The 72089-nt window shown below is 38.5% G+C and overlaps 2 protein-coding genes across 8 annotated transcripts; both read right to left on the bottom strand.

Moving 5' to 3' along the window:
- Positions 1-38046: 38046 nt before the first annotated feature.
- Positions 38047-39650, bottom strand: LOC145049588 (stem-specific protein TSJT1-like). Its single transcript, XM_078997976.1, has 4 exons — positions 39360-39650; positions 38741-38981; positions 38496-38616; positions 38047-38384 (listed from the first exon to the last, which is right to left on the bottom strand). The coding sequence occupies exons 1-4, from the start codon at positions 39569-39571 to the stop codon at positions 38197-38199; spliced, it is 762 nt and encodes a 253-aa protein (XP_078854102.1). The 5' UTR covers positions 39572-39650; the 3' UTR covers positions 38047-38196.
- A 1591-nt stretch (positions 39651-41241) lies between these two features.
- Positions 41242-47873, bottom strand: LOC145049557 (splicing factor U2af large subunit B-like). 7 transcript variants are annotated; one of them, XM_078997944.1, is made up of 18 exons: positions 47677-47873; positions 46156-46334; positions 45418-45519; positions 45111-45172; positions 44704-44872; positions 44457-44527; positions 44179-44283; positions 44002-44062; positions 43776-43891; positions 43590-43705; positions 43420-43518; positions 43255-43330; positions 42995-43083; positions 42847-42913; positions 42672-42761; positions 42438-42519; positions 41756-41823; positions 41242-41613 (listed from the first exon to the last, which is right to left on the bottom strand). In XM_078997944.1, exons 1-18 carry the CDS (start codon positions 47742-47744, stop codon positions 41476-41478), a joined length of 1758 nt encoding a protein of 585 aa, XP_078854070.1. In that variant the 5' UTR covers positions 47745-47873; the 3' UTR covers positions 41242-41475. The 7 variants fall into 7 exon arrangements, with proteins under 7 accessions (XP_078854070.1, XP_078854081.1, XP_078854075.1 ...); XM_078997955.1 differs by having other exon boundaries at positions 43776-43888; XM_078997949.1 differs by having other exon boundaries at positions 44704-44869.
- Between the last annotated feature and the right edge of the window lie 24216 nt (positions 47874-72089).

The following is a 72089-nucleotide window of genomic DNA, read 5'->3' as shown; positions in this document are numbered from 1 at the left end:
GATAGGCTGTAGGCCCCGAAAGGGCGAACCAGACGTGCCGAAGGCTCGGAGAGTGGACCCGATAGACTGAAGGCCCGGTGCGGGCGGACCAGTCATACTGTAGACTCAGAGAGTGGACCAGGTGGATTGAAGGCCCGGGAGCGGGCGGACCAATCACACTGCAGACTCGATGTATGTGGATAGACTCAGAGGGTGGACCAGGTGGACTGTAGGCCGGTGCGGCGGACCAGTCACACAGTAGACCCGAAGTGCATGGCTGTTCTGTGATCGGATATGTTATGGCATGTTATGCGTGTATGGTATTTGTGGTTGGTATTTTGGGGATATCTCACTAAGCTTTCGGCCTTCTAGTTGTGGTTTCATGTTTTTCAGGTTCTTCAGGAGACTGTGGCAAGGCGAAGGCGTGATCGTACCGCTCCTCATGATTTCGTAGTATTGTGATTCTGGGAACACGTTAAATGTTTTGTATTGAAAACCTTTTTGTAAAGATTTAATGGAATCGAGATGTTTTTGAAAAATTAAAATTGGTTGTATTTTTCGAACGTTACAGCTAGCCAAGAGTCGAGTCCCCGACAGTGCTCTCACTGGTCCTAAAATCATCCGCGAAACCACTGAAAACATCATTCAAATCCGAGATCGACTGAAAGCTTCACGAGACAGACAAAAGAGTTACGCCGATAAACGACGGAAACCTCTGGAATTCCAAGTTGGAGATCGTGTCCTGTTGAAGGTCTCACCCTGGAAAGGCATCATACTCTTTGGAAAACGCGGGAAACTTAACCTGAGGTACATAGGACCTTTCGAGATCCTTGCTAGGATCGGTCCCGTAGCCTATAAACTCCGACTACCCCAAGAACTTGGCAACATCCACCCTGTATTCCACGTTTCTAACCTTAAGAAGTGCCTAACCGATGAAACCCTCGTGATCCCTCTTGATGAGATCGAGATCAACGAAAACCTGAACTTCGTGGAAGAACCAATCGAAATCATGGATTGAGAGATCAAATGTATGAAACAAAGTCGTATCCCGATAGTGAAGGTTCGCTAAAATGCCAAGCGGGTAACCGAATTCACTTGGGAGCGCGAAGACTCGATGAAACAGAAGTATCCGCATCTCTTTCCAAATCCATGATTTGTATTTTAATTCTAAATTTCGGGACGAAATTCCCTCTAATGGGGGGATGATGTGACAACCTAAAATTTATTCCGTCACTGTAACCTGTTTCTGTCAATAAAACTCGTCTTTATCGAATTGTTCCGTTAACATTTTGGATTAGGTTATTGAAATTAATACTTTTATTATGACTTCATAAGTGTCCAAATGCATTAGAAACATGTGAAACACCCTCAATATTTTTTTTAAAGTTTCCAATTCACGACCACGTCGGGTTACGACAACTTAATCGGGTACGACCATAAGCTCCATTTAACGTCGGTATCGGGTAGATTTCCACTGGGCCACAAACTCAAACCCTATATAAGGGTGAGTGGACTTCATTTGATGCTTTTCCACTCTCTTAACACCCTCTCTCTCTACTCTCTCTCTTCAAGCCAAATTGAACCAAAACACCCCTTTCAAGCTCCAAAATGGTAAGTGATCTATCCTAGCTTGTAGTTTAGCTTGTTTAGCATGCAAATTCGGGTTCAAATCATCCAAAACTCTCAAGAACTTGTGTTTATGGCCCAGGAACAACCCCAAACTATAAACACCCTTAAATGGGGTTTTGGAGCCCCAAAACCCTTCCAAATCACTTCTAGGGCTTAGCTATGACTTAGGGGCTTGCATGAATGGACTTAGAACAACAAAATCTTATCATTTGGGGAGTAAATATGATTTTACGTCCCAAGAACATTCATGGACCATAAACACTCATTCTTAGGTCGTAAACACCTCTTAAGATGTTAAATTGCCCCTTAAACACCTCCTATGGCTTGGAATAATGTCTAGAATCAACCACCATCGAAGTAGGGACCCTAAACATCAAGGAAACCATGACCTTAGGAGATTACGGCCATAAGCCCCCCAAGGAATGGTCCCTTGGCCGTAAACTCCTCTAAGGAGGTCAAATGGTGCCCTAACTTCCTTCCATGGCTTGTATATTGGACTAGAATCATGTGTGCTTAACCTAGACCATCAAAACTTGAAGTGAGGAGTCAAGTAAGAGTTTATGGCCATAAAATCTATGTTTACAGCCGTAAACTCCCATAAATGGTCCATTTGATGATTTAGTCACTTCCTATGCCCTAGAATTGAATCTAGCTTAATTTCCCAAGTGTTATAAGGCCTTTGAGCATCCAAGAATACACCACCCATGACTTTACGGCCTTAAACTCATGGGGATATGGTCTATGGGCCGTAATCTCCCCTAGGAGTTTACTCTTGAAGAGAAAACTCCATATCTAGGCCATACACCCCCTTAGATGCAACCCGAATCACTCCTAACACTTGAAATAAAGTGTTTTCGCGTCTCGGAGTGTATTATATTACTTAATTAGTACTTTGGAGTCTAATTAGATACAATTATGTATCTCCTCATGTTACATAGGAACCTCGCGCGTGTTCAAGCCTTAAACTGACACTTAGCATCCTACCCGACATATTTCTCGTCTGGTGAGTTCATACCCCTACACCTTTTTCCTTGTTTTTCATGTTTTCAGGGGGGAATACAAGCAAAAGTACAAGTAAATCTTGTGCTCAAACTTATCATTTCGTATGAAATGTTTCATATTCTGTATGCTTTTAACACTGAAAACCGTATTACCAACCGTTTAACTTATAGAGTTTGTTTTCGAAACTAAAACAGAGAAACTTGTGAAACTCATTATAAAATGATATATTTTATATTTCACAAAGGATTTCATGCCATTCATAAAACAAGATTTTCTGTATTATTACTTGTAAATTTGTTATTCTTAAGATTGGATACACGTCCTCAGTAACACTCCATAGAGATACGCGAGTGGAGGACCACCCCTGTAACCAGAATCTCCTAGAAGGAGAGCATGACTTGAGTGTATAGATCTATACGGGGCTGACTACCATGCACCTTGCTGCTAGCTACAGTGGGACTGGCAGGTCTACGGGTGACAAAAATCATAAAATGGTAATGGACTTCTTATTGCCATATCTAGTCTATCGTATGGTTATGAAACTCGCAAATTTGAATAATGGAGATTTACTTTTTAGTAATAATGAACCTAGTAAACTAACACCCTTAGTAATTAATTTACTACCTACTTATTAGTTTTATATACGTGTTAAAACTAATGTACTTTTCAAGGATAACCAGGATTTCAGGAAACTTCACTTAAACGTTACAAGTATGGTAGGTACTTGTACACTGCATCCCGAATCGATAACCAACCACCAACTTTTAAGGAAAATAAGGGTTTTTCCTGGGATAACTTAACTTCTCTTAACCAGGCTGTTTAACAAATGGATAACTAAACTTCTCTTATAAGAAAATATGGGATTTTCTTGGATAACAACTTTTTTAGAAAAACCAAAGGAAACTTGTTCTTTTAGCAGAAACAAACTGCTTATGAACTCACCAGCTTTATGCTGATATTTTCAAAACTGCTTGTATTCTCAGGTTCTCGTTAGACAGGTATCCCACGTTGTTTTGGAGAAGACGGAGCGTATAGAAGTCACGTCTTTACTTTTGTTATACTTATGTATATATAAAACATGTATTATCTTGCTTTCAAACAAATGTAAATATTCCTATGCAATCTAATGTTTTGTGTTTACTATGCTTGCTATGTACATTGGTTGTGATACTTTACATGACGTCCTCCGCCCCGGAACGTTTCCGCCTTCGGTTTCGGGGTGTGACATTTGACTATGTCGATATTGAAGAGTTTTCAGTCTATAAATTGAATTCTATGATTAAATAGCTAGGGTATACTTTTCTAAAAGGAGAAGTCGTTTATTACTTCTATTTGACCCTTGGGTCAAATTTAGATTTCGAGTTGCAAGCTTTAGATAATGATCAATATGTCATAGTGTCACACCCCGAAACCGATGGCGGAAACGTTCCGGGCGGAGGACGTCATGTAAAGTATCACAACCAATGTACATAGCAAGCATAGTAAACATAACCATTACATTTCATAGGAATATTTACATTTGTTTGAAAGCAAATTAATACATGTTTATATATATACATCAGTTTGAACAAAAGTAAAGACTAGACTTCTATACGCACCGTCTTCTCCAAAAGAACGCGGGATACCTGTCTAACGAGAACCTGAGAATACAAGCAGTTTTAAAAATATCAGCATAAAGCTGGTGAGTTCATAAGCGGTTTGTTTTTGCTGAAAGAAAATGTTCCTTTAAGTTTACGAAAAGTTGTTTCCCAAGAAAATCTCATATTTTCTTATAAAAGTAGTTTGGTTATCCATATGTTGAACAGACTGTTTATGAAAAGTTATGTTATCCCAGGAAAAACCCTTATTTTCCTTACAAGTTGGTGGTTGGTTATCGATCCGGAATGAAGTATACAAGTATCTACCATACTTCTATCGTTAAGTGAAGTTTCCCCGAAAGTTTGGTTATCCTTGAAAAGTATATTAGTTTTAACACATATATAAAACTAATCAGTAGGTTGTGAACTAATACCTAAGGGTATTACTGATACCCTCTAGTAATCAAAATAGTTATTACTTTGAGGTTAGTTCACTAGGTTCATTATTACTTAAAAAGTAAATCTCCATTATCTAAGTTGCGAGTTCCATAACCATACGATAAACTGGATATGGCGCGTAACGGGGCCAGTATCATTTATGACTTTTGTCACCCGTGGACCTGTCGGTCCCATTGTAGCTAGAAGCAAGGTGCAGGGTAGTCAATCACGTATAGATCTATACACTCAAGTCACGTTCTCCCTCCAGGAGATTCTGGTTACAGGGGCGGTCCTCCACTCGCGTATCTTCGTGGAGTGTTACCGAGGACGTGTCTCCAATCTTAAGAATAACGAATTTACGAGTAATACTATGGAAAATCCTGTTTTATGAATGGCATGAAATCCTTTGTGAATTATAAAATATAACATTTTATAATGAGTTTCACAATTAGTTTGACAAACTAACTCCACAAGTTAAACGATTGGTAATACAGTTTTCTGCGTTAAAAGTATACTGAATATGTAACATTTCATATGAAATAATAAGTTTGAGTACAAGATTTCCTTGTACTTTTTCTTGTATCCCCCCCCCCTGAAAACATGAAAATCATAGAAAAGGTGTATATGTATGAACTCACCAGGCGAGGATGTGCCGGGTAGGACTCTAGGTGTCAATTTAGGGCTAGAACACACGCGAAAATCCTATATAACATGAAATGATACATAAATGTATCTAACTAGACATTGAACCACTAATTAATTAAGATAATACACTCCGATGCGCGAAAACACCTTATCTCAAGTGTTGGAAGTGATACGGGTTGCATCTAAGGAGTGTATGGCTTAGATGGGGAGTTTACTCTTCAAGAGTAAACCCTTTAGGGAATATTACGGCCCAAAGACCATATCCCCCATGATTTTACGACCGTAAACTCATGGGTGGGGTGTTTTGGGTGTCCAATGGTCTTATATTGCACAAGGGAGGGTTCTAGGGTTGATTTAAGGGCTTAGGAAGTGATCGGGACTTGAAATGACCTTGGAAATGGAGTTTACGGTTCTTGAAGGACCCTTGGTGATTTTACTGCCATAAACACATGGGTTTATGGCCGTAAACTCATGGGTGGCTCATTTTTGCATGATTTGGTGCATCACATGAAGGAATACAAGGTTCTAGGCACTTATGCAAGCTTTTTGAGGTGTTCAAGGGCATTTTGACACCTTAAAAAGGTGTTTACGGTTCATGAATGTTCATGGACCGTAAACTCATGTTTACACCCTTAAATACATGATTTTGGGGTTCTAAGTTCATGCATACAAGTTTCTAAATCATAGCTAAGCATTAGAAGTTGTTTAGAAGGGTTTTGGGGCTTCAAAACCCCCTTATAGGAGTTTATGTTTTTGGGAGATGTTCCCCAACCGTAAACACATGGTTTTTGGGGTATTTGAATGGTTTAATCACGAATTTGCATGTATACAAAGCTAAACAACAAGCTAGGAAGGATTACTTACGATTTTGGAGCTTGAATGGGGTGTTTCTTGACCAAAATCCAATTTTTCTAGAGAGAGAGTAGAGAGAGAAAGCTATGAGGGTGGGCAAAAGGCTTCAAAAGATGACCACCCAACCCTTATATAGGTTTTGAGTTTGTGGCTAGGTGGGTATCTACCCAATACCGACGTTAAACGGAGTTTATGGTCGTACCCGATTAAATGGTCGTAAACTAAAAACTTTCCAAAGGATTATCGAGGGTGTTTCACGTGATTTTATTTCGTTTCGACATTTAAGAAATCATAATAAAAATCTTAATTGATTTGCTTAACCCAAAAGTTAACGGAAAAATTAAAATAAAAATAAATTTTATTAACGGGAATGGGTTACAGCGACGGAATAAATTTCAGGTTGTCACATCATCCCCCCGTTAGAGGAACTTTCGTCCCGAAATTTAGAATTAAGATACAAATCATGGATTTGGAAAGAGATGCGGATAATTCTGTTTCATTGAGTCTTCGTGCTCCCAAGTGAATTCGGGTCCCCGCTTGGCATTCCAGCGAACCTTCACTATCGGGATACGGCCCTGTTTCGTACGTTTGATCTCTCGATCCATGATTTCGATTGGTTCTTCCAGAAAGTTCAGACTTTCGTTGATCTCGATCTCATCAAGAGGGATCACGAGGGTTTCATCGAATAGACACTTTTTAAGATTTGAGAAGTGGAAGACAGGATGGATGTTGCTAAGCTCTTGAGGTAGTCGGAGTTTATAAGCTACGATACCGATCCTAGCGATGATCTCGAAAGGTCCTATGTACCTTGGATTCAGTTTCCCGCGCTTCCCAAAGTGTATCATGCCTTTCCAGGGCGAGACCTTCAACAGGACACGATCTCCAACCTAGAATTCCAAGGGCTTTCGTCTTTTATCGGTGTAACTCTTTTGTCTGTCTCGTGAAGCTTTCAGTCTTTCTCGGATTTGGATGATCTTTTCGGTGGTTTCACGGATGATTTCAGGACCAGTGAGAGCACTGTTGGGGACTCGACCCTTAGCTAGTTGCGTGTCCCCTACCTTGGCCCAACACATAGGGGATCTGCACTTGCGACCGTAGAGGGCTTCGAACGGGGCAGCCTTGATACTGGTGTGGTAGCTGTTGTTATACGAGAACTCGGTCAAAGGTAAATGAGTGTCCCACGACTTTCCAAAATCGATGACACATGCTCTCAACATTTCTTCCAAGTTCTGGATAGTTCTCTCACTCTAGCTTAGTTCCAAGAGCTTGCTGAAGGGACTGCCAAAATCTTGAGGTAAACCGGCTATCTCGATCGGAGATAATGGACACAGGCACACCGTGCAGTCGGACTATCTCTTGAATGTAAATTTGCACGAGTCTTTCCATCTTGAATGTTTCTTTGATTGGAAGGAAGTGAGCGGATTTTGTCAATCGGTCGACAATTACCCAAATGGTATCATACCCACTCGGAGATTTGGGTAACTTGGTTATGAAATCCATAGTAATCATCTCCCATTTCCACTCCGGTATCTCGGGTTGTTGGAGCAGACCCGAGGGTTTCTGATATTCGACCTTCACCTTGGCGCAAGTCAGACACTTGCCCACGAAGGTAGCGATTTCGGCCTTCATGTTTGGCCACCAATATAGCTTCTTGAGATCCAGGTACATATTATCCGAACCCGGGTGCATAGAGTATCTGGTCTTGTGAGCTTCGTTCATAACATCTTCCCTGAAACCTCCGAACTTTGGGGTCCAGATTCGATCCGTGAAACAATAGACTCTGTCACCTCTGATCTCAAGATTTTTATCCATTACCCTCAAGGCTTCGTTTGACACGTTATCTGGTTTTAGGGCTTCTAACTGAGCTTCTCGGAGTTTCACGGATAAGTGGGAATGGATGGTCATTGTCAGTGTTTTCACTTTGCGTCTTGAACTTTCCTTTCAGCTAAGGGCATCTGCCACCACATTGGCCTTGCCGGGATGGTAGCGAATTTCGCACTCATAGTCACTGAGCAACTCTACCCATCGCCGTTGTCTCATGTTTAAGTCTTTCTGATCGAAGATATGTTGCAAGCTTTTATGGTCAGTGAAGATCGTGCACTTGGTTCCGTAGAGATAATGTCTCCAAATCTTCAGTGCGAAGACCACTGATCCTAACTCCAGGTTGTGAGGTGTGTAGTTGATTTTGTGAGCCTTCAACTGTCTCAAGGCATAGGCGATAACTTTTCCTCTTTGCATAAGCACATAGCCTAAGCCCTGATTGGACGCATCGCAATAGACAAAGAAATCCTCTGTCCCTTCGGACAGGGACAGGATAGGTGCGCTGCACAAGGCTTGCTTCAACGTTTGGAATGTAGTGTCTTGCTTTTCACTCCAACAAAAGGGTACACTTTTCTGTGTTAGAGTGGTTAAGAGTTTGGCGATTCTGGAAAAATTCTGAATAAATCTACGATAATAGCAGGCGAGACCCAAGAACTGACGGATTTATGTGGGTGTCTTCGGTGTCGACCAATTCTCTATCGCCTTGATTTTGGACGGGTCCATGTGTATACCCTCCTTGCTTACCACATGACCAAGGAAAGTTACCTTCCGAATCCAAAATTCGCACTTGGAGAATTTCGCGTACAGCTTTTCCGATCTAAGAGTTTCCAACACTAACCTCAAGTGTTGTTTGTGATCTCCTTCGCTTCTGGAATAGACAAGTATGTCGTCAATTAATACGATAACGAACTTTTCCAGAAAGGGGCGACACACCCGGTTCATCAGATCCATGAACACTGCTGGTGTGTTGGTTAGACCAAAGGGCATCACTACGAACTCGTAATGACCATATCGAGTCCTGAATGCTGTCTTGGAAACATCACTCTCATGAAATCGAAGCTGATAGTACCCTGATCTAAGGTCTATTTTCGAGAAATAGCTGGCTCCCTGAAGTTGGTCGAAAAGGTCGTCTATTCGAGGAAGAGGATAACAGTTTTTGATGGTTAGCAAGTTCAATTCGCGGTAGTCTATACACATCTGAAAGGATCCATCTTTCTTCTTTACAAACAATATCAGGGCTCCCCAGGGTGAGGAACTCGGTCTGATGAACCCTTTACTAAGTAGCTCATTGAGCTGACTGGATAACTCCTGCATTTCTGCTGGCGCTAATCGATATAGAGATTTGGCCACAGGGGTAGCTCTAGGGATTAGGTCGATGCGAAACTCAACTCTCGAGGTCTTTAACTTCCTGTTCCTCGTTGATTACGTGAGCTAGGAATTCGTGACACTCCTTTCGCAGAAGTTTTTGAGCTTTAATGCATGAAATGATGCGAAGATTGGAACTAAGCTTATCGCCGTAAATCATGAGGATTTGACCAGAAGGAAGATTAAGGCGGATAGCTTTTTCGTAACAAAGGATATCAGCATGACTGGGGCTCAACCAATCCATGTCAATGATGACGTCAAAGTTTTTTATGGAAACTGGCATAAGGTCGATGGGAAAAGAATAATCGTTGAGGGTAAGGGTGCAGCCTATGAATATATTGTTAGCGTTCTCTTTTTCACCGTTAGCCATCTCGACGGTAAACATTTCGGTTAATGGTTGAGGACTATGTCTAAGAAGATGTTTGAATGAATGGCTAACAAAACTTCTTTCAGCACCAGAATCGAAAAGGATGCATGCATAAGAGTTGTTGAGAAGGAACGTACCCGTGACAACTGTGGGATCGGCGACGGCCTCTTCTTGCCACATCGTTAGACTTCTCCCGGTGTTTCCAATTGTTGCTGCCTTGGGGCAGTTTCTCTTGTAATGGCCGACCTCACCACAACCGTAGCAGGCCTGACCGACACCTGCTCCAGAAGCTTGATTGGTTGGTTGGGCTGGAGTTTTTCAAAATCAAATCGTATGCCCCTTTTTACCACAGTTGGAGCAGAGCATCTCACAGCATGGGCTGGAAGTGGGATGATGGTAATTGCACTTGTCGCAACGAGGGAGGGTACCAACATATGTACTGGTAGGTGCTTGAGTGGTAGGGGTAGCAATAAGGGTAGTAGCAACATGGACTGCCACAGTTTGCTGCTTTCTTCGAGGGTTCCTACGAAGACTGGCCTTTCTTCTGTTTCCAGAATTTTCTTTTCTCACCACTACTTTTTTCCGGATCAGGAGCGGTGGTCACTTCAGCGAGATCGTCTCCATGATCGATCAGAGTTTGCACCAGGCATTTAGCGCTGTCGAAGGTGTTTGGCTTTGCAGCCAAAACATTTCCCTTAGTTGGTTGGGTCAGCCCCCAGATAAATCTTTCAATCTTTTTACTTTCCGGGGTGACCATTCCCGGACAGAGGAGCGCTAATTCTTCAAACATAGAAGTGTAAGTGGCAACATCGGAACCCTTCATCTTTAGGTTCCAGAGTTCATGCTCCAATTTCTTCATTTCACCCTGCGGGCAGTACTCAGCAAGTAGAAGCTCCTTCATGCTCTCCCAACCCATTGCATTGGCTACTGGTAGGGTTAAGGATTTGACTCGGCCACTCCACCAGGTTAATGCCCTATTGGTGAAAGTGCAAGAGGCAAATTTTACTTTGTTGACTTCGGAACAGAAACAAATTTCAAAAATGGACTCAATTTTCTCAATCCATTGAGTCAGGGCAATAACACCTCCAATGTCGTCGAAGGATGTGGGTTTTGCGTTCATGAAGTCTTTATAGGAACACTCCTTTTGGTGTCCCTGACCACCTTCCTGGTTTTGGGGCTGAGTACCACCTCCTGGCCCGCCAAGACCGCCAGGGTTCATTTGTGACATAGCAGCAGTAACGGCTGCTTGGAACATGACGGGATCAAATTGAGAGGGAGGTGGTGGTGGAGGAGTAGGATTGTTGTTCTTTGAGCTGGGTCTTTTCTTTGGAGGCATCTTGATCTAAAATGATCAGGAAAGAGAGGGTGGTAAGTCCTCTGGATAGAATCAAGAGATATGAAACAAGAGATATCTCATTATGGCAGATATAGTGTTCTACTAAGTGATAAAATAGGAAAGAGTTACTGAAGCAAGTAAACTATCGCTAAGGAAAGAATGAGTAGCAACACTTGGAATGAATTTCTACAACGTATTCGGCTTTGGCTAAAATACTCCTATAGTATTTTAAGCTTTGTTGCGAAGATGACTTGTTGTTTGGATATTTGGTAAGTTTTAGGCCTGTTGTACACCACAGTCACTCCCAAGCACATGTTGGCCGTGTCTCGAATGAATATAGTTGATCAGACTATATTGACCCTATACACGACTACATAACTACCCAGGTTTAACCGCAATGCCCAACACCCAATTACTTAGGTTTTGTTCTACTCATGGTTACGGTTTCTGGCGTTTAGGTATTCTTGTATACTTGAAGTATAAATACTTATATTTTTAAAGTATGCTTTTAGTTCAGAGCACTTCGGCCCCTTAGTGTTTATAGTTATATACCATGTAAGGTTCGGTATACTTAGTTCACTATAAACATGGGCTCTGATACCAATCTGTCACACCCCGAAACCGATGCCGGAAACGTTCCGGGGCCGAGGACGTCCTGTAAAGTGTCACAACCAATGTACATAGCAAGCATAGTAAACATAACCATTACATTACATAGGAATATTTACATTTGGTTGAAAGCAAAGTAATACATGTTTATATATATATATATATATATATATATATATATATATATATATATATATATACACATCAGTTTGAACAAAAGTAAAGACGAGACTACTATACACCGTCTTCTCCAAAAGAACGCGGGATACCTGTCTAACGAGAACCTGAGAATACAAGCAGTTTTAAAAATATCAGCATAAAGCTGGTGAGTTCATAAGCGGTTTGTTTCTGGTGAAAGAAAATGTTCCTTTAAGTTTACGAAAAGTTGTTTCCCAAGAAAATCTCATATTTTCTTATAAAAGTAGTTTGGTTATCCATATGTTAAACAGCCTGTTTATGAAAAGTTATGTTATCCCAGGAAAAACCCTTATTTTCCTTAAAAGTTGGTGGTTGGTTATCGATCCGGAATGAGGTGTACAAGTATCTACCATACTTGTATCGTTAAGTGAAGTTTCCCCGAAAGTTTGGTTATCCTTGAAAAGTATATTAGTTTTAACACGTATATAAAACTAATCTGTAGGTTGTGAACTAATACCTAAGGGTATTACTGATACCCTCTAGTAATCAAAATAGTTATTACTTTGAGTTTAGTTCACTAGGTTCATTATTACTTAAAAAGTAAATCTCCATTATCTAAGTTGCGAGTTCCATAACCATACGATAAAATGGATATGGCGCGTAACGGGGCCAGTATCATTTATGACTTTTGTCACCCGTAGACCTGTCGGTCCCACTGTAGCTAGCCTCAAGGTTCGGGGTAGTCAGTCCCGTATAGATCTATACACTCAAGTCATGTTCTCCCTCCAGGAGATTCTGGTTACAGGGGCGGTCCTCCACTCGCGTATCTTCGTGGAGTGTTACCGACCACGTGTCTCCAATCTTAAGAATAACGAATTTACAAGTAATACTATGGAAAATCCTTTTTTATGAATTTCATGAAATCCTTATATAAAATATAACATTTTATAATGAGTTTCACAATTAGTTTGAAAACTAACTCCACAAGTTAAACGATTGGTAATACGGTTTTCTGCAAAGTATATTGAACATGTAACATTTCATACGAAATAATAAGTTTGAGTACAAGATTTCTTTGTACTTTTGCTTGTATTCCCCCCCTAAAAACATGAAAATCACGGAAAAGGTGTAGGGGTATGAACTCACCAGACGAGGATGTGTCGGGTAGGAATCTAGGTGTCAATTTAGGGCTTGAACACACGCGAGGATCCTATTTAACATGAAATGATACATAAATGTATCTAATTAGACATTGAACCACTAATTAATTAAGATAATACACTCCGATGCGTGAAAACACCTTATCTCAAGTGTTGGAAGTGATACAGGTTGCATCTAAGGAGTGTATGGCTTAGATAGGGAGTTTAATCTTCAAGAGTAAACCCTTTAGGGAAGATTACGGCCCAAAGACCATATCCCCCACGAGTTACAGTCGTAAGCTCATGGGTGGGGTGTTTTTGGGTGTCCAATGGTCTTATATTGCACAAAGGAGGGTTCTAGGGTTGATTTAAGGGCTTAGGAAGTGATCGGGACTTGAAATGACCTTGGAAATGGAGTTTACGGTTCTTGAAGGACCCTTGGTGAGTTTACTGACATAAACACATGGGTTTACGGTCGTAAACTCATGGGTGGCTCATTTTTGCATGATTTGGTGCATCACATGAAGGAATACAAGGTTCTAGGCACTTATGCAAGCTTTTGGAGGTGTTCAAGGGCATTTTGACACCTTAAAAAGGTGTTTACGGTTCATGAATGTTCATGGACCGTAAACTCATGTTTAGACCCTTAAAGACATGATTTTGGAATTCTAAGTTCATGCATGCCAGTTTCTAAATCATAGCTAAGCATTAGAAGTGGTTTAGAAGGGTTTTGGGGCTTCAAAACCCCCTTATGGGAGTTTACGGTTTTGGGAGATGTTCCCCAACCGTAAACACATGGTTTTTGGGTTATTTGAATGGTTTAATCACGAATTTGCATGTATACAAAGCTAAACAACAAGCTAGGAAGGATTACTTACGATTTTGGAGCTTGAATGGGGTGTTTCTTGACCAAAATCCAACTTTTCTAGAGAAGAGTAGAGAGAAAGCTATGAGGGTGGGCAAAAGGCTTCAAAAGATGACCACCCAACCCTTATATAGGGTTTGAGTTTGTGGCTAGGTGGGTATCTACCCAATACCGACGTTAAACGGAGTTTATGGTCGTACCCGATTAAATGGTCGTAAACTAAAAACTTTCCAAAGGATTATCGAGGGTGTTTCACGTGATTTTATTTCGTTTCGACATTTAAGAAATCATAATAAAAATCTTAATTGATTTGCTTAACCCAAAATTTTATGGAAAAATTTAAATAAAAATAAATTTTATTAACGGGAATGGGTTACAGCGACGGAATAAATTTCAGGTTGTCACACATAGTAATGTCAAACTTCATTTTTAACAATAAATAAATGAGTATTTATATTGAACATGATAGGACCACTAGGCACACTTTCTTCATGTCCCATAAAAAGGTAATTATTGAGAATATTGTTGAGGAGGGTTTATATGGAATACTTACCAAGAGAAAACGTGAAAGGATTTGTAATAAGAAGTTAGACATGATGAATTTAACAATTGGTCTGGAATCGTAAGTAGATGAAAACTTGCATCTTGTTCTATTTACTCAAGTCACATAAAGCCAAATAATTTACCCTCTCATTAACATTGTCATTGACCATGTATATGAGTTACAAGATGAGCCAAATGTAGCAAATATGCAAACTGATATACATGATGGCATAAACTCTAGAGAGGACTTGGAAGATGAGTATGAGGCATATTTATAGGAAATGACTAATTCAAATTATATTGAAACTCATTAGGAACCTAAAATACATGGAAGTAGTGATGATGATGATTTATTTTTTTAAAGGTCAAATGTATGTAAAGTAAGGTGAAGGTGTAGCATGAGAATTTATAGAAATGCCAGATGTTGTTCAAGAAAGTAACCTAGATGTTAATTGTGAGACTGGTGACCAAGAAAGTGAATTAGAAGATAATTCTGATGAAGTTCTTGAAGAAGAGCTTGGTAAAGGTGTTGGTGTGCAGCAAGATGAGATTAAAGCTCAATTTGATTTTGATGATGATTATTTAGTTGTCATAAAAAAGGACATATTCGAAACAGCTCCAGATAAAGATGATCTAAGGCAAGCAATGGTTTATGATGGTAGGTCTAAAAGGAAAAGGATAATAGAACGGATGAAAGGAGTAGACAAAGTAAAAAATTCTCAAGAAAGTATGTGACAATGATTGGTAGCTATAATGCCCTATTTCGAATCGATTCCTAGTTCAAGGCTATGACCCGAAGATCGATTACCATAAGGCTTAGGGTCGTAGGGAAGAAAAGAATTAGTCTTTTTGGATTTCGTTATTATAGATTGGTTGATCCAAGAGTACGGGTGTGTTTTAGAACCCATGGGTATAATCGTAATTTTCTAGTTCAGGCCTTTCGTCACCTTTCTGTGGATATAAATTTCGTTAGAAACAGACTTAGGATGAAGGAGTTATGGTCAAATGAAATTTAAAGGGTTTTGGAGCTTCATCGAGAAGGCCTCTTGAGTACGTCGGGCGTACTAAGGGGTACGCAAGGCATACTCCCTTCAGATGGAAACCCTTCTTTTTTTGGTCTTGACCATATTTAAGCCTCATTTGTTCTTGATCCTTGTCCCTTATCAGCCTCTAAGCCTCCAAAACCCTAATATTCGACCCTTAGCCACCATCTTGGAGTTATTAAGCTTTTGTGAGGAATCTTGGAGTGTTTTGTGCATTTTGAAGAGATAAAAGGTTGTTGAGGGATCATAACTTGTATTGGGGCTTGTACATATAGAAGTTTCTCATCTTTTGCAATCTATTAAAGGTAAAAAGCTCTCATTTTGGCATCTCTTTGGTTAGATCTTATTTGGGGTGGTTTATGGCAAATTTTGGTCCTTTTGGTTTGTCTTTATGAGGTTGATCTTGTCCCAATAGTTTGGACACTAGATCTGGACGTTTTAGGTGTCCCAAATGCATAAAAATGTGATCATGATAGTTGATATCAACCCATGCATGTGTATTAGCCTCTTTGTTGAAGTTGTCAAATAAAACCTTGGATTTGGGACCCATTGAGCCATGCAAAACCTCAAAGTTAACAACTTTATGGATTAAGGCATGATATGGATCTGGATCTGATCATTTGATGTTTTGGCTTAAGGGATTAAAACCTTTTCTAATTGGAATGTGGGCAGGGCGAGTACACGGGGCGTACTCAGTATGTTCGATTTTCTTGATGCGTTGACTTTTTGACCTTGGACCATTCACCAGAAGTTGACCAGGGTTAACCATTAGATATTATGGGCCTTTTAGGATATTAGGCCCTCTCGGTTGGGCCCATGATGCGTTTTGGGTCCAATTTGGATATTTGGGCCTTGTAGTGTCATTTTAGGGATTTAGGCTTATGATGCTATTGGATTGGTCTTTGGAGTTTGGTAAAGTAAAGAAAGGGGTAAAATGGACTTTTACCCTGAAGGCTTGGTCATTGGACTAGAACTCGTGTTTGGTTAGGAATCAGTTATTGATAAAATATTATTTGATGATGGTAGTGCGAGGTTTTCCGGTAGCAGCAGTTCGAGTGCTTGGTTATCTTAGTTTGAGGTGAGTTTTCCTCATTGTGCTTTCGGGTCCAAGGCTGGCCCATTGAATTATTATCCTGGTTTATCGTATGTTGGTATTTTGTAGTGATTTGTTAGATCTATATCCTGGTATATAAGATGATGCTATGCTTAGTGATCGATAAATCTGCCCAATTGTCTGTTGACTGGTGATATTTTTACATGTTATATATGTCGACGTAGTGTGGCTGGGTTGAGACTGTACTACATCGTGCTACCAGTGAAAAACCCGATAATGTTATATCGATATATTGTTATGGTTTACTGGGATTATATATGTTTATATGTTATGTATATGTCGACATGTTATGTGTGGTTGGGATGAGGAGGACCAGTCAGTCTGAAGGCCCAAAGAACGGTCCAGATAGGCTGAAGGCTTGGTGAGGCGGTCTGGTCGTGCTGAATGTTCTGTGAGCTGTCCAGATAGTCTGTAGGCCTATGAGGCGGTCGAGTCAAGCTGAAGGCTCTGTATTCATGATGTTTGTTTGTATGTGTTATCTATTTGTGTGGTGGTATTTTGGGGGAACTTATTAATCTTTACACTTACAGTTTCAGTTTATTGTTTCAAGTACTCCAGATGGTTGTGTCAAGGCGAAGGTGTGACCGTACACATCCTTGATTTTACAATTGATTGGATCTTGGGAGACTCTGATTTTAAATCATGTTTTGGAACAATGGTATTGTAAACACTTTTATTAGTAAATGCGTTGTTTTGAAATGTTTAAATGTTTTGAAAATTTTGGGATGTTTCAATTTGGTATCATAGCCTTGGTTTGAGTGAATTGGAGGAACACCCATGTGAATCCAATCTCAAACTAAGGAAATGAAAAGGTTTTTAAAATGTTTTCCAAAATTGTTTTCAAAATAATCAACAAAGGATGTGATGTGTACGATCAGCCGGAGCCAGTAAGTAGACCCCAAATTACTACATTGTTACTACATTGTTACTTGTGATATGTTAGAACATCATGTTGATGATAGGCTAGGGATATTTAGGAATTTCATGATAGAATTTCCTGATTATATGATGCCTGATAGCTTAGGTTTCTTTCTTATATGAAATTGACATCATTACTATAGTTGCTTAGTGTATGCATCATAGTTGTACATAACTAAGATTTTATAGTCTAAGAATGTTTGGTTTGGTCTTATTTCCTATTCTTGTTTGTTGAAGGGATTAGGATAGAATCAAGTATTCGGTTGTCTATAGGATCCAGTGTTATGATGATTAGCATACACGAGTGTTGCAGGGTTGGTGGAAGTTTCATTAGGGGGTGAAGTTCATTGCCAGATAGTATGTGGAATGATTAGCCACTATTAAGAGAGTGAGGGCATAAAGAAGGTGCATTCGAGATGACGGGAGATAGCGATCAAGAATTTTGTATGAGGATCTACCTGATTTTATAGTATCTTAGTACCATTCATCTCCTTTTCTCGAATGTTTCTTGCTTTGTGCTTTGTGGGCCTCACGTTGATGTGAGCCAACTATCAAATTAATACATTAAGTTACGTGCAATGGAGGTTGAATAATCTTAGAGTGAAGGATTTGTCCTTATTGCCCAGCTATCGATTGAGTCACATGTTGTCTAGATTGGTTGTAGTTTGCAGTATGATCATGTGCACTGTATCCTATTTTGGAGATAGACTATTCAAGAATTTCATATTGAAATCCTCTTACGATCTTTCTCCTTTGAGCTTCTTCACCCTGTTGACAACAATATTTTACCTATAATATGCATCAAAGAGAGTTTCATGAGGTAACATCTTGAAGTTGTTCAAGTCTGTCAATGCGGCTTTCTTCTTGTTTGCAAGGATCTTGTTAGTTCCCTCAAACTGTTTCTTGAGTGCATTCCAGACTTTGAAGGGTGAACACTTGTCTTCATCAGGAAGTTGCTCAGAGATGTCATGAGGAATTCCAGATAAGAGCTCTTGAAATGCCTTAGCCTCAAACTTCTTGATTTTCCTCTCACGAAATTGAGCACCAGATGTAGTGGTGTTGATTATGATGGCATGTGCGGAATTAGAAAGATCTAGTGATTCATCATACAAATTCAAGAACACAAGGAGTAAATAATTCTTTGTAAGCTCTTATTAGATCTAGAAAGAATATACAAATGGGTTTGTACAAGTTTCTCTCTCTAGTCTAACACTCCAAATGATTCCTTACATAATGGGAGTCACTCACTTCCTATTTATAGGAAAAGACTCAACCCATTTACACATACAAGAGAGTAAGCCTAAAACACTACATCCAAGAGTGACTTTGCACCTTAACATTCTCCCCCTCAAAGTTAGGATTGGATGTCCGACTTTAATCTCCAACGAGCTAGCGCGATCAAGACCAAACTCCCCCTCGAAGTAACATCGGTCTTCAAATCCGCAAATGAATATTCGACAAACCCGAGAAGCTTCGAATACCCATCATTCTCCCCCTTTTTATAATCAAAAAATGATTATAAAACCCACTAAGGATGAGAAGCGCCCGAGGAATAGTCTTCACAATACTCCCCCTTGATGTGTACCAAAAATCTTGCACGGAAAAACAATAACGAAAAAGCCACAAAAATTTCCAATTTATGAAAAATTTTGACTTTTTGAGTGAAAGTTGCAAGATTTTTCAAAATCCGGGTAGAAATTGTCACTTTCTGAAACTTGCAGGGACCCGTTGCGCCAAAAACAGTCAAATATGCGAAACTCTAGCCCATTTGCGAAACCGGGCATAAAGCGTAAATTCGCACAAACTGCAGGGACCAAAACTGAAAATTCTGCATTTTTTCAGCTTATATTACCCATTTTGCGAAGTTGGGTATAAACTGTCAAAAATGCGAAACTGCATATACTCGTTTTGACAATTTCTGTATGTTCTTTAAACTTGCGAAGTTGGGCTACTTGTGTTATTTCTTGAAAAGAGCAGGGACCAAATGCGAAATTCTTGGCTTTCTTCTTCATTGAACTGGTAATAACAGGGAATGCTTCGCATTTTCATTCCCACACCCTTCGCATCCCTTCGCATGTTCCACCCAATTAATCAAATGCGAATGAAACACTTTTCTATCAACCTCAAATGCGAACCCGTTTTTAGTCTCTGTAACCAAATGCGAACTTAAAATTGATTATCACACATACAGATCTTCAACTTCAATATTGCGAAACCAATCTTAATCTTTAAATTGATTCACTAAATGCGAAGTGAATAACAAACTGAATCACATTTGCATCCTTCTTATAGCCATCGACAACATTCTTCCCTTTATACACAAATAATCAAATCTCGATTTCAAGCTAACAAGCCAGATGCGAATCCAAAATCAAGACCAAATTGTCTTATCAACTCCAAAATTCATCTATTTTACTCTAACCTCTTCCCAAATCAACAGCCATTCGAAAAAAATCTCGTCTTTAATCAGTTCGTTCGTTGATCGATTCAAATCATTCAACTTTAACCATCGATTCCAAATCAACATCCAATGCTTCGCTTTTAAAGTCTAAATCAAATCCGATTAATTTCCACTCAACAATCGACTTCAACCACAATCGATTCTAAATTGAAACATTCGCATCTAACCATCCCACCAAACGACTTCGTCTTTAAAGTCACAGAATGTTTTTGATTCATACAGCACACATCAATCAAATTTCTTCAAACCAAAATCGACAGAATTGTTCCAATCATACCTCCTTCCCTTCGAAACAATGAACACAATCCATAGGCTTTCGATTTCAAATAACCCAAATCGATTATCAAAATGCGAACCCAAAGAGAACCATAAAAACAAATTTAGACAAATTGACTATCAATTTTGATTCTCAGTAACAAACGTTTGATGAAGGGAAATCGAAACTCAAGAACAAGAACAAAATTGATTTTAAGATCGAACACACAATACACAAACGATTCAAAATGTTCGATTTTAAGATCAGAACTTCAAGAACGATGAATCAGTTGAGAAGTTCCAAAGAGTAGTAACGTACAACATCTAAAGCTTAGAACGAATGTTGGATACTTTATGAATCACAACAGATCTAATATGTCATTGGGCTCATTCAATTTAAATGAACAGTAAGTGATCTTTACAATTGGGCTTCTTTTCGAACTAGATGAATAAAACTCCAATTCTTTTTGGGCTCATTCAAACGAGTAGATGAACAGTAAACAGTGAATCTTTTGGACTCAAAAACAATGATTCTAAGAATATAACAAATTCAATATGATTTTGGTTTTTGGAATTTTGATCTAAACAAAAATAATTGGATCAATCAATGAGGTTGAAACGGATTTGATCCAATGAGGCAAATCGATCAAAAATGAAAAACGCAAAGCACCAATCAAAATCATGGATGTTTTGGAATCCATTTGAGAATTTGTGATACCTTTTTGACGAATCGAGTTCCGTTTTTAATGAACGAATCAAATTTGGAAGATCTTGGTTCTTTTGTCGGAATGAGAAAATCTCCAAAACGAACATTGTACCACCCACCATGCGAGATGTACAACTCGTTCTTCGTGTTCTTCGTGTTCTTCAACGATCCAAGAACATCTTCAAAAGAACCACCAACACATTTGGGTTTTGACTTCAAATTCAATGCAACCTTTGGAGATTGTTGCTTTGGAACCCAAATTTGCTTCACAGATTTTGGCTTCACAACATATGACGATTTTTGTGAGTAAACCCGCTTGTTTTTCCGATTCATCTTCTTCTTCTTTTTCTTTCTCATCTTTTTGCATCTTGAAGACTTGACTTCATGAACAAACCCACTTTCAACAACATGAACATTTTGAGTTTGAATCAAATCTTTTGGAGTTTGATACTTGTGATTTTCTTGGATCACCGGCTTCCGATAAGGAATCATTCCTTCAAACGAATCACAAGAACACAAAATATCATCGGTTTGAACTCCAATTGAGCAAAAAACTTTTTCATCATGAGAATCAACTTGAACTCCTTTTTCTTGAACATCAAGAACATCACATTGAACTCCATTGTCAAGAACTTCAACAAACTTAAGAGCACGAAAATCATTTGGGTTTTCAATTAGAGAAATGTATTTCTTATTGAACAAATCTCTTTCTTCTCCTTCTTTTTGATTTCTACTACGAACTAATATGGACAAGGAAATTTTATTCAACCATGTAATCTTACAAATTGGTTGAAATACCAAGCTTCCATGATCATCCTTCAAACCTCCATAAGAAACCAAATTACCCCATGAAATCAATTTGCTTAACAACAACCCATAAAATTGATCTTCATTGACTTTGTATTTCACATCTTTAACGATCACAATCCAAGAATCATATGGAAAACCCACCATGATCACAAAAACTTGAAGAATTCTAGAGAGAGAAAGTGATTTTGAATGGCTTTTCTAGAGAGATAAAGTGATACAAACAAGTATTCTAGAGAGAGAAAGTCGAATTATGGATCAAATCAAAGAAAAATTCGACTTCTAGAACACAAAAACACTCTCTAAACACGAAGATCAATGAAGAAAAAGAATCACCAAATCAAAATAGCCATCAAGGATCAATTCTTGATGAGATTCAAGAACACCCGCTCTGATACCAATTGTAGTGGTGTTGATTATGATGGCATGTGCGGAATTAGAAAGATCTAGTGATTCATCATACAAAATCAAGAACACAAGGAGTAAATAATTCTTTTTAAGCTCTCATTAGATCTAGAAAGAATATACAAATGGGTTTGTACAAGTTTCTCTCTCTAGTCTAACACTCCAAATGATTCCTTACATAATGGGAGTCACTCACTTCCTATTTATAGGAAAAGACTCAACCCATTTACACATACAAGAGAGTAAGCCTAAAACACTACATCCAAGAGTGAATTTGCACCTTAACACCAGAGGAAACAGATCCAGAGATAACTTTGGAGGTTTCAGGAGAGACATCGGCTTCAGGAGCTCTGATGTCCTTCAAAAATTTTGGATTGTGTTTCCCAGTGGAGTTGAAGGTCCAGATGTCAGAGTCGTGACCTTCCAGGTAGTACTTGATGCGATCTGCCCATGAAGTGTATTCACTAGGCACAAGGATAGGTGTACGATTTCCTGCTCCAAGACTGTTTGCAACTGAAACTGAATAGAGAACATTTTGGTTTTGATTCACACTTGCCATTGAGAACAGGTGATACTAGTTTGAAACTTGAATAAGTGTTTTTGTGAAAATTTTTCTAAGTCTCAAAGTCAATCACTCGAGCTCTGATACCAACTGAAGAAATGAGAAAAATCCAGTAAACCTAGACAAGAATAGTCCAAGTGTTGAAAATACTGAAACAGAGTTTCAGAATCGTCAAGCGGCAAGTAATGTGGAAAATAAATAGTTTTGAATCACCAAGTTAATGATAAAAATGTTTTTTATATGTTCAATATCAATGATTCAAAAGTGTCTCGTATTCATCAAGAATCAGTTACAAGTGTTTGAATGATAGACAACCTAAAACACTCAAATGGCTCTCTAAAAACTAGTCTAAGCACCAATTATGCAGAATGATCTGGAATAATCAAGGAAGATCAACTTTATAATGGATCCCAAGGGGCCTATTTATAGGCTTTGGAAAAGCCCATGACATGGCTTGATCAATCAGGTGTTGACACGTCATCAAGACTTAGTCATCAGTTGATACATTTGCCCTACTTAACAGAGAATGGATGGAATATTCCAATTCTATTAGTATTTCGTTAGGGTTCCATCCAAGTTATGAGCCTTCATAATTCTTGAGCCTTCTTGATCAACATTGAAAATGTAATGAGCAACATGAGCATCATGTTGCTCAATTGTCTTCTAAGATGTCATCAATTTCCAGAAGTTTCATTGATCAAGTTGTGTTGTTTCTTGAATGTTAGATTATGTCTTGAACTTGAAGATGTAGAATTAAGTGTTCATGATGGACCAAGGACGAATTTAATATGCCTTTGAGCATTTGGATGTGCCTCCATTGTACATGATGAGCCATGTGTAATCTTGTTAAGCCATCAATGTGATCATGTTGATCGACCAATGTCTTGTTGAGCCATAGAGTTGTGGATGAGCCAACAATGTTTCTGATGAGCCATCAGTATTCCAGATGACCCACCAATATCTTGATGCTCCACATATGATCTAGATGTGTCATCTGAGATCACGATGGTCCAACTTGATTTCTTCAAGTGCTCCATGTAATCCTCAAGTGATCCATGTAAGCTGCAAGTGCTCCATGTGTACAGCAAGTGCTCCATGTGTACAACAAGTGCTCTAACATAAGATACTTCAAGCACTTGTTGACTCTTTAAAATCTTTCCCACCTGAAACATTCTGATAATGTTTGTTAGAAAATGTAAATCAATACTCAACTTATTTCAAGTGACAATCACATAAAAATATTTCTAACACCATGCATGTGTATTAGCCTCTTTGGTGAAGTTGTAAAGTATGATCTTTGATTTTGGACCCATTGAGCCATGCAAAAGCTCAAAGTTAACAACTTCATGGATTAAGGCATGATTTAGATCTTGATCTGAGCATTTGACGTTTTGGCTTAGGGGATTAAGACCTCTTCTAAGTGGAATGTGGGCAGGGCGAGTATGTGGGGCGTACTTCCTAGTATGTGGCGTGTACTAAGTCAAGTGTGTGTACGTTGAGCGTACCAATTGAGTACGTGGGGCATACTTAGTATGTTGGGTTTTCTTGATACGTTGACTTTTTGACCTTGGACCATTGACCAAAAGTTGACCAGGTTTGACCATTGGATATTACGGGCCTTTTAGGATATCAGGCCCTCTCTGTTGGGACCATGATGGGTTTTAGGCCCAATTTGGATATTTGGGCCTTATTGAGCCTTGTGGTTTCATTTAAGGGATTTGGGCTTATGATGCTATTAGATTGGTCTTTGGAGTTTGGAAAAGTAAGGAAAGGGTTAAAATGGACTTTTACCCTGAAGGCTTGGTCATTGGACTAGAATTCGTGTTTGGTCGGGAATCAATTATTGATAGAATATTATCTGATGTTGCCAGTGCGAGGTTTTCCGGTAGCAGCAGTTCGAGTGCTCGGTTATCTTATTTTGAGGTGAGTTTTCCTCACTGTACTTTCGGGTCGAAAGGACTAAGGTCGGCCCATTGGATTGTTATCCTGGTTTATCATATGTTGCCATGTTGTAGTGATCTGTTAGATCTGTATCCTGGTATATAGGATGATGTTATGCTTAGTGATCGGTAGATCTACCCGATTGTCTGTTGACTGGTGATATGTTTACCTCTTGCATATGTCGACGTAGTGTGGTTGGTTTAAGACTGTACTACTTCGTGTTTCCAGTCAAAAAACCCGGTAATGTTATATTGATATGTTGTTATGGTTTACTAGGCTTATATATGTTTATTTGTTATATATATTTCGACATGTTATGTGTGGTTGGTTTGAGGCGGGCCAGTGGAGACGAAAGGCCAAGAAACCCAGGGCAGCCTAGATAGACTGAAGGCCCGTGAGGCGAACCAGTCAGGCCAAAGGCCTGGAGAATGGTCCATATAAGTTGAAGGCTCGGTGAGGCGGTCCAGTCATGCTGAAGGTTCTATGAGGCGGTGTTGTCAGGCTAAAGGCTTTGTATACATGTTGTTTGTTTGTATATGTTATCTATTTGTGTAGTGGTATTTTGGGGGAACTCACTAAGCTTTATGCTTAAAGTTTCATTTTTTTGTTTCAGGTGCTTCAAACGGTTGTGGCAAGGTGAAGGCGTGACCGTACACATCCTTGGTTTTACAACTGACTGGATCTTGGGAGACTCTGATTTAAATCATGTTTTGGAAACAATGGTTTTGTAAACACTTTTATTAGTAAATGAGTTGTTTTGAAAAGTTTAAATTTGTTGAAATTTTTGGGATGTTTCAGTAGAAAGTGCAAAAAAACAAGGGCCATAACTCTAAAAGTTGCAAAGGACGAGGTGGGTCAGGTGAAAGTACAAAGAAAGGGGAAACAAACAAGAATAAGAACAACGAGAAAAATAATGGGAAGGGACCAATGATCTAAGTGTTGCACATGAGCTTTTTTATGTTTAAGAATGTAAGACTGTAACATCCATAAAATTCGAGTCAATTTAAAACTTTTTAATTCATATAAAACCATTCAATTATTACAAATTGTTTTCAAAATAGTTTAAATATCAGATTTTTCCCAAAAACATAAACAAATCATGAGGAGCTGTACGATCACACCTTCGCCTTGTCGCGATCCCCTGATGTACCTAAAACAATAAACTGAAACTGTAAGCCCGAGGCTTAGTGAGTCCCCTAAAATACCAGCCTCATATAACCATCATCATATCGAATCAACAAATACAGACAGCCATGCATCTCGAGTCTATAGTGTGGCTGGTTCGCCTGCACTGGGCCTTCAGTCCACCTGGTCCACTCCCTGATTTTATAGTATGACTGGACCGCCCACACCGGGCCTTCAGTCTATCTGGTCCATTCTCCGATCCTCGGCACGTCTGGACCTCCCTCTCGGGCCTTCATCCTATCCGGACCGCTCGCTGGGCCTTCGGGATGACTATGTGCCCTTCCGGGTCTACAGTCTATCCGTTCCGCCCTAGGTATGTTAGCCTACAGCACAAAGAAGGACCCGCCTCAACCCAACCCCAAACAAACATCCATGTGCACATATAACAAAATAATCACATAACAATCCATATACAAACAAATCGATCTAACAGATCATACAACATAGCAACCTCCTAACCAGGATGCTAACCTAACCGGTCACTAACAATATTCCATCCTAACTACCAGGATGTAGATCTAACAGATCAATAAGCCTATCAAACAAAACCCATGTATAATCTGAGAAAGGGTTGGCCTTGGTGCCTTAGACCCAGTTGATATAGTGAGGATAACTCACCTCGAAATGCCGATCTGAACCGAAGAAGCAGATTCCCGAACCACCGTCTCACTGATAATCCCGAACTATCCAAAATAGCAAATAATGAATCAATAAACGGGAATATAAATTTTGACCAAGAATCCCGTATAACAATAGCACCCTTTGCCTCCCCTCTAATTTGGGTCATTGCCCAATACCAAACCCATGATCCATAAGTCTATATAACAAGGCCCATTATTGGCCCAACTTTCCAAATTGGGCCTAAATCCAAGATCCATTACCAAGACTTGGCCCAAAACACCATATCCATAATGTCCAGCCAAGGCTCAAGTCTAGCTAGCCCATAAACAGTCCAAAACTCAAGGCCCGGAGTCAAAAGCCCAACAGAGGACGTACGATGGGCATACAGCTTCCTACGCGGGGCGTATGCGAACTGGACAAAAACCTTCATAAGTGCTTAATGGCTTAAGCACTTAAGCCCAAACTTCAGATCCATTGACCAAATCTGCCTAGGACTCATAAAGTCTTGAACTTTATCACTTTGGACGTCCAGAATGTTCTTAATCCAAGGTCTTAATCCATTAAGACCTTTCTACTACTTTCATGGGACCTCCTAATCCATTAGGACCTTAATTTTAACACTCAACACCCCTCCAAGAGTCTAGAAGGACAGATTATTTCGTCCAAAACACAACATACAACATCTTGGAACTTTTGGGACAAGAAATGATTCCAAAAATGCTATAATAGCTAGATCTATGTTATACAAACATAAAGATTGAAGCTTTTTACCTTTTGGAGCTTCTAGGTTACAACATAACTTCAAATCTACAAGCCAAACTTCTTCTCCAACTCCTTGATGCAATGACTTCCACCTTCAAGAACTCAAAATACCCACCAACTCACACTCTCTCACAAGGACTAGGGTTTTGGAACATTTTCTGAAAGATGGAGACTGAGAGTGATGAGAGGGAATGGTCCATAAGGATGTTTATATAGCCCCCAACTTCAATTATTAGGGTTTCCATCTTTTATGAGTACGCCCAGCGTACACAAGATTACGCCCAGCATACTCGGGCGCGCCCTGGTACCCGCAACGTACCCTTATGTACGCGCAGCGTACTCCTCCTGGCCCTAAAATTACAATATAGCCCTTAGGCTCTTCATGACTTTACTCTTCCATTCCCAGGGACTACAAATGACAAAACTTGGGATGTTACAAAGACAATTTTTATTTTTTATTTTATTTCGTGTTGTGAGAGAACTTATAGGAAATCTTTTGATTATAGTGCTTTTTATACAATCAACGCCATGGATGTGTTTAAGACAATTGTGTGTAACTTTTGTATGTGGTTTTATAACACACTAATATACGTGCTTATTATGCCAACCAAATTTCGCATTCATTTTAGTTGTATATTGAATGACCATTAAATGGTCAATATTTGATCTTTTTTCTTACTAAAGTACTTGTAAATGAACCATAATTTTGTTGCAAACAAAATACCATTTCACAAAGAACAAACACATTCCATTACATAAACCATAAACTTCTCTATTACACCAACGACATTTTCATTATAACAAAACCAAAAAAAAACGATTACAATTGTAACATCCCAAAAATCAAGGTAAACTTTTCATTTTTCAAAACAAACCACAACCATAAATGTTTACAAAACTTAGTTTCCAAAAGTAAAAATCTCAAATCAGAGTATCTCAAAATCAAATCTCATAAAAACTAAAAGAAGTGTACGATCAAGCCTTCGCCTTGCCCCGATCATCTGAAGTACCTGAAACATCAAACTTAAATTGTAAGCCAAAGCTTAGTGAGTTCTCCCAAATACCACACACAACCAAAAAAAATACACATAATACATGTTGGGTCGATGGTCTCCCGACAGGATTACCCTGGTCGACAACCACCCAGTTGGATTTCCACTGGCTCATAATCTCCTGATTGGATTGCCACTGGCCCACAATCTCCCGATTAGATTGCCTTGTCATGTTGGCCGACATCACAAAGTAGTACAGCCTTAACCCACCCACACTATGTCAATATATGTAATAGATAATCATATAACTATCAAGCACACGAAATCATACATATCTACTAATCTAACATATAATTAGCATAACATCATCCTATATACCAGGATACATAACCTAGTGGGTCGGCATTTGTGCCTTCGACCCACGAGTACAGTAACGAGAAACTCACCTCACTGTCTGAAAATATAGGCAAAAAGAGTGTTGCTCTAAATGCCAACTCTATAGGTCACCTATACAACAAACAGTGACCTAAACTCAAAATACCCAAAAAGCCCCTAGGTCAAACTTGGTCAAAACCCAGTTCAAAGGTCAAATTCAAAAAGTCAAAAAGTCAAGGAAAGTCAGGTTGACTGAGTACGCCCCACGTACTTAGTTACTATGTTGGGCGTAGTCGTGACCTAAGTAATTAACAGGGCTTCAGCCCAGTACGCGCAACATACCACTTGGTACGTCCGACGTACTCTGCCTGGACCAACTTCTTGTCATTAAGTGCTTATTTATAAAATACTTTTCGTCCAAATTCAGATCTAGACCCAAAACATCATTCTAAGTCAAAAAGTTTCCACCTGTATGACTTTCCATGGATAGAAAAGGTCCAAAAGCTAAAACACTAACTTATTATTCCATTAATACATCCTAACTCTTGCATGGAAGGGATAGAAGGACCAAGATCACATTTTTATGGTTCTTAGCACATTAAAATGTCTGAAAGGACAGCTCTTCTGGTTAGAGTAGACCATACTCATGAACACCGAGCTTATGGGACCAAAGATAAACAAAAACTCAAGGCTAGAAAGATCTAAGAAAATAACTCATCAAGCTTCAGACTTTATTCCTCCAAAGGATGCTTAAGGGTGAAACACTTCTGGATCCAAGATGCCTTGAGCCTCCAAGATGATTCCACTTCCTTCTTCTTCCTTCAAGAACACCAAAAATGCACTCTCAAGCTCAAAAAGGCGCATACAAAGGATTAGGGTTAGCTAGGGACGAATTGGGATATGAAGGTTGATGATGGAAAGGTCTTGAGAAGATAATGATGCTTAAATAGGGTTCAAACCCTAAAAGTTAGGGTTTGCTCATTTGTTAAGTACGCCCAACGTACTTGTGAGTACGCCCAGCGTACTCACCTGAAGGCGTATTTTCATTAAGTGAGCCATGGGACCGTTTGCAACAACTTAAATACTTAGGGTCAAAAATGAAATTACCTGAACAAAGGGTGTTACAATATTCCCCCACTTCAATTAGATTTCTTCCTCAAAATCGCTCCCTAGTACACCCCATGCCAATCGTACAATCCTTCCTGAATCCCAATCCAAACTAAGAAGTCGACTCATATAGGCGACTGCCTTTCCATACTACAATTAAACCCAATCTTAGAGAAACTCACATACCCCGACTAATAATGAATCATTTACCACTGACTTAACCAATAAGGAATAACCATCACTTTTCTGCCCGAAGTCCGAAAATCTAATAACTTGTCAGAAGCCCAAGCATACAAAACCATCTCAGAACACAGTCAAAATGACTTCACTTTGCAACCCGAACCATAGTGAACCCTTCCGACCCCGAATTATCTCGTTGATACCACTAGAAAAACACAATCTCTAACTATTCACTGTTTTTGAACCCTACACATGAAACAAAGGCGACTCCCAACACGAGTCTCGACTAAATAACCATTGAAGTGGAACATGAACAACATCAACATATTCCACAAACTCCCTTTAACCACTTCGAAATCAAGGAAGCTTATAAGGAAAAATCGAGAGACCACACGGAGACCCACAACTTCCAACAAAAAACCTAATAATCTTGAAATTACTCAATCACAACGACTACCTTTCTCTCCCTAACTGTAAGACCCAACTTCCAATGTAAACCATACAACCGGGAATTCTCAAAACTACAACCACAACCAACTTCATCAATATACTTCCTAGAACCGGAAACCCATCAGTTCTAAACTTCGGAAACCATACTCTAAGTCTAATGATCATCCATTCGTTGTACCTACCCCTAGTCCCTGACTAGGAACACCGCCAAAACATGCAAAAAGAATACTCAAAACATACAGATAGTGAATTCCAACCAATCCCAAATCCAAAAGTTGTGCCCAAAAACCTTAAATACATACTTGACTTACTGATAATTCATCACCAACCCACAGCTCCCATGAGCATAATGATGGTTCATCCAAGAATTTCATATTGCATCCAAATCCCTTATCAGCTCAGATGTACATCCACCTGAAAAATCACTCGATACATTTACAACGAACTTCATAACTCGAGTCACTATAACTGATACCCAACATTGGTAACCAAACTTTAAATAAAAATCCTACAATCAAACGGGTTCATATTGCAAACACTCCGTAAGAGACTTTTGATGCACAATTCTTACTTCCAGCAACCTTTAACTGCCCATATGATCCAAACTAGCTGGTCACTGAGTCTCCCGACTCCCACAATGCACTAACACCCAAACATGCTAAGAAAAATAATGATCTGAGATCTAACAGTCTCAATCAAAAGACTATCGGGTCCCACCTATATTAATCAAATAGCTATTGGTTCATGATACATCATGACACCAGCTAACCACTAAACGATAAGCTTATAGTAATATGTTGATCTTGCCATCATCCCATCAATGGTCTGAAGACTCACGACCAACACCACAAGGGCCTAAAGATACCCAACCATCAATCCACTAGCTTGCAGGAACCCAATCTACATCCCTCTCAATGCTAACCGAACACAAATACGGGACATACTCTTCTATGACACATAATTCCTTTCACAGTACATGCGGCTACCAATGCAAAATCAGGCGAAAACATGGTCTCACACAACTAGAGAATAAGATAGGCAGTTGCACTCTTATTCCAATTTAAGGGATACAAACCTATTAAGAACCATGCCAATAAATCGATCCAAGCGTTCTCATGCTATCTTATTTAACCTACATAAATACCCAAGGGAAAACACATAACCAACCCTAGATCTATTGTACTCCTTCCTCCTTACAACCCTTACCCATCGGCTGTGGTACCAGTAGATCTATCTGAAATGACGAACCTTAACTGCTAATAGAAGCATCCTCATGAATGGCCAAAACTAAGATTCCACACCTTGGTTGAAATTGAACAGGTCCTACCAATACGTTTCAAACTCGATAAAATTTTAAAGCTATCAAATGTTGGCAAACTCTAGTCAGGTCAATCCAGATACCAACCTTGCCGATGCGACACACCAAAATTAGATTATGCGCAGATCACATGCGATACCTGGAAAATGAAACAACGATGCCCCAATATCCGAACTTCCAATAACCATGGACATCTACCAACCTCGAGCCTGCTATGAATAATAATTTCACAACCAAACATTGAGTATACCCATACCCAGAAACCAAAATGTACAATGTACAGATTTTGACAATAGGTTGATGCATCCATTGAACTCCAACTGATACAACTCTAAACTTTCGAAGAACCTATACTATTGATGATGAACAAAAAGACCAACAATCGAGAGTACATTGACAACTAATCCGTTGATCCAATACACTATTAGACAAACCCCATGAGGGACTAAACATACCAAACTCTGAAACTGATTGACCAATCAGCAACTGCCCAACCTAGACTATAGATATCAATATATACAACCAACAGTACAAATCTCTCAATAATCTATACTCAGCCTGAGCAACCCAAATGTCTCTTGACCTATTCCTCGACGTTCCCAAAAGGAACCCCTGGCTACAACGAGCTCCTTGTCCAACAGCTTCTTTCCGCGAAAATGACTCTTGCATTCCTAAACACATACATCTAATGGAAACTTGGTCTGCACCCCCTTCTTGACTAAATCATGAACCAAAGTTTCGCATACCCGAACCAAAAATCCCTATGACCCATTATTCTAAAACCATAACTCAAACAGATCGTTGATCCTCTAAGAAGAATATCCATCTCTTCCTTACTTAGGCTTCGAACCACCACTGACTAACATTGGAAATAGACCAAGACTCAAACCTACAAATAGACCAAGACTCAAACCAACTCACCCAGATGCATAACATCCCTTAACCTTGGAATGTATAGCACAACGCAAGATGATCTTCCAGATAAAGACCAAGAAAACTCCAAGAGATTCCGAATCTCAAATAGAGACCTCGGGAACTCCCCAATCATGACCACCTCTAACATCAAGAATCTAATGCACATGCACAAGCAATAATTCTGGCAGTCCATTTATAACACCAACTTCTTATCTGGAAACAAATGAACTACCACAGTCCTTGCCTGCAAATCCTAAACCATCAATTCATCGCGAGAATCATTCATAAATACAAAAGGCATCATTCTCATAGTCAAGATACATCAAAGACAACAAAGTTATTGCTCCCGATTCACTTTCCTGATCACCTGAAACCATCAGCTAGCACCTGACCTGCCTATATCCCAAGAAAGTAGACCATACCACAAAAATCATCTTGTGCATTCCCACACTGCCATACTACCGCCAAAGACCACAAGCATCTAGCCCCATGTTGGGTTTACATCTCAACTATGAAATTATCATGACTGCTCACTCCTTCCTCCGAACACAGAAAACTGGAAAGGACATAACCTCACTCTAGATAGCAACATTCCAATCCATTCACTAATCGATCAGCCTCTAGCTGCAATCCTCGAGCCGATCACAACAATCGCTTCCTTCTTGAGTCTCTCGACTCTACTGGAACTACCTCGAGTAAGGCCCTTTATACCTCAAAGTCAATTAACTCAAACCATACTATCTACTCTTAACTAGCTCCTTAGAATCCACCTGACTTCCCTTGATTCGAGTATGGATCTTGTGATTTCAGTAGTACGGGCCCAATACTACCTTCCACAAATATCCATACTTTCCTCAAGAATCATATCGAGTCCTCTAAGTCACCTACTCATAATCATACTCCTAATGCCTGCTAGACAGCATAGCTCCCACATTAAAGCAATTCCTAGGCTCTCCTAGGATCCCCACCTCACCCTGTCATCATATGTTGAAAAAAACCCTTTTAATGTCCGCTAACCACTTCATGGATACAATTACATGCAACAAAACTTAAATAATCTTTTGACTAAAAGACCCAACCCTACAACGATTAGACTCAAACGAGAGCTATGCAATAAGGTTGAATCAATCATTCTAAAATTATTTAACCTTTGAAAAATGTAACTTAAAATATTCATTTAATAGTTAACTCACATCAATATAGGTCCTACAAAGCACAAAGCAAGCAACACTCGACCAGTGAAACCGACTGGCGCTAAGACACCATAAAATCAAGCAGATCCTTACACGAAATTCCTGACCACTAGGCCCAAACATCTAGGATACACATATATCCTATGTCTACTCTCTGAAGAGTGGCTAAATATTCCTCAATTGGCCTGTTACACCCATACTCACTCATGAAACTTCCACCAACCCTACAGCCGCTCGTACATGCTAATCATACATAACACTGGATTCCATAGATAGTCGAATAATTTATTCTACACTAAGCCCACAACCAAACAACGAACAGGAAACAAGGCTAAACCAAACATTCTCATGTTATATAATCTTAGTTATGTACAACTATGATGCACATACTAAGCAATTACAGTAATGATGTCATTTTCATATAACATACAAGAAGTCCTCTTAGGTTATCAGACATCATTCATCAGGAAATTCTATCATGCAATTCTTGAGGATCCCTAGCCTACCACTAGCATGCAGTTCTACCATAAACATCATAAACAATAACAGTGTGGGTAACTTGGGGCGTACTTTCTTGCTCCGACTGATCATACACATCTTATCCTTCCTTGATTACTTTTGAAAATAGTTTTGAATCCATTTTAAAAAAAAAATTACAGATCCTTAGTTTGAGTCTGGATTCACACGAATGCTCATCCAGTTCTCTCAAAATAGGGCTCTGATACCAACTTGTAACATCCCAAAAATCAAGGTAAAATTTTCATTTTTCAAAACCAAACCACAATCATAAATGTTTACAAAACTTAGTTTCCAAAAGTCAAAATTACAAATCAGGGTATCCCAAAATCAAATCTCATAAAAACTGAAGGATAGGCACGATCAAGCCTTCACCTTGCCCCGATCATCTGAAGTACCTAAAACATAAAACTTAAACTATAAGCTAAAGCTTAGTGAGTTCTCCCAAACACCATACACAACCAAACAAATATACATAATACATGTTGGGTCCACAGTCTCCCGACTGGATTACCCTGGCCCATAACCTCCCGGTTGGATTTCCACTCTGTCCCACAATCTCCCAATTGGAATGCCACTCTGGCTCATAATCTCCTGATTGGATGGCCACTGGCCTACAATCTCCCAATTGGATTGCTTGGGTTTATTGGCCAACAGCACAAAGCAGTACAACCTCAACCCACCCACACTGTGTCGATATATGTAACAAATAAACATATAACTAGGGATGTCAACGGGACCAAACAGGAGCGGAAATAACTGCCCCCGCTCCCGCCCCCAAAATAAGTTGTTGCCCCCGCCCCCAAATCCCCCGTTTACATAGCCCCTGGTCCCACCCCCGGTTACCTCCATCGCCCCCGGACCCACCCCCGTTCCCACGGTTCTCCCAGTTTATAGGTTTAAAATTCGATTTTTTTGCTTAAAAATCATTTTGTTTTAGGCTAAAAAACTATTTTTAATAACTTTAAAAGCTTAAAACCTAATCTTTTAGAAACTAAAAATTAAAAATCCAACATTACGCATCCAACATTACAAAACGACAGTTCCAACAATCTTACAAATATAAAATACGACAAATCCAACATTACAAATATAAAATCCTTACATGTCCAAAAATATGATCAATTCGCTACATATTCAACATCCATTAATTGGATACGGGAAAGTGAAACCTACACTAAACCTAAAATTAGAAAATCTATTTTGTATATGTATTTTATATTAAATATATATTTTTTACATAAATGTACAACCGGGGCCCCCACGGGAGTACGGGACGGAAATACCGACTCCCGACCCCGGTCCCGAAAATAAACGGGGTTCAATTTTGCCCCCGCTCCCGCTCCCAGTTTTTTTAAAAAATTTAGTCTCGTATGGTATCGAGGTCCCGCGGGAGCGGGGTCCACGGGGGTTTTTAACATCCCTACATATAACTAGCAAGTACAGGTAATCATACTGATCTACCAATCTAACATATAATCAACATAGCATCATCCTATATACCGTGATACATAACCTAGTAGTCTAACATTGGTGCCTTCGACCCACGAGTAAAGTGATGAGAAACTCACCTCACAGCCTTAAAAAATATCAGAAAAGAACGTTGTTCCAAATGCCAACTCTACATGTCACCTATACAACAAACAGTGACCTAAAATGAAACTGCAACTCAAAATACCCAAAAAGCCCCTAGGTCAAACTTGGTCAAACCCAAGTCCAAGGTCAAATTCAGAAAGTCAAAAAATCAAGGAAAGTCAACATGATTGAGTATGCCCCGCTTACCTAGTTACTACATTAGGTATAGGCACGACCTAAGTAATTATTGGGGCTTTAGCCCATTACGCACAACATACCACTTGGTACGCCCGGCATACTCCGCCTAGACCAACTTCTTATCATTAAGTGCTTATTTCTTAAAGACTTTTCATCTAAATTCAGATCTAGACACAAAACATCATTATAAGTCATAAATTTTCCACCTTTATGACTTTCCATGGATAGAAAAGGTCCAAAAGCTAAAACGCTAACTTATTATTCCATTAATACATCATAACTCTTGCATGGAAGGGGTAGAAGGACCAGTATCACATTTTTATGGTTCTTAGCACCTCAAAACGTCTGAAAGGACAACTATTCTGGTTATAGTAGACCATACTCATGAACACCAAGCTTATGGGACCAAATATGAACACAAACTCAAGGCTAGCGAGATCTAAGCAAATAAGTCATCAGGCTTCAGACTTTATACCTTCAAATGATGCTTGAGGGTGAAACACTTATGGATCTAAGATGCATTGAGCCTCTAAGATGATTTCACTTCCTTCTTCTTCCTTCAAGAACACCAAAATGCACTCTAAAGCTCAAAAAGACTCACACAAAGGATTAGGATTTGCTAAGGACGAATTAGGAGATGGAGGCTGATGAGGGAAAACGTCTTGAGAAGATAATGATGCTTAAATATGGTTTAAAACCTAAAAATTAGGGTTTACTCGTTTGTTACGTATGCCCAACGTACTCACCTGAAGGCGTGTTTTCATTAAGTGTGTCATGGGACCGTTTTGCAACAAATTAAATACTTATGGTCAAAAATAAAATTACTTGAACAAAGGGTGTTACAACAACCACCAAACTAGCATCATAACACCAAATGCTACTAAATTCACATCTTCAAGAAAATGAAAACGAAAATTAAAACCCAAGTAAATATGCATAAAAAACTTGCATATTCTGGCATGAAGAACTTCAAGCTTGTTTCATCCCCTCAACAACCTGTTAATGATTTACATGGATCTAGGGCACATCGGTGGATCAAACCATCTAATGGATAAGAGCTTCGACCTGAACTTCGAGCAGACCCAAACCTTCTACTTGGGTTGTTGTCGGTCCACGATGTCATAATTATAGCTCCTTGACTATATAAGCAAACGACCATTTGTGAATTTGTGTGTTCTCGAAAGAAACACTTTTTGTAACAGTTGGAAAAGAACGTGAGAGATGGAGAAGAGAGAGAGAGAGAGAGAGAGAGAGAGAGAGAGAGATATCAGTGGGGCTAATGCTTTAAATAAGTCCACTTGAATGAGTTACATAAAAAGATAATTTTACCCTCACATGTTATGCACGTGCGTGAAATTGAATAGCAATTGATTGACGTCATCTGGCGGAGGAACCTTCTATGTAATATTGAAATAACACAATGACTGACTTTGACCATTTTCTTGAAGTTTGACTTTATGTGCCTATTTCACCATACCATAGGGATCATTTGTGTAATTTTGTCAAAAAAAAATTATATATATATATATATATATATATATATATATATATATATATATATATATATATATATATATATATATATATATATATATAGGTTTAAAAAAAACAACATTATTAACCATTATAAAAAAAAAAGTATCAAAAAGTTGTAGAAAAATAAACTTGTAAAAAAACTAAATTTGAGACAGATTCGTAACAAAAAATTTAAGTCGAACCAAATTTTTAATAAAATTTTAAAATATGGGAAAAAAGGTAAAATTTAAAACAATGGTGGCCTATTCAATATTGAGATATCAGGTGACCATATAGAAAACATGAGTTGAAAATAACATTTTAGTTCACATGATTTATTTGTTGTAATATTGGTCTCTCATTCTAATTGTTGCTTATGTTGAATCGTTAAGACTCATCATGTGTCATGCACATGAATGTATTTTGGTCTTTTTTTATCTTCCTATTTGATTCGAGCACATTTCAGATTCATAAGTGTTTGATTAAACACCACCCACTTAGTATTCACCCAATTGAAATAACATATCATTATCATTGATCAACTTCCTTACGACAATGTTGAGCATGTGAAGTATATGTTTTGAAGTAGACGTCGATTTATACCATGACCATCTTAGACGTAGACAATGGCCAAACATGTAATTTAGTTTATAAAGAGACAAGACAATAAGAGTACATTTTTCCAAAGAGAGAAATCTATAGTGAAAGTCAACAATCTAAATTTTATTATTCTATACAATAAAAATCAAAAAACTCAAAAGGAAATTATCATGCCCCTTATCCCCAAGTAGCCCAATTAGCTTCACTTCCAACCCTAGGCAATGCTTGTGTGGTCTTTGAATACACATCAACTTTAAATGTAGCACCACACATCACTCCTTCACTATCAACCCTCGATATTGCCTTCATTTTGTTCTTTGGATGCTCAAAGCTCATCAATCCCCCTTCTGTATGATACATACACCCTATACAACAAACAAAAATCCACAAACATCAATATACATACAATATCAAATCATAATGAAAAGACAAAATTGCCCTTTCTTCAAGTAAATCGAAAGTTTTGGAACCCTTACCGGTTGGGAAGGGAGCAAATGACTTGGAGCAGCTAGACTTTATGACCATCAAGTTGTCAGAAATTACAACGGAGCCATCAGCCGCTATGCCCCAGAAAAGCTTCACTCCTCCATCGGCACCCTATGGATCATCACCACCAATTTGCCATATTAAGTAAAATGTCGAACATGCCCTCTTTATTATTGTAAATAACATGATACATGAGAGAGTACTATAACTGTATAAGTATTGAAAGGACACTTACAAGTGAGACAAAGACAGTTTTAGCCTTGAGATCATAGAGTATAAACCCAAAACTACCCTCCATCTCCCTGAGGACTGAGTGGGCCGGGTATGGGCCACGATCACGAAGAGTTTTGTAAGCTTGGATCACAAACATGGGCTCATTGGCCAGCTTTGTTAGCCCATATTGCTTGTTAAGGGTGCATAAGTTGTCTAGACCTCCCAAGAATATGCAATAAATGTCCTCCATGCTACTAAACAACCTGCAAATACATTTCATCAATGTCATACACAAAATAAAAATCCTTCTATTAACACTAGAAAATTTTCTTTTTTAGGATGTCGTGTAGAAAATAAAGGGTTAATTGGTTAAATGCATGTGTATCTAAGCAACTACGTACTTTTCATTCTTTTCAAATCTATGTAACAAAATGGTTATTAGACAAAACTATGGTACGAATTAAACAACCACTTTTCAAGGGATTACACCAATTACACGAATTACAAATAAAATGTTGCCACTTTCGTAAAATAAATGGCTTTGTGCATATTTAGTATAGAACCCCAAGTTTTAAATCAATTGAAAACAAAAGTAGAACTTCTTTACATAAATAAACATCATCCAAAGATGAAAAGATTACCTTCGTTGGGAGGAATTAGAGGTATGAGAAGAGGGATCAAACGCCAAAGAAGCATCATTTCCAAAAGAAAATGAGAGAGAATTGGGATTGGAATTCAAGAAATGGTTCAAAGGATGTTGATTCTGTTGATGATATTTGTGTTGTGGATCATGTGATGGACTATTGAGTTCTTTTGGTGCACTAACCAAACCTTTCTTGAAATTAGCCAACATATTTTTCTTGATAATAAACGAAAGAGGTGTTGATTTTTTGTATGAAACGAATAGATGATTGTGAATGTTAAAGTGTTTGTATGTGTGATTAGTATTTATAGTCGTAATATTTGATAGTGGATGTGGCAATATTATCCAAAACAAAATAATGGATAAGACATGTGACATGAGATATGGTGGGTCATTTCTTTAATAAAAAGGTTCCCTTTTATTTACTTATTAATCCGGAGTTAAACATAAGAAAATATAAAATATTCTTATAATTAACTGATGTTTATTAATTTCATTGTTGGGTAATCGTTAAAATGATTAAATTAATGATATATAAATAAAATTAACTATAATAAATATTCATTCTTAGTTTCTTTTTTAAATATAAAAATATTTCAAATTGAAGTTTTAATTTTTTTTTTTAATAAAAACATAACAATGGAGATAGATAGTACACTTTAGTTTGGGGTGGGGCCAAAGAACAATGAATTGGTCCACACGTGAAGGTGACGGTGATCCAACTCAATATGTTCATCCTCATCTTTTTCCTTTTTTCCTCAGTGAATTCTTTATAATTAAGGAAACTAATATACTAATTTGGAAAATATACTTCTTTCAATGCCTTGAGATTATAAATAAAACCATAATACAACATTTTTAAAAAATAAAATATATTCATATACCCAATTTGAAAATCAAATATATTTATTTGATAAACCCTCAAAATAGCACACTATTAGAATACACTTACACGTATATTTAATTAACTCATTTTCAAATATAATTTTGGAGAAAATGAAGTACACAATTATGAATGATTCTTGCAAATATATTTCACCGATACGTTAGTTGTGAATTCTTTTTAAACATTTCAATAACAATATTATCCACCTGACGACTATATCACAACAAAATATTTTTGGTGCGATTAAATTTGCATATATTTATTCTAGTAAATGAAATTTTTTTTTGCCACATTTCACATTCTCATTCAATTTATCCAATGTCATTTTATAATTATTTTAAATTAATTTATTTTTTATGGGTTGTCTATCATTTTATCAACTAAAGATATTCTCTATTCAGTCTTAAAACTATATTCCAGTCTTCTAATTCCTTTAACATAATTAAGTACTTCATCTTATTAAAAAGAGTAAATTACACGAATGGTCCCTATGGTTTAGAGTAATTTGCGTGTTTGGTCTCTAACTTATTTTTTTTAACTCGAAAGGTCCGTACAGTTTGTTTTTGTTACGCGTTTGGTCCCTGTCTTACCTAAAAAGACTATTTTGCCCTTGATTTTTAATTTATTTAAATCAAAACACCCCACCTCCACTCCCTCACCTTACCTTACATACTCCACCATTTTTTTCCTTTTTAAATAATAGTATTTTTAGGTAAGATATGGACCAAACACGTAACAAAAACAAACAGTAGAGACTTTCCGAGTTAAAAAAATAAGTTAGAGACCAAGCGCACAAATTACCCCAAACCATAAGGACTATTCGTGTAATTTACTCTATTAACAAATTGTGCTTTTCTTTGTCAAAATTTTAACTAACCGGTTGTTGATGTTATCTCGCCTGAAATAATATTAGAAAAAACCTAATTTCAGATGATTCGATGCTCTCGTGTACTCATTATATAAAAATATCCATCATAGGATAGGAAAAAAGAAAGAAAGATAAATCCTATCGAATTATATATATATTGCAATTTTCATTAATACATTAGATACTTATAAAATTTAAACGTTCAAAGAGAGTTCCATCAACTCAACCAACTATCCTTGAATTTTGTCGACTTACTTTCTCAAAATATAAAAAAGAGAGAATTATATATTTAAAAAAAAAAAAAAAAAAAAAAAAAAAAAAAAAAAAAAAAAAAAAAACATAAAAACAATAATGATATTTCTAAGCTCCGTAGTCCCCCTGCAAGTATTTATCCTCCGGATAGTAAACAGCCGTCACAACATTCCCTCCAAATTTCCGGCCACCCAAAGAATCCTTTGCCTTGGCACAATCAGAAGGCTCAGAATATTCCAGAAACACCTGCCAACCAAAAGTTATAATAAGGAAAATGTTATAATAAAAAGAAATAAGAGTATGCTAGATTTTTAAAACTATAATAAGGAAAAAATTGAAAGTAATAGATTTTTCAAAGTAGAATGTGTATTAATAACTTTTTACATACCTTTCCAAGACCATGAACATGTTCACCATTTGGATCAGGACGTGGAATTACAACATTTGTCAAATCGCCTGTGCAAGTTATATACACAAACAAAAAATATGCATTATGAGTTTATTCAAATGGAATATTTAATATCCAAAAAATCTAGAGTAAATTACACGAATGGTCCCTACGGTTTGGGGTAATTTGCGCGTTTGGTCCCTAACATATTTTTTTAACTCGGAAGGTCCCTACTGTTTGTTTTTGTTACGCGCTTGGTCCCTACTGTTTGTTTTTGTTACACGTTTGGTCCATATCTTACCTAAAAAGATTATTATTTAAATAGGAAAAAAAAATAGTGGAGTAGGTAAGGTAAGGTGAGGGGTGAGATTGGGGGTGTGTTTATTTAAATAAATCAAAAAATCAAGGGCAAAATAGTCTTTTTAGGTAAGACAGGGACCAAGCTCGTAACAAAAACAAACAATAAGGACCTTCTGAGTTAATAAAATAAATTAGGAACCAAACGCACAAATTACCCTAAACCATAGGGACTATTTGTGTAATTTACTCAAAAATCTAATCCACCAACACTAAGATTTTAGGGTTAAACAATTAATTGTTAATAAGTTGTAAACATTCCACTTTTTTATTGATTTTTTACTTTAAATTATAGAAGAGGATTCGAGTATGTATTTTTTTTTACCAAATTTTCGTCCTTCTTCCCTCATATCCTCTAATATTTCTTCATATTCTCCATCATCCATCAATTCGTCAGCATTGATCACCTTCATTGCACCAAAAAATACCATTTACAAAAATTATTCAAAAACATCATATTTTCTCATAATGAGGTTTTCCACATTAACCAACTCCTAACATTTTCTCAAAAACATCATTTACATTTTTTTTTTTAAAAAAAGATAAAAACATACGTTACCTCAGTTAAACACAAAACTTTAGTTGGAATCTCATCAGGTAATCTAGGTAATCCAGGAAGATTAAACCCACCAACTTGTAAGGCCATTTTCTACAAACAAAAACATGAAGTTAAAAAACATGAAAAGTACATAAATAATAATTAATAATAATAATAATAATAAACTCTGTAGTACCTGCATAGCTATATGTTGTTGAGCCTGGGCCATAATGGTCTCCTGTTCAGATTTCATCTGCCCGCTGCTGTAAAAAAAATAAAGAGCACCAAAAACATCAGCATTTAAATTAATAATAATAATAATAAAGGATATTTTAAATAAAAACCTGATGGTTGCACGTCTGACTGTGAGTGTTTTATCCCCCATTTTTAAGCCATTAAGTGCAGCACAAGCAACGTCTGTAGCCGCTTGATCCTGAACATAACTCCCAAATATTTTTTATTTATTGGAAGAAAGAAAGAATAACTGACAATAACGCCCTTTTTTTAACTTTAGGACAAGGTGCAAAAATGTTTAAAAACTGAGAATATTTACAGATTGATATTGTTTAATTTAAAGAAGAAAAAAAAAGGTGATAATTATTACCTCATAGACACAGAAACCATATCCTTTAGAGTTTCCAGTGTCTCTATCCTTCACAAGGTCAAACCCACGCAGTGGCCTGAATCATTAAAACTCCTTATATTTTCATTTTCTAAAAATATTTATAAAAAAAAATTTATAAAATTATAAAATTATAAAACTACATACCCAAAGGATTCTAGCAGCTCTCTTATCTGTACCTCAGTGAAGTAATAAGGTAAACCCCCAACAAATATACGATCAGGTCCTTCAGCTCCACCAATACCACTAATTACACCCAAAAAAAAAAATCAGATTCACGATAATGAAGGGCAAAAACGTCTTTTTGACTCACTTACCCAGGGGTAAGTCCAGCAGCAGCTAAATTAAGGTTTGGATTTGGTTGACTGGGGCCAAGAGTTGCAGCTAATGAAGGATTATAGTCTGTAGGTCTTCTCACTCTCACAGAGACTCCCTATTGAGGAGTAAAAAAAACATATGTCAAATCTATGTAAGAAGGGTAATATGGTAATTTGTTTGCATGCCTCAAAGATGATCCCATCTAATGCCATGGCATTACTTGCTTCTTCAACTGTTCTCATCTCCACAAATGCAAACTTCTTTTCATGGTTAATGTACACATTAACCACCGCATCACCTGCTATTGGAATATTGAATTTAGCTACAATATTTTTATTTTTATTTATTTATTTATTATTATTATATATGATGAATATATTTGAAGTCAAATAGTCAATGAGCTTAACTAACCTGGTCCAGCAGAATTTCCTCCTATGGCTGTCATAATATGGCTGAAAAAGGTTGCTATTGTCTGCTCAACACATAAAAAGACAAAATATTACAGAAATAGAAAAATTAATTTTTTTTATTAATGATGTATTAAAAAGAAATGAAAGTAAATAAATTAATAGAGGTATGATGTAAAACCTGTTCATTGGCCAAAGGGGGCAATCCACCAACATATACCCTACGTGCATGCCTTGTGGCCTGCTGAGTCATCGCTTGAGCTGGCATCATGGGAAGACCTCCCAACTATTTAAAAAATAAATAAATAAACAAAAAAGATCCACAATAAAAAAAAAAACATATAGTCTGCAATTGTTAAACTTCACAAGCTTTCTAGGGTTATATTCAATGATAAGAACGAGAAGGGTATTTTTGTCTTTTTCGAGATCTAAAAAACCAAAGGAAAAAAAACATGTTACCTGTGCTGCACCAAAAGGAAACATGTTCTGGAACATTCCAGGCATTGCTTGAGGAGCATCTGTCACTTGTCCTGCATTTAAAAAAAAAAAAAAAAAAAAAGGAAAGGATTCAGTGAAAAAGTATAGATAAGAGAATGGTGTTGCATCTTGATTTTCAAGGCTTATTTACATATGATAGAATGATATTGTATCAATTGTATAAGGAGAAAAAAAGAATGAGATGTGATATGATAGACCTAGTCCTTACCTAGATGTATAACATGATTGATTGATTGATTGATTGAGTAATAAATATGATAAGAAATAAATATCCTTTCACTGCAGATGCTGTGTAAGCCTACCAAATAACAAGCTGTCTGAAGGCGAAGAAGAACAAGATCCAGCTGATTCCAAAGTGGGACATCAACATTTGCCTTCTTACCCAATTCATACACAAAAACACAAACAAAACCACACACAACAGCCAACAACACAACAAAACAATTGTCCTCAGTTTTCGGTATTAAATAAACAAATCAATAATCAATAACTATAACCCATCTAATCTAACAACACATCATAATTCATTATTTATTTATTTACCACAAATATCTAAAATACAAGACCTACAACAACAATAATGAATATTGAATAGTGTAGGATGAAGGTACTAACCAACTGCTCCAGGCATAGTTGCAGCAGAAGGTGGTGCCATGTCAAAACCACTTGTTCTCTTGCTGTAAACAAATTTTGTTTGAGGTGTTTGACCATGAATGTGTAACATCAAAGGAACAAAAACTACAGCTTTCTATGCAAAAATAACATGTCTTTTTGCTAGTTATTATATATAAGGGAGATAACAGAAGTACACATAAAGATGAACTTTGGATGAAGGGTGTAACAAATATGCTAGCTTTTTACATGACTTGGTTCTAGAATCTTGATATATTAATTATAGACTATTAAAAAAAAGTGGAAAGACCTTTTTGAACGAGATCTAGATGATTCGCGGGATCGATCGGGTGATGCAGAACGTGATCTGTGTCTGTGATGCCTCTCTCTTTCTCGATCATAATCATTTCGCCTGCATAAGTTAATGAACATCTAAGGCCAAAGAGGGAGGGGGTATACAGGCATAAAAGCATAAAGTATGTATACATGCAATAAAGCATACAACATAAAAGCTCGGTACCCTGACTTTAAAGCTATGTTTGGCGTACTAGCTGAAAAGCTATCTGATAACTGAAAAGCTAGCTGATAAAAAACTATGTTTGGTAAAAACTAGCTGATAAGCTAGTTGGAAGATATAAAATCACATAAAAGGGCATTTAGAAAACTATGATTTTTATAATTATTTAAGGATATATTTGGAAAATTTTAAAAATAAACTCTTGAAAAGCTAGTCTAAGTAGCTTTTTAATAAGCTAGTCTAAGTAGCTTTTTAAAAAGCTAGCTTATAAGCTACTTTTCGGTTTGCCAAACATGACAGTTTAAAAAAGCTCGAAAAATAAGCTAGCTTATCAGCTAGTTGTGGTGCGCCAAACACAGTCTAAGCCTCCACGCCCTCGTATCTGAGTAGTTTTATGAGTTTATTTAAAAGGTATATAAAGTAGCAAGTAAGTAGGCATATCTTTTTCTCCTAGCATCATGTGCATCTAGATAACAAACTCAAATCAAAACAAAGAAAGAAAACATGGGCAAAAAAAATTCCAAAATTGACCTGCTATAGTCACGATTCCTTGAACGCCCGTCATCTTCATTTCTATCCCTTCCTCTCTCATCTCTGCTACTTCTTTCTGGATAATCTCTGTGTCTTCTGTCTCTACTTCCCCTATCCCTATCTCTGTCTCTCTCACGCTCTCTAGTCTTTGATCTCTCACTATCTTCACGCCCTTTGTGCTACAACAATCCAACATGAAATTAAGGATATAATGTTACCACTAAATATAAAATCTCACAAAGAGAGATATGAGTTATAGCCATTTCCGAGGTTTCTATGAACCATAACTTAAATTAATCCATTATTGACAGCCTTGATTCCATATTGGAATGGTTTTCTTGTACATTATTGGGTTTAAAGTGAAACCTATAGTTGAGAAACATGCTGAGATTTATCTCTATATTATTCTTACAGTTAAAGGAACCCCTTTTGTGTATATACGCATGTTACACACAATTTATCTGGTGTTCCTCACTGTATAATATTGCTTTTTGTATAAAGTTCCCCACTTTATGGTCGAATTTATTGGGAGTTTACCTTTGCTCGTTTCACTTACATATTCTTACATAATGAAGTTAATTTTACATTAGAAAGTGATGGCATATAAACGGAGCTGTTACAATTTAACACCAAAAGTTTTCTAGTTTGTGGTATCTGTTATAAGATCTAACAAAAATTTCCTTTTTTGCCCCAGAAAATTGTTTGAAACATATACTCATTCCTTGCCATGAAGCTTGAGGTGTTTGATGACTGATACCACGTAGTTTGATAAAACAAACACATTTTCAATGGTGAAATGAATAAAATTGCCTCTAGTTATGAAAGATAAAGTCATCTTGTGCACAAACATCAAAAGTATCAAGAATTCTACATTATGGAAATGAGAAAATAAGTAACTAAAGCTTGAAATATAGGAAGCAAGGGTGCCTCCTCACATTGTTGAATCCCTTTCTCTATGCATCAGGTTCATGTGTGTGGCAAGATGCACTTTATTAACCTAAACTGATATGGGCACATTAAGTGAAATGTAAAAACATGATAAGGCATTTGTTAAAAAGATGCTCACTGTTTTATGTAATTGATCCACAAACTAAAAGGATAAACACACCATCATTTCCTATTCATATGGGTCATTGAATTGATAATGCGGCAAGCAACTTCATGAGACTGAGAAAGTATCAACTTTGAAATTTAAACAACCCACTTTGACATAGAATTCCAATTTGTAATTTTCTATTTACAAGTTACTAAAAATTATATACAAACAACTAAACAAGTGAAATCTGTAGAAAAATATAAATCCTGAAAACTTTATGTACATCAAAAGTGCAAGTACAAATGCATGTGTAACATCAGTGCGATTCTGGTACAGATACATACACAGGTTACATCAACTAACCAAAATTAAGCTTAAGTCCTAACTACAACTGAAGTCATAAAATTCCATTAGATGATGCTGAACAATTATAACCCGTAATCAAACATTAGACGTAAAAGAAAAACAATATCATCAAGAGGTACCTTCTGAATTTGTGAATCCCGATCTTCAAACACATCATAAGGTGAAGAACCTCCACCTCCATCCCCATCGGCGTGTCTATTTTCGTGTCGCGAAGACATTGTAGCTCGAATTCAAAGCTCTAACTGCTCTAATTTTTTATCAACTGTCGGGAGGTTCGGTTTTGTGCCCTAGATCAGAAAACGCTGGTAATGAGTCACATGACATGGAGGTCTCTTTCCTAAATCTCTGTTCTGAATTGTCATGGGCTTCAAACTATCGGGCCAATATTATTTTCTCATTAAGGCCCAATTAAGAGGTGGGCGGTAAACCGGTGTGGCCATATGGTTATGGGAAAAAACGGTTTGAAAAAAAGATCCAATCTAGATATATATGATTTGCCGGTTTGATATAGATAGCCGGTTAGACAAAACCGGATAAAATGCTAGGGTTGAGCATTGGCTAAGTTTGGACGGTTTTAGGGTAAAACGGAACCGAACCCATAAATTTTGGTTTCTGGGTTTAAGCACGTGTTGGCTTCGGTTTCTGGGTTTGTGGGTCGGTTTCATCGGTTTTGGGTTCAACCCATGGGTTTTGGGTTTTGGGTTTAACGCGGTGGGTTTGGGTTGTAACCATTTTTTAACAAATCTTTATGACTTAGAAAATAAAACAAAATTAACAACCTAAATTTAAATAAATTAAAAAAAAAAATTACAACACCAATACAACATCAAAAGTATGTTGTTAAAAGTTTACAACAACCAAGTTTAACAAACAGTAAACTTTAAATGGTATATATATTTTCTATTTTATTAAAATATATAAGGTTGATCAGTTTTAAGGCAGGTTCAACTCAATGGGTTGGGTCAGTTCCTATGGGTCGATTTAAAGTACTAAAACCGAACCCAGCACCCATTTTTCAATTTTTAAAAATTTAAACCCAAACCCAACAATTTGGGTTCGGTTTTGTTGGTTTTGGTCCGGTTTTAGTTTTTCGGTTTCGGTTTTGCTCACCCCTATAAAATGTGGTTAATTTTCACAGTTGAAAATTTCAATATTAAATTTATTTTTTAATAGTTTTATAGTTGTTTGTGACCATTATTGGGCCAAGATGAGTTTTATTTGTCTCTCTCTAATCTATATATATACATTTATAATCATGTCTTCAATTATGAAGTATTTGACATTCTATTTTATATTTCATAATCTTGATTCTTCGGGTTTTTTCGTATTTCAGGAAATGACATCTGATCATTGGTCATTCATAATCTTTAGTTGGTGAAGGAGCTACAAAAATATGTTAAGGAAGAGGTAAGAAGTACGCAGCCCATTTTGACGGTAGGGATGTGATATTGTCATATTTATACATATATTTAGGCATTATTTTAATACATTTAAGCTATATTTTGGTTAATTGCAAAGATATTTGGTACTGTTGGGTCGTGTTTTGTGTAATGAGTTGCGTCTATTGGGCTCGTTAGTTAGTCCATTTTGTATCTCCGGTATGGGCCTGTCCATCCGTGAGTTTAGTAGGGTTTAGTATATATAGGAGCTTGCATGCATCCTAGATAGTAACAATATAATAGAACGATCAGAGTATTCAGCAAATTTATTGTTATCGTTCTTGTAACCCTAAAATCCTCTATAGCGGAAGTTCTTAGTCGAGCTCTGCTGAGGATTATTTGATCTAATCATTCGACACATATTGATCCATACTTGTGTTATTTACTGCTTTTACATCCATCGCATTACCTGTTAAGAAGATCTAATCGATCTTTAAGTTGTTTAATAACTTAACAATTGGTATCAGAGCAGGAGGCTGTGTAATTCATACACATCTTTTCTGTGAAAAAGGTTGCGATTAGGGTTATTCCGCATTAACTAATATTTATTGAGCCGTCATCCCTTAATTGACGTATCTCAGCATTTATTTGTTTTGCCCTAATCTTACATATATTACAAGTCTGATCTTTCAAACAGGTTACGATCAAGCATGGACGAGTCACAATCAAATCCCATAAACATCGCAAATAGCATTGGATCAACGACGAAGATTCCCATCCTTTACACCCAGGATTACGAAGTCTGGGCACATCACTTTGAAGATTATGTTATTGGATCTAAAGACAATGGATACCTCATCTGGGAAGCAATCGTGTCTGGACCATTCGCTCATTCAGCAACGTCTAGAATCATTAAAACACAGAAAGAGTATAATGATCTGTTGAAGGACGTAAAAGATATTGCTCAAGACGGAAAGGATAAGTTTCAGTGCAATATTAAAGCATTGAGACTAATCAGATTCGCTCTTCAATCGGATACTTTCAGGCTAGTGAGTTCATGCAGCACTGCCAAAGAAATATGGGATAGGCTACGAGAGTTATATTCCACAGACGAAGATCTGGAACATTCCATTCAGACCTTACTCTTGTCTGAGTTTGGCGAATTTAAGCAGAATCCCGAGGAAACTGTTACTCAGACATTCGATCGCTTCAATCATCTTCTCAGTAAGATGATTAAACACGATATTGAAAGGAAGTTGATTGAACAAAAAGTTACATTTTTGAATGGTCTTAGATCTAAGTGGAGAGCGGTTGTGTCCACTGTTAAAGCTCATGAGCAATTCAAATCTTATTCATTGGCTAAGCTAGTAGGAATTTTGAAATCCCAAGAAAAGATTGTCTTGCAGGAGAAGAATGTGGTTTCAAGCTTGGGTTCCTTGGCCCTTCTTTCAAAAAGCAAAAGTGTGATGGAAGATGAAGACCTTAACTTAGAAGACTATGACTTTACCTCTGAAGACTATGCAATGATGGTGTCAAATCCAAAGAGGTTTATTAAGAAAAGGTTTCCTACCAATAAGAACCGAAATTGGCAAGGAAGCTATAGTTCTGAAAAAGTGAGGGAGGAACCGATTGTAGTGGTGTTGATTTTGATGGCTTGTGCGGAATAGAAAAGATCTAGTGATTCATCGTACAAATTCAAGAACACAAGGAGTAAATAATTCTTTTTAAGCTCATATTAGATCTAGAAAGAATATACAAATGGGTTTGTACAAGTTTCTCTCTCTAGTCTAACACTCCAAATGGACTCTTACATAATGGGAGTCACTCACTTCCTATTTATAGGAAAGACTCAACCCATTTACACATACAAAGAGGAAAGCCTAAACAATACATCCAAGCATGACTTTGCACCCTAACATTCTCCCCCTCAAAGTTAGGATTGGATGTCCCGACTTTAATCTCCAACGAGCTAGCGCGATCAAGACCAAACTCCCCCTCGAAGTAACACCGGTCTTCAAATCCGCAAATGAATATTCGACAAACCCGAGAAGCTTCGAATACCCATCATTCTCCCCCTTTTTATAATCAAAAATTGATTATAAAACCCACTAAGGATGAGAAACGCCCGAGGAATAATCTTCACAATACTCCCCCTTGATGTGTACCAAAAATGAATCACCAAAAATCTTGCACGGAAAAACAATCACGAAAAAGCCACAAAATATTTCCAATTTATGAAAATTTTTGACTTTTTAAGTGAAAGTTGCAAGATTTTTCAAAATCCGGGTAGAAATTGTCACTTTCTGAAACTTGTAGGGACCCGTTGCGCCAAAAACAGCCAAATATGCGAAACTCTAGCCCATTTGCGAAACCGGGCATAAAGCGTTAATTCGCACAAACTGCAGGGACCAAAACTGAAAATTCTGCATTTTTTCAGCTTTTATTGCCATTTGCGAAGTTGGGTCAATTTGAAGTCAAAACCCAAACTCGTAAACGAATGGTTATCACCTAAAAATTCCAATCTGAAAATACAACCTCATGTCACGACCATTTCAAATAAAGACGACACCATCTCTGAGCCTCCAGTGATCTTACATGAAGCCATAAAGCAACCCGATCCGCAGCCAAAAGAAGCAAAGATGGAAGAATAAAAACAAGTTGATGCCCAGTATTCACGATGTGAGCAGGTCCTGTCACGTCATGGGATCAGCATAATCAAAAACATAATTCTTTAGTTAAGCCGTATTAGCCTCCGTTCACATTGGAACAAGAACATAGAACATTCATCAACAAAGTGAAGGGTATTCTAATTAATATCCCGTTCATTAAAGCAATAACTAAAATGCCCGAGTACGTAAAATTCCTTAAAGATCTTCTCGATACTCATCAATAACTAGAAAAGATGTCCAAGGTTGTTCTTAATGAACAATGTTTAGCGGTTATCATAGAGGGGATACCAACAAAAGATGGGAGATCCAGAACACCTGACTTTGCCATGTGAATTTGGAGATGCCACAAAGACATTTGCTTTAGCCGATTCTGGAGCAAGCATAAATTTGATGTCTTATTCTTCCTATCAAAAGCTTAACCTTCCAGAATTAAAGACAACAAGGATGGAAATCCATATGGCAAATCGTTCAGTGACTTATCCTCGAGGCATAGTTGAAGACTTATTGGTTAAAATCGGAAAATTCAATTTTCCAATTGATTTTGTGGTCATAGATATGAAAGAAGATGAAGATGTACCAATTATACATGGACGCCCACTACTCAATACTGTGAGAACCTTGTTAGACATTCAAGAGTATAGGCTTACATTACGAGTGTGGAAGAAGGTGATTATATTCGGGGTTGATAAAAAAAATTGAAGAACTCGAAGGCTCAAGATGAAATATTCTTTATGGATGGGGTGAATGAAGAAAATGAGCTTGAAGAATTGGAAAAGTTAAGGGAAGAATAAGTACAAACAAGGGAAAAAAAGTTAAGCTCACCAAACGTAGAGCCTCGATTCCCATGACTTTTGAAGTCGTTGCCTTACCACAGCAAAAACTCAAGTTGAGGAGGAACACAAAGATAAAGAACTTTGTCCAAGTGATGAAGAAGAAGATCAAGAAAGTAAGGAGACCAAGCTTGAAAAAATGGAAGTTGACAAGAAGGAATCCACTAAAAATAAAGGGAAGAGCACGAATGCTGAAAAATCTCAAGGAGTCAAGAGAAAACATGATGCATGCGACGACCCAAGGAAGAAAGAAAACACGAAGAATGCATATATAAGGATAGTTGCTACCTACAAAAGGAGGTCGAAGGAACAAAAGGAGAAAAGAGAATTTTTTTTCTCCAAATCGGTACAATGCAGTCCAGGAAGGAGTTCGACTCACAACTCCATAAAAATGAAGCGCTTATTGGGAGGCACCCCGAGCTCGATTTGCATTTTCTTTTCCCTTTTTTTAAGTATATTAGTTTTGCGTTATTTTCTTTTTAGGATTAGTCATTTGTTCATCTCTATTTAAAAAATCAAGTATTAGATCTAATTTGTGAGTGGTAAAAATTTTAAAAGAAAAAAAATGGTTTTTGTCAATGTTTAGAGCCCAAGACGTGGGAATATATTACCACGACGTGGGAGTTTAGACATCCCCGATCATTTTTTTGTTTAAATACTCATGATGTAAGCATTAAAAACTCACGACGTGAGTTTCGAGGGGACCAAGCACCTTTTTACTCCAAACAAAAACCCATATGACCATCATTTAGTTTACACTTGCGATGTGAGACGAAAGAAAATCACTCCTTTGGTCCCCCCACTTGGATTTTTCAGCTGCCAATTGTTTGCTCCTTCTTAATTTTATGTTCCTCACTCTTAAAAGGCATGATTTATATATTTAAACCCTTTAATTTCACTGATTTTATGTTTATGAGTTAAGGTTCGTTCTTAGGGTTCATAGAGTAAAAAATGATGAAATTTTCTGTGAAATAAGGTTTGCATGTATGAATAATATCCTTAGATTGACTAATAAACTAAAATCTTAATGGTAATTTGGTCCGATTTGGCCTTAACAACGAGCAAATTCATCACTGCCGACGAAATAAACTTACGTTGTGAGCTTTGAGCCTCACGACGTGAGAACTGGAACACATACCCATTTCGTTTTCTGTTGACTTAACTGTTGTGGTTTTTGTTTTTGGTCTTGTTTGTTTATTGTTCTGCATATTTAATGGGTCATAGAAAATCAACTCAACAGTCCCAATGTGACGTGTCCAACCTCCACCCATTCTATGACTTCCCAAACGACATTCCACGTGATATTTTAAACAACTACACCAACCGATTGGGATGGTTATATAATAGAGAATTTGATATCCCACCAATAATCAAAGTCGATCTTGCTACTACTATCCAAGAGGAGTTTGTTCATTTTTCTTCCTTATATTGCGTTTTATGTGCTTTAATAGTTTTATGCATACAATGAGTGCATTGTATGAAATAAGCATGGGGTAGGGGATCGAAAAAGGATTTTCAAGCATAGAAGTAATTAAAGAAAAATGATGAAAATTTAAAAATTATATATACTTGCAAAAATAGTCTAATAAATCTAGTTATTTTAAAATTTTAATAATATTGTTGTAACATTCGAGATTTTGGTATGTTTCCTTTTTAACCCTTATGTAAAAAATTTCCCTCATTTTAGTCCCTAGCTAGTACGTGGGGTGTACTCTATGAGTACGCTTAGCATACTAGCCCATTGGTGGATCACGGATGCAACCACGTACGCGAGGCATATGTGGGAATACGTAAGGCGTACGCAATGCAGGGGCAAACCCTAATTTTTAGGGTTTGTGACCCATTTAAACAGCTTAAGACACCCTTGGACCTCCTAATGAACAACCTCCATCTCTCTATACCCTAATTGCCATGTAAATCTAGAGTCATCTTCATCTTAGCAAGCCATTTGAGGTAAAAAGCTCTCATCTTGATGGTCCCTTATGCTAGATCCAACTTAGGGTGTTATTTGTGCATTTTTGGGTCCTTTAAGCCATATTGAGATTATGGTCTACTCCAAAAGCCATGAATGTTAGATCTTAGCACCTTTGGGGTCCCTTGTCCACAAAAATGCAATCTTTATGAGTTATTTTGGTCCATGCATGTGTTAGGTTCCTTAATATGGCTCTTTTTGAGTTTTCGGTCCCATAAAATCATGCATGGGAATAAAGTTGCCAACTTTACGTGTTAAGTCGTCATTTAGGATCAGATATGAGAGTTTGGCTTGATGGCTTAACCGATTAAGTTCTTAATGGGTTAGATTGGTTGTCTGCATAGTATGCGAGGCGTACCCATCTCATACGTTGCGTGTATTGGCCCCATAAAGAGTATGTTAAGCGTAAGTCTAAGTAGCTTAGCATACTCAACAGTTTGACCATAGGTTAACTTTCACGGGTTTGGCCCATATTTTGGAATTTTAAGGTTTGGGCCTTGTTGGGCCATTAGAATTCTGACTGTGGGTCATTACTAGGCTATAGGTTTCTTGGAATTAGGTTTATGATGGGTTTTGGGCCCAATTAGGAAGTTGGGCCATATTGGCCCTTGGGATGACATTTAATAGTTTGGGTTGGGCCTTGGTTTTGGGCCAAGTAAGAGAAGGGTAAAATGATCTTTTACCCTGGATGTTGGATAAGTAATTTAGATTCTTGATTATGGGTCGAGATCCAAATATTAATTGGATATTATTTGATGATCTTAGCTCACGTAGATTTTTTGGATCAGCAGACAGAGATCTTATTTGAGAGATTCAATGTGTTTGGCAGGTCAAATGCATGAATGTTGGCCCATAGTTTATTATGATTATGATGATAGTTGTATGTGTGACTCTTGCATGTATGGTATCTGATATGTATGTCGGGCGGGACCTGATGCCAGACGGGGCTTGATGATTATACTATATGTTATTTATCCTTGTGATTCTTGCATGTGTTGTATGTATATCGGGCGGGGCCTGAGGACTGACAGATATGTTCCGAGCAGAGCTCGATGTCGGGCGGGGACCATCATATGTTTGATATGTATAATATGTGTTATTTTAAGGAACTCACTAAGCTTTGTGCTTACAGTTTTTAGTTTATGTTTCAGGTACTTTGGGTTCAAAGAGGAAGAGCTCGCGATGACTGCATTGCACACACCCTATTGTTCCACATTCTATATGACTATGATGTACTTGGATGTTTATTGATACACTCTAATTCCCCTACGGTTTTATGATATTGTTTTGGATAATGGTTTTAGTAATATAAAAATCGGATTTTTTAGAATTAATTTTTGGGTCGGTACAAGATGGTATCATAGCCTTAGTTTGCGGAATTCAGGCATACTCTCGGGTGTGTCTGAACTCAAACTAAGGGTTTGGTAGATTTTTTTCAAAAAAATAAATGTTTTGTAAAAGGGTTTTCTAATAAAAATAAAAGTGGTGTGGTGCATGCAGTTGATCGATCTTAAGTAAGTTTTCCCAATATACTAATACATGTTTTATGATATGCTTTAATTTGTGAATATGTGAATCACATGTTAGTTATGGCTAAGGATTTGCTCAGGATTTGCATGATAGAATGCTAGGAGAGATGCTTTTATATGCCTAATGCGTGAGCTTGTAGACTTGCATGCTAGTACTGATCAGCTACGGATAGGATGGCCTGTTTAGGTTATATTTGTTTCGATTAATCGATGCTCGAATGCTGCTTGTTATTTGCTTTTAGGAGTTTCCATTAACTTTAGCTAACTAGTAAGCGAGTATACTAAGTTACATATTGTTGAGACTAAATAGTTTTAGAAGGTTAGGTTTTAACTCTATTGTGTAGCTCTTGTTTATGTCCAACCGTTATAGTGTGAGACCTTTCATTCCAAGAATTATCTAGTGACGACGATGTATAATTGTACTCGTGAGCTAGTAAGATGATGTTAGGGGGGAGTTCCTTATGCAGCTGATGGCGGGGAGTGATGTGGTGGTTGCCCTAGGAAATCCTAGGAAGAGATTTAGTGTTGGGAGCCTTTTCTTGTTGAGGATTGTATATATGGATTAGGAGTTACTTGCAGGATTCAAAGCAATCATTGAGGAAAGTACAGATGGATATGGAAGGTCGTATGGGCCCATACTACTGGAAGCAGATGATTCGTACTTGAGTTAAAGAGAGTTGCGATGATACTAGGAAACTTGTAGAGTAGAAGCCTCCTCGATATATATATATATATATATATATATATATATATATATATATATATATATATATATATATATATATATTATACCTTATAAAGCATATTTGGTCAAATGTTGAATTTTAAGTCATACAAACCTTATTGCGAAATGTACAATGAATTTATGTATTGAAATTTTATCCGGTCAAAATATTCTATCCAATAATCAAGCAAGTCAATGAAATTGGAAGACCCATTCAAATGAGAATTCCCTAAATTTTTGCTAAAAATACAAAAGACTGATTCAAATGAGGATTCAAAATTTGGTGATGGGAGTTTGGTCATTTGAATCAGTCAAACGATTGACTCAACCATCCCATATCTCTTCCCCGGTCATCGACACCTTCTCCTTATTTCTTAACGAAAATGAATCCCTCATTTTCAAAGTCCTTTGAAACCTAAGCCTATGCTCTTTTCTTATTTTAGATATAAATACTCTTAACATTGCCACTATTGCATTGATACAGTCGTTCTCTCTCAGTCGGAACCATATATGCAAAAAAGTAGTAGTGCCTCTTCATTTCTCCTCACTCTATATGCCTATTTAAAGGTAAGCATCATATTTATCTCTTCTTTTCAATTATTTGTTAAAAAAATTCAAATTTGCTCTATATTGTAATCGTTTTCACCACAGACTGAGTCAAAATTTTGTTTTTCTTTGTATAAGCTGTCATGATTTTAGAACCTGCACCGATTTCAAGTTCTAATTTTCACTCTCAAATTCGATTTGAAGGTAAGCAATGGTTCTATCATTCTTTTCGACCCATTCCATGTATCTTTCTATCATTCATAACATAGGGTTTTTATTTGTTTTATTGTGTGCTACTGCATTTCTAATTTTTCTGATTCCATCTCAATGATCATTACACATTGATTTTGTTCTTCATATCTAGGGGTGTAAGTGAGCCGAGCTACTCGTGAGCTACTCGGGATCGACTCGTTAAAAGCTCGACTCGAGATCGAATTAAATGAGCATGAGCCGAGCTCGAGCCTAAATATGAGGCTTATTTATTAAACGAGCTCGAGCCGAGCTTCAATTAATGGGCTCACGAGCCTAAACGAGCTTAAACGAGCCTATATATCTATATAGGATATAGATCCGGTAAGAATTTTTTTTTTGGTAGGAAGGTAAGAAGTTTTTTTTCTACATATTTTTTTTACGAACAAAATAAATGAATCACTAGATGATTCATTTGTAAGATGATTCACAAGAAAAAATTCCCAAAAAAACATATTTATGATTCATTTTTAAGTAAATTAAGAATGAATTCACTTTTATGACAATTTTAGTGAATAACAACAAAATCATTGTATAAATGAATCATCGACATGTTTTTTTGAGAATTTTTTCTTGTGAATCATCTTACAAATGAATCATCTAATGATTCATTTTGTTTGTTCGCGAAAAAAATATATAGAAAAAAAACTTCTTACCTTCCTACCAAAAATTTCCTTCTTATTTGATATTGACTCTATATATATATATATATATATATATATATATATATATATATATATATATATATACACACACACACACATATATATATATATATATATATATATATATATATATATATATATATATATATATATATATAAAGACTCATTTAGGCTCGATTAAGCTCGCGAGCCCACTAAATTGTTCACGAGCTGAGCTCGAGCTTGGTCAGGCTCGGGCTCAGCTCCACTTGTTTACACCCCTATTCATATCCAACAGTTTGCAGACCAATAATCTGTTAAGAGTCGTAGATCTAGCCAATTTATCTGGTCTAATGATCCTTCCATCTTTAAAGAATTTTAGGTACATGATTTTTATACGTGTGCATTTTTGTTCCAAAACTATTAAAACCTTGGCATATATTGATGGTTTGAAGCCTCGATATCATTAAATATCTTAAAGCCATGTTATTGAGAAAACTTACATTCATTAATTTATCAATTTAGCCACTAAACAATTACTTTTCCTTATAATTGTAAAGTTATACTTCAATGGATAAATTTATAATATGATTAAATTATACAGTGCTTTTATGTATGTTGTCCTGATATTGATATTGAAATTGGGTATTCTGCAAACAAGGTTTTTATAAATGAACAAAAAAGTGCAATGCTTTACAAATTATTTTTTATAACTTCCCTTATATTTATAAATTGTTTTGTGTTTTGGAAGGAAGTGCATCACTGATGTTTGAGTGGTTTATTCTAGGCTAGACGCTCAAGGCTCCTAATTATGAAATTTTTTTCCAATTGACTTCTAATATTTTTTTTAGTTATTTTTTGCCTTATACTTGCATGTTTTTGATTTTTATGGAGTTGATAAGAAATAGGGATGCTCGACACTAAACCTTTTAAAGCAACTCAACCTTAAGGTAGAGAAGAAAATAATTTTAAACACCATTTTTAGCATTTTCTAATATATACAGGTCAATCTTTTTACTAAATTCCATTTATTTATATTACAACATCATACTTTGATTATTTCAATACATTATTATAACTAAAATAACCATCAAAACAGAGGAAATATAAAAAAGAAATAAAATATATTTGTTATTGATGTGTGGCTATGTTAAAAAGGCTTCATACATGCAAATGGTTTCATGAAAATGGCTTACTTTGTTTATTATGTTTTTTAAACTCTTGTTTGTTATAGGAACAACATTTTTGTTTGATAATGTTATCTGAGTTTTTGAGTAAAATGGAAGCATGCTTGTTTAATAAAATGGAACACTTTTATTTATATGTAGAGGTTTGGTCTTTTCGGTCAATGTAGTAAGTGGTTCTACGTTCCCTATTTTGACCATTAATATGGCGAAATCATTAAAAACAATGGGTTGGTTAATAACTTTGTATAGTTAATATAGCTTGAATATATTTTGAATCTTTCCTTTTTGTAACACCCAAAATCAGAAAGACCAAGAAAGGAAAGAAAACCCTACGTCAAGGGGGTCAACTCGTCGAGTCCAAGGAGGAACTCGACGAGTCCGAGCGGGATCCGGGTCGAGGAGTAAGTGACCGACTCGGCGAGTCGAAGAATGGACTCGGCGAGTCCGGTCTGAAGAGGGAAACCCTAAATCTGGGACTTTGTGCACTATTTAAGCACGTCATTCTCTTCCTTAGGGTTACTTTACAGCTCCCCTCATCCAGAACATCGAACCCTAGCCACCATATCCATTTTGAGCAAAGATCTAGCCTTGGTGTTGTGATAAGAAGCTTGGAAGAGAAGGAAGTTCATAGTGGTGCAAGAGGAAGCCTTGGATCCAGAGTTGGTGTGGCTTTTCAAAGCATTTGAAGGTAAGAAGTTATTACCTTCACTCCTTTGCTCATAGTTTCCTTTTTGTCATGAGATTTAGGGCTTTTATGTCATGTTCTAGAGCCATTTGGAGTTAGAAGTCTAGATCTGAAGTTGTTACTTCAGATCTAAGTGTATTCTGGCCTAGAGAGTCATAAAGTATCGGTCTTGGGGGGTGTAGGTGAAGCATGGTTGTCTTAAACCCGAGTATGGAGTGTTTTGGGCCTAGATCTCCTTAGCTACACGTAAAGTTTGCAACTTTACGTGAGGAATAGGCCTTGGAAGAGTGGATCTACAGTTTGGAGTCCCTGCATGACTCAAAAGCTTCTGAATGTATGAAGGACTGAATAGACTCGACGAGTCCTTCGAGTGGACTCGGCGAGTAATATGAAGATTAGGAGGAACTCGACGAGTTGGATGAACAACTCGGCGAGTCTGTTGAAGTTTGCCTTGGACTCGGCGAGTCTGTTCTTGGACTCGGCGAGTCAGGTCGCGAAACCCCGAACCCTTCGAGTTAAGACTCGAATCAGTGAGTCGGGTGGAGACTCAATGAGTTGGTCAGGACAGGACTCGGAAATCTGTGGACTCGGTGAGTCATGGGCTGACTCGGTGAGTCGAGTCGCGAATGGAAGGACTCTGAGCATATGAACTCGGCGAGTCAGTAGGCAGACTCGGCGAGTAGGGTTGACCTGGAATGTTGACGTTGACCAGGACTTTGACTTTGACCAGAGTTGACTTAGTTGACTTTCGGAGGATAGTTAGTCTAAGTGTTGCATTGATATTGGTAGCTCGGGGAGCTAGTGGAGCAGGAGTTCAGAGAGTTGACGGGCAGCAGCTAGAGGGGTTATCAGCAAGTTCAGCAAGTATAGTTGAGTTTCCCTTTGTGTAAATGGGTCTACGGCCACAATGCCGGTCCATCTAGTTCTGAGTAGGAAGACCCGGGGGTTAGCCCTAGGCACAGTATGCTAGTATGATATTCAGGACGAGGTCCAGTGTAGCGGGCGGGAGCCCAAGGAATGGTTTGCATGATAGTTATACTTGTTGTTTGTGTGATACATGTATGTGCCTGGTAGGAAGGTGAGTGTGGGTGAGGTCCCGTATCTCACCAGCAGCAGAGTATGGACGGTGTTCCATATCTCATTAGCAGTAGAGTAGGGGCGAGGCCCAGGTTAGGGAAAGAGTGAGTGTGGGTCGGGCCCGTATCTCACTATCAGTAGGAGCGTGGACGGGGTTCCATGACTCATCAGTTGCAGGACATAGGCGAGGCCTTTAGAACAGGATTCGGTAGTGTATGTTTAGTTTATGTGTTGTGATATGTTTATGTGTTAATATATGTTGGTGGGCGAGGCCCAGTGACAGGCGAGGCCTAAGTAAAACAAATCTATATCCGAGTGGGACTCGAAGCCAGGCCGTTGTAGCGGGCGAGGCCCGAGGTAGGGGGCGAGGCCCAGAATAGTAGGCGTGGCCCAGTATGTGCTGTATGTGGTTATGCATGGTATGTGGTAGGTTAGAGAACTCACTAAGCTTTGTGCTTACGGTTTTCAGTTTTTGTTTCTGGTACTTCTGGTAGCGGAGGAAAGAGCTCGGGGTGATCGCATGGCACACACCATAGATCAGACAGCCTGGGATGTTTTACTTTGATAATGAACATATGTTTTGGAAATTAATACTCTAATTATGTTATGGATTGATAATTATGTTTTAAGTAATGTTTTATAAAAGAAATTTTTAGTCTTGAATTTTGGGACGTTACAAGTTGGTATCAGAGCCTTGGTTTGAGGGATTCGGACATACTCTCGGGTGTGTCTGAACTCAAAGTAAGGGATTGGTTTAAAAGTTTTCAAAATGAAAAGACAGTTTTGTAAAAAGAGTTTCTAGAAATGCACCAGTTTTAGAAAAGCGAAAAGAATTCAAAAAGAAAAGAATTTTGATACGAGAAAAGGGTGTGGTGCATGCAATCAACCGAGCTCAAGTAAGTACCCCAAAATACCCATACAAGTTTATGTTATGATTATCAGTTAGTAGAACAGCATGCTAGATTAGGACTAAGGATCTAGGGAGGATGCCTTATATGCCTGTTATATGCGCTTTGAGCTACATCATAGTGTTGATTAGACAGTAGTAGGATAGCCTATTTAGGTTATGCCTGAGTTTATGAGCTTATGTTGCATGCTAGTACAGATTCATGATATGACATTATGATTGCTTGAGTATGTTATGGTTAGATTTTCCCTTGTCTGAATGCTGCTTGCTTTGTGCATTGTGGGATTCTGAGTGAGGGGAGTTAGCCATTAGGTGAATACGTCACGTCGCATGTAATCAAGGTTGAATAATCGCAGAGTACTGGATTTGGCCCTATTGCGCAGCTCTTGTTTGAATCCAACCGTTGTAGGGACGAGTCTTTTACTTCAAGGATTATCCGAGCCTCGTCACATGTGATGGTATTCAGGTGATGGCTAATTGGCATCATTGGGAGGCCTTCAGCGGCTGAGGGCTGGTTCGGTTAGAGTCAGAGGTTTCCCTAGGGTAAGCCTAGGATGAGATAGTGCTGGGAGAAGTAGTAGTAGAAAAGGGATCTGGTGGAGTCGAAGCAGTTCTTGAGGAAAGTACGGATAGATGTGAAAGGTAGTATGGGCCTGTACTACTGAAAGCAGAGGATCCATACTCGATTCGAGAAAGGCCGAGACGAGACTGGGGAACTTGTAGTGTGTGTATGATCCCTCAGTAGTGATGTGTATTCTGATAGTATTGCAATATGTTTTCAGCATGGTGACATTGCGAGAGAGACCAGTGGGCGGATCAGGCGCCGTAGAGGGATCAGGCTCGGGTTCAGGGACTGAGCAGCTCGAGGAGCGTATGAGAGAGTTTATATCAGCAGAGGTTACGCGCAACATACTAGATCAGACTCCTGTGATCTTTGGCACAGTCAAGGAGGCTATACTGGAGGTTTTGGATGAGAGGCTGGGAGCCTTCTGTACAAAGATGATGGCTTTGATAGGAGCTCGTACTTTGACATTCAGAGAGTTTAGAGCTTGCGGAGCGCCATATTATCATGGGGCTAGGGATCCCATTGCTAGCAGCAGGTGGTTGGCTGATGTCGCCAATGCATTTTGTACGAGCCGGTGTCCCGACGGGGACAAGGTCAGACTCGCCTCCTGTCTTCTGAAGGACAGAGCGAGGGATTGGTGGGAAGAGATTGGTCATGCTTTGGGGGATGATGTCGTGTTGGACGCGATGACATGGAGTGATTTTTCAGCCAGGTTCAGGGCTGAGTTCTCACCGACTATTGAGGTGCAGCAGTTGGCACGAGAGTTTTAGGATTTAATACAGACCACTGAGACTGTGGCGGAGATCACCGCCAAGTTCAGGGAGAGGGCTCTTCTTGTACCGCAGTATGTCACAGATGAGGAGATGAAGAAGGCCCGATACCACGAGATGTTGAGGGATGGCATCAGGCAGTTTGTGAGCAGGTCCAGCTGCAAAACGTTGGAGGATATGATCGCACGAGCTAGAGAGAGGGATATTGATTTGGAGCAGATCCGGAAGAGGAAGCCGGATGAGGTTCAGGCAGTCACAGGTTCGGGCAAAAGGCCCAAGGGACCGGATTTGAGATCGAGGGATTACCAGAGCCGCGACCGATGCGGGGGGTGCGGCAGGACGCACGAGGGTGCGTGTAGGAGTGGTAGTAGTGGAGATTCGGGCTGCTTCAAGTGCGGTCGGACTGGTCATCTTAGCAGGGATTGTACTACTACCACCACACAGGGATTAGACTTGATATGTTTCCACTGCAGTCAGCAGGTCCACAAGAAGGCCCAATGCGGATGGTAAGTTGTACTCAAACACAATTTGGTACCCAATTCCTCTTATAGACTCCTCCAAAACCTTGAGGTAAAACGGCTATCACGATCGGACACAATTGTTAACGGAACACCATGAAGCCTCACAATTTCCTTCACGTAAGAATTCGCAAGTTTATCCATAGACCATTTCTCTTTGTCCGCTATGAAATGCGCACTCTTAGTGAAGTGATCAACAACCACCCAAATCATGTCGTGACCGTTCCTTGTTCTGGGTAGTTTAGTCACAAAATCCATGGTGATGTCTTCCCATTTACCCATGGGTACGGGTAAAGGTTCTAAACTCCCATACGGTTTCTGATGTTGTGCCTTAACCCTAGCACAAGTTACACACTCGGCCACATACTTAGCAACATCGAGCTTCATCGTCGGCCACCAATAATAGGGTTTTAGGTCCCTATACATTTTTGTACTGCCGGGATGAATTGAGTACATGGTCTTGTGAGCTTCTTCCATCAGAAGATCTCTTATTCCGCCCGTCTTAGGTACCCAAATTCTATCTTGGAATACCTTCAACCCTTGGTTGTTTGTACCGAACACTAACGTTTTGCCCAAACGTTCTTCCTTTCGGTCATTTTTCTCTAAAGCTTCCTCTTGAGCTTTCTTTACACTTTCCACAATTGTCGAGACAACTTCAATTCTTAACGCTCTTGGCCTTTTCTTTTCAAGGTTTACCTTCCGACTGAGAGCATCAGCAACAATATTTGCTTTACCAGGGTGGTAAAGTATCTCATAGTCGTAGTCCTTGAGTAACTCTAGCCAGCGTCGTTGCCTCATGTTCAATTCCTTCTGATTAAAGAGATATTGGAGACTCTTATGATCAGTGAAAAGTTTACACTTGGTGCCATAAAGATAATGCCTCCATATCTTTAAGGCAAATACTACCGCTGCCAACTCCAGATCATGAGTGGGGTAGTTCTTTTCATGTTCCTTCAATTGCCTCGATGCATACGCGATCACTTTATCCCTTTGTGTCAGAACACAACCTAACCCAACTCCAGATGCATCGCTATAAACTGCGAAGTCATCAACTCCTTCAGGTAATGAAAGAATCGGTGCTTCACACAATCTCTTCTTCAACTTCTCAACGGCTTCCTTATGCTTCTCATTCCAAGCATAAGTGGCTCCTTTGTGGGTCAAAGCTGTTAATGGAGTAGCAATCGAAGAAAAGCCTTGGATAAACCTTCGGTAATATCCAGCTAATCCTAAAAAGCTTCGAATCTCCATAGGACTCTTTGGTTGTTCCCACTTCATTACAGCTTCAATCTTTGCTGGGTCAACCATTATTCCTTCTTGGTTAACCACATGACCTAAAAATTGGACTTCTTGAATCCAAAATTCACACTTGGAGAACTTTGCATACAACTTCTCCTTTTTCAGGACTTATAGCACTTCACGTAGATGCTTTTCATGCTCCTGCTTGCTTTTCGAATAAATCAAGATATCGTCTTTGAATACTATCATAGATTTATCTAAGAATGGTTTACAAACTCTATTCATCAAATCCATGAAAGCTGCTGAGGCATTGGTTAGTCCGAATGACATAACCAAAAATTCATAGTGTCCATATCTCGTTCTAAAAGCAGTCTTTTCGATATCCTGCTCTCTCACCTTTAGTTGATGGTATCCCGACCTAAGATTGATCTTCGAGAAATAGCTCGAACCCTACAACTGGTCGAACAAGTCATCGATCCTTGGCAACGGGTACTTGTTCTTTATCGTCACTTTGTTCAGCTCTCTGTAATCGATGCACATTCTCATGCTTCCGTCTTTCTTCTTTACAAATAACATTGGGGCTCCCCAGGGCGATGAACTAGGTCGAATGAAACCCTTGTCCAATAACTCCTGAAGTTGTGTCATAAGTTCTTTCATTTCGGTTGGCGCTAATCGATAAGGTGCTTTCGCTATCGGCGTCGTTCCTGGTAACAAGTCGATACGAAATTCTACTTGTCGATCAGGGGGCAATCCGGGAAGATCTTCGGGAAAGACTTCCGGATAATCACACACCACCGGAATATTCTGCACCTCCTTCTTTTCCATCTTAGCATCGATCAGGAACGCTAGATATGATGTACATCCCTTGGCCAAACACTTTTTGGCTTTCATTAGGGAAATGATTCCAGAGTTTACTCTGCGTTTGTCTCCATACACCATAAACGACTCTTTCCCTGGCGGGTTTACTTTTACTATCTTCTTTCTACATAGTATTTCTGCATCGTTGGTGCTAAGCCAATCCATTCCTAAAACTATGTCGAATCCATTTAACTCGATAGGCAATAATTCCTCTTGGAACTTATTCCCATCCAAGTCAATGAGGATGTTTTTCATACGATGGCTAACAGGTACAAACTTGCCACTAGCAATCTCGACTAATAAGGCATTAACTAGCCTATCTACAGGCAAAGCTAGCTTTCTACCAAATTCATGCGATATAAAGGAGTAATTGGCTCCAGAATCAAACAATATTTGGGCAGGAAATTCGTTTACGAGAAAGGTACCTGAAGCGACATCGACTTCTTCTTTCGCAACTTCGAGCGTCATCTGGAAGGCTCTCGCCTTCGGCTTTGGTGGTATGTGGGTTTCGCTACGTCCTTCTTCTTTGGGCAGTCCCTCAAAATATGCCCTTCTTCATTGCACCCAAAACATACGTTCTTATTGAAGGTGCATTCATTGGCATAATGCCCTGGCTTTCCACATTTGTAACAAGTGACTTCCACGCTGCACTTCCCAGTATGTTTCTTCTTACACTTGTCACACCACTTGGCTTCGCTTCCTCCTCCAAACTTTCTCGAACCAGTCTTCGAGAATTTGTGATTTTTATTGGAACCTGAAGTTCCTTCAAACTTTCTCTTTTCGCCAACTTCAACCTTGCTGGCGACTCTCCCTTTTATCATATCTTCAACAGACTTGGCAGCCCAGATAGCTGCCTCCATAGTAAGTGCCTGATGTACTGGCACCGCATACTCCCATGGAAGTCCCTTTGCGTACCTGTCTATTTTTTCCAACTCATCTGGGACAATACGCAAAGCAAACTCCATTTTGTCTGTGAAGTTATTCGTATATTCGTCAACGGTCATACTCCCCTTCTGCAACGTTAGAAATTGGTTTTCTAACTCAAGTACGTTTTGGGCCGAGCAGTACTTGCGCTTGAAGTGCACCAAGAACTCTGCCCAAGTTAATTGCAGTGGCTCATTAGGGCTTAGGGTTTTCCCCAAAGTGCTCCACCAACGAGCAGCACTACCCCTGAACTGGCGTACTGCAAACGTAGTTTGTAACTTGCCTTGGCAATCACAAGTCATGAAAGCCAACTCCATTTCCGAGATCCAGTCCATTACTCTGACAGGATCTTCTTTTCCATTGAAGGTCGATGGCTTGCAAGTCATAAAGTCCTTATACTTGCACCCATTTCTCTCCATTCTACCCTTGTGGTTATTCCTCCCAACCACAAGCAGTTCACTATGACCAACCGATCTACTGTTGTTCCCTTCTTCAGATCGATCGTCATTTAGTTCACGTTGTTCAACAGGAACTGAAGGTTCATCCCTGTCGTTCAACAACATTTGCCTCAATTCCTCCCTTTGTTCAGCCAACATGGCCTGAATCATAGTTCGTACTCCAGCCATGGTGATGGGTTCGGGTGCAGCTCCTACTATAGGCACCTGTTCCACCACTTGAGGTTGAGGTTGTTGGTTTCTATTTGCATTTCCAGCTCCACTCCGAGTTCTTGCCATTACAATCTATATACCGAATAAGGCGAATTTAGGTCTTTATCCTTGTTAGACATTTCAATTCCCTTATCACTCCGAAACGTTTACATGTTAGTTCTAATCTCGTATTCATACGCTTAGAATCCTACACACATAAGGTTTCCAGATCCGGTCGGCAACAGACCATAGATCCGAACAAATAATGGCACACATGGCAAACACATAGCATTTAGCACATAAGGGCATTTTAGGCATCTTCCTTAAAATAAACTAGTGCTCGTGTCTAAAATATGGTAGACACTCATCTCATAATCATCACTTAGCATTCTAAGTTCAAGTCTAGAAATTCTACAATTTCTTAGTTCGCTTAAACTAATACTCTGATACCAACTGTGACATCCCCATATTTCTCGGCCAGAAAAGATTGATTTAATTTATGCTTTTTAAAATAAAATCAGAGAAATCTTTTTAAAAGATGTTGCAGAATTGGTCCCCAAACAACATATGATAAAAGTTTATCAAAATCCTTCATTACGAAGGTATATATTTTCCATATATATCAAAACCTCAGGATATCATGTTCCGATACAGATCAAAAGCATAAACAAGACATTATAAGCCTTTCAACAGTTATTTACAACTACCGGCCTATAATCCAAAAATCTCTTGTCATCCTCCGACTATGCTCGGGGTCCACTACCTGTAATCATAAAACTGAGTGGGTCAGGCTTGGGAGCCTGGTGAGCATATAGGGTTTTCAACCCACAATAATAATATACTTATTAAGTTCACCAATCAACAATAACCCTAATTACCCATTCCCGTTGTCCTCACTTCACGTCCCTAAACACCTATCACAAGGGACCTAGCCTAAGGATTATCATCGGGATGGACACTACTGCTAAGGGGATTCCTCAACAATAAATGTCCTAAAGGCAACCATGTGGGGGATGGAGTACATCTGGTGAGCACACAGTTCAAATAAACACACAGTTCGAATAAACACCTACAGGTTGCGAGCCTGCTAGTGTTCCACTGGACTGTCTAGCATAGTCCGTGGTCGTCATCTATACTCCGCTAGATGACTAGATCATCAATAACATCTATAACGAGGCCTCTCATTATTTCATTTTATCACATAGCAACTATTATATCTACCCATGTTCTACCCAACACATTTTGTAGATAAAAAGCATATACAATTTAAAACTTGTATAAAACATCAATTCAAGAGTCACCTCGAATAAACAATTAGCATATTTACACATAACACGTATTTCAAGGTAAATACTTCATATCTATGTGTAAATTGAAAGTAACTACACACTCACTTATTTTGGTGAAAATCGGGCAGCAATTCGTTTCCTAAAACGATCGTTTCTAATAAAACCGGGAGTTTTATTGAGAAACCGGGCTCTGCAAAAGTCGGGCTTCGAAACCGAAAAGATAAATTTTTCGGGCTTCTCGGGCACTTCGTGGGGTATTCCGGGCTTTACAATCGATACCGGGGCTTTGCGGGATGTTAAGATGAAAGAAATATGGAGAAAGGGGCTAAAAGTGGCAATTTCTTAAAAATATCCGAGAAGGCTCGCAACCTTCTATTTATAGGGGGAAGCTTCTGATCGGACGGTCAGGAGGAAGCCACGCCTCGCAGATCCAAGGGCTCGCAGGGAAGGTTCGCACGTGGCTGCACATGGCTCGCACATGGTCTGCGCATGCGAGGGGCTCTCTGGCGGCTTGTGATTGGACCGAGGTCTAGGGTCCGAAGTAGGGGGCTTCGTGGCATGCTGCGAGGGTTCGGACATGTGCTAAGAAGGTACGTGTCGCACCGCTATTGGACCGCTTCGGATAAGGCCATGTGCTCGGATGACTCAGCAGCTTCGGTGACTCAGCAGCCTGATGACTCAGCAGCCTGGTGACTCAGCATGACACGTGTCACATTCTAAGCGAGGGTGACGTGGCAAAGTGTGACTATGCGAAATTTCTCGGTTTTCGCACCAAAACTTCTAAAATCCATAACTTTCGCATACGAGCTCCGTTTTTGATGTTCTTTATATGCACGCGTAGCTAAAATTACGATCTACAACTTATGTTTAGACTTTGTCGGCTAATTTTGACTTTAAATTTTATATTATTATTTTTAACAGACCGGGACAGGAAATCCATTAAAAATTCATAACTTCTTCATCCGACGTCTGTTTTCGTCAGACTTTTTACCGTTGTGCTCCTAATGACGAGACCTTCAATTCTCGTTTAGATTGTGTCGGCTAAAAATCGCTCGATCTAAAATTCGAGTTTTTAGCTGTCTACTGCTACGCTGAAACTTCGAAAAATCATAACTTTCTCATACGAAGTCAGATTTGGGCGTTCTTTTTATCGAACTTCTCGATTTAACGAATACTACGACTTTCGTTTAGATTACTAAGGCTAAAAAGTAGTTTATCGAAAACTCACTTTTTACGACATTCAGCACCGTGCCGGTTTTGTCGCGAAACTTCGACAGGTCATAACTTCTTCGTTATAACTCGGATTTTGGTATTCTTTATATCCCCGAAATCCTTGTTTCGACCACTACAACTTTATGTAAAGATATCGAGCTTATATCACATTTTAATTTTGACGCTTATTTTTATTCTTATTTAATTAAGCCTTAATAATTAAGCATAAAACACATAATTCACATAATATTCACATAATTCCTTTTCATTTCTTCAAAATGAGTTACAAAGGTTAACCTAGACTATCAACTCAATATAAATGCCTAGGCTAGAAACACGAGTGTTACATATAGCTTCCTTTCCCTTGCTAGACAACACCACCAAGGTTAACAATGGCTCCTTCTCTCACTCCAAACGCTCAAGCTCACTAGGGTTTCGCTCTGGGGACTGGTGAGCACAAATGACGGCCATAAGGCCCTTTAAATAGGCCCCAAACCCAAGAAATTAGGGTTTCATTAAACTGCGCGGACTCGCCGAGTCCACCAATGCGACTCGTCGAGTCCGGTTATTAATCCGGATGAGAAATCGCGTCTCTACTCGGCGAGTCTACGCACCAACTCGCCGAGTTCTTCCACAAAACTCAAAATAAAAAAATGAATAAATATAATACCTGAATTTCCGGATGTTACAATTCTCCCCCACTTGAATCTGACTTCGCCCTTGAAGTGTCATCCCTGAAATAGCTCCGGATGCTATTCCCGCATCTCACGTTCTGGCTCCCAGGTTAACTCGGATCCTTTCCGATGTTGCCACTGAACCTGTACCAGAGGCACCTCCTTGTTCCTCAGAACCTTGATCTTCCGATCCACAATCGCAACTGGTCTCTCCGCGTAGTTCAGGCTCGCATCCACCTGAATGTCCTTTAACGGCACTACCGCCGACTCGTCGGCTATACACTTCCTCAACTGAGACACATGGAAGGTATTATGAATCCGCTCCAATTCCGCAAGTAGCTCCAAGTGATACGCTATCTTGACCACCCTCGCGATCACTCTGAACGGCCCAATATACCGGGGCCCTAGCTTGCCCCTCTTCCTGAATCGAATCACTCCTTTCCAAGGAGATACCTTCAGGAGAACATAATCACCGACCTGGAACTCGAGCTCGGATCGTCGTCTATCTGCATAACTCTTCTGGCGACTCTGAGCGGTCAACAATCTCTGCCTGACCCGCTGTATCTACTCTGTCGTTTGCAGCACAATCTCCGTACTACCCATAACACGTGGCCCGACCTCTCCCCAGCAAATGGGGGTCCGACACCTCCTCCCATACAACAGCTCAAAGGGTGGCATACCAATGCTCGAATGATGGATTTTGTTGTAGGAAAACTCTGCCAAGGGCAGATACGTGTCCCAACTCCCCCCGAAGTCCAACACACATGCCCGGAGCATGTCCTCGAGCGTCTGAATCGTCCGCTCACTCTGTCCGTCAGTCTGGGGGTGATATGCGGTACTAAAATGCAACCTAGTACCCAACTCCTCGTGAAACTTCTTCCAAAATCTGGAAGTGAAACGCACATCTCGATTTGAAACAATCGAGATCGGCACTCCATGCCGTGATACCACTTCCCTCATGTACATCTCTGCTAATTTCTCTGCGGAAGAACTCTCACTGATAGCAAGGAAGTGGGCGCTCTTTGTCAACCTGTCCACAATCACCCAAATTGCATCGACTCCCCTAGCAGTCCTCGGCAATTTGGTGATAAAATCCATGGTAATATGTTCCCACTTCCACTCGGGAACCTCCAATGGCTGCAACTTACCATGCGGTGTCTGGTGCTCGGCCTTAACCCTACGACAGGTTAAGCACCTCTCAACAAACCACGCAACATCCTTCTTCATACAGGGCCACCAATACTCTCTCCTCAGGTCTAAATACATCTTAGTGGCCCCAGGATGGTTCGAGAATTTCGACCGATGAGCCTCTTCCATCAAAATGGTACGCGTCCCTCCCACAAACGGTACCCATATACTCCCCTAAAATGTCATAAGCCCCCGACCATCGGTAACGAACTCCGATACCAACCCATTAACTCGCTCTCTCTTCTGGTTCTCC

The sequence above is a fragment of the Lactuca serriola genome, chromosome 1 (assembly GCF_051521515.1).
Source record: "Lactuca serriola cultivar US96UC23 chromosome 1, Lser_US96UC23_V15, whole genome shotgun sequence".
Lineage (NCBI taxonomy): Eukaryota > Viridiplantae > Streptophyta > Magnoliopsida > Asterales > Asteraceae > Lactuca > Lactuca serriola.
The sequence above is the reverse complement of the archived record's forward strand: the minus strand, read 5'-3'. Positions and strand labels throughout refer to the sequence as shown.

What these genes read in the sequence shown, in the direction of transcription:
- LOC145049588 (XM_078997976.1), bottom strand. Translation starts at nt 39,571, where the DNA reads ATGTTGGCTAATTTCAAGAAAGGTTTGGTTAGTGCACCAAAAGAACTC. An exon ending in TCTAATTCCTCCCAACGAAG is followed by an intron (nt 38,982 to 39,359) that starts GTAATCTTTTCA and finishes ATGTATTTGCAG; the next exon opens with GTTGTTTAGTAGCATGGAGG. An exon ending in ATTTGCTCCCTTCCCAACCG is followed by an intron (nt 38,385 to 38,495) that starts GTAAGGGTTCCA and finishes TTTGTTGTATAG; the next exon opens with GGTGTATGTATCATACAGAA.
- LOC145049557 (XM_078997944.1), bottom strand. Translation starts at nt 47,744, where the DNA reads ATGGGGATGGAGGTGGAGGTTCTTCACCTTATGATGTGTTTGAAGATC. An exon ending in AGGAAATTCTGCTGGACCAG is followed by an intron (nt 43,892 to 44,001) that starts GTTAGTTAAGCT and finishes ATATTCCAATAG; the next exon opens with CAGGTGATGCGGTGGTTAAT. An exon ending in AACAACATATAGCTATGCAG is followed by an intron (nt 42,762 to 42,846) that starts GTACTACAGAGT and finishes TTTTGTTTGTAG; the next exon opens with AAAATGGCCTTACAAGTTGG.